At 46.5% G+C, this 72,089-nt stretch overlaps 2 protein-coding genes across 2 annotated transcripts in view; both read left to right on the forward strand.

Moving 5' to 3' along the window:
- Window positions 1–329: 329 nt before the first annotated feature.
- On the forward strand, window positions 330–32,006 carry LOC309569763 (lens fiber membrane intrinsic protein-like; the record flags this gene model as incomplete). The annotated part of the gene is made up of 4 exons (XM_082275764.1): window positions 330–504; window positions 2,452–2,592; window positions 31,668–31,802; window positions 31,915–32,006. The coding sequence occupies 4 exons, from the start codon at window positions 330–332 to the stop codon at window positions 31,980–31,982; spliced, it is 519 nt and encodes a 172-aa protein (XP_082131890.1). The 3' UTR covers window positions 31,983–32,006.
- A 24,251-nt stretch (window positions 32,007–56,257) lies between these two features.
- Window positions 56,258–72,089, forward strand: part of NECTIN4 (nectin cell adhesion molecule 4) — a 122,570-nt gene continuing 106,738 nt past the window's right edge. Inside the window, exon 1 of the mRNA XM_082242503.1 lies at window positions 56,258–56,417. Coding sequence (XP_082098629.1) covers window positions 56,327–56,417 — 91 coding nt within the window. The 5' untranslated portion in view covers window positions 56,258–56,326. The remainder of the gene's footprint in view (window positions 56,418–72,089) is intronic.

Consider the following 72,089-nt stretch of genomic DNA (forward strand, 5'->3'; position numbering starts at 1 on the left):
TTGAGTTCAAATTAAGTTTAGGGTTAGCATTAGGGTTCAGGTTAGGGTAAGGATTAGGGCACCAAATAGGGTTATGGTTAAAGTTTAGGTTATCATTAGGGTTACGACTATTATGATTAGGGTTAGGTTAATATCAGGATTAGGATTTAGGTTAAGGTTTGGGTCAGGATTAGGATTAGGGTTTGAGTTGGGGTTAGGATTAAGGTTCAGGTTAGGGTTAGAGATTCCTAGTCTACTCAGTCTGTCATGTTATAATAAAATTGGGATTGGTGATGTTGATATCAGAATATTTCTCGTCTCGCAGGCCACGGACAGGTAGAAGTCTTGAAATGTACACCTTGATGGGCGGCGGTCTGCTCTGTGCAGTCTCTGGATTGGTTCTGCTCATAGTTGCCACAGCGACTGATTTTTGGATGCAGTATCGGTACTCGGGGAGTCTGAGTAACCAGGGTCTGTGGAGGTTCTGTGTGGCAGGAAAATGCCACGCTCATACCATCACTGTCGGTAAGTGCCATAAGCCTATTATAGAGACATAATCAGATTTGAGGTGGGAGGCCAAAATGCAATGACTGCCTGGGGACTCATCTCAGATCTGTCTGGCCACCATGTTACTGCAACTACCATCAGCATTAAGGGGTATGTCCACATATTGCTTACCGCTCTCCCCTCCCCCAGCACTTTTATCATAGTTTATAATGCCTTGTAAATCCGTCCTCCTGTGAGGGACTTTACCCAAACCCTTCAAAATTCTGCACACCTTTGCAATACACCGCCATTCACTGCAATGGAAAACCCATACACAACCCATCCAGCAAAGACCCTACACGAGCAGGGGTACAAATATAAACTGCTGGGGGATGGGAAGCTGTAAAGGATAAGTGTACTAAAAATCAACCTGCCCTTTTATATGTGCAGGACTTGGGCTCTCTGTAATAAAGTCAGTTTTAAGGTTCAATTAAGATATTGATCACAGGTGTGACTGAGTTAGGGTTACAGTTATGGTCAGTGTTTGGATCTAGAATCAGTGAGGTATAGTCAGAGTAAGGTATAGAGTTAGGGTTAGTATTGGGGTTATGGGTAGGGTCAGTGTTAGGTTTGAAACTATGATTAGTGCTAGGGCTGCAATACGAGTCTACATTGGGCAAATATTGGTGTAGGGTCAGTGTTTCGGAGGTAGGGTCAGGATAAGGATTATAGAGAAGAGCCTGGTTGGGATATTCTGGTGTATGGTTAAAGTTTCTGAGGTAGGGTCAGGATAAGGATTATAGAGAAGAGCCTGGTTGGGATAATTTGGTGTAGGGTCAGTGTTTCTGAGGTAGGGTCAGGATAAGGATTACAGAGAAGAGCCTGGTTGGGATATTTTGGTGTAGGGTCAATGTTTCTGAGGCAGGGTCTGGATAAAGATTACAGAGAAGAGCCTGGTTGGGATATTCTGGTGTATGGTTAAAGTTTCTGAGGCAGGGTCAGGATAAGGACTACAGAGAAGAGCTTGGTTGGTATATTTTGGTGTAGGGTCAGTGTTTCGGAGGCAGGGTCTGGATAAAGATTATAGAGAAGAGCCTGGTTGGGATATGTTGGTGTAGGGTCAATGTTTCGGAGGTAGGGTCAGGATAAGGATTACAGAGAAGAGCCTGGTTGGGATATTCTGGTGTATGGTTAAAGTTTCTGAGGCAGGGTCAGGATAAGGATCGTAGAGAAGAGCTTGGTTGGGATATTTTGGTGTAGGGTCAGTGTTTCGGAGGTAGGGTCAGGATAAAGATTACAGAGAAGAGCTTGGTTGGGATATTTTGGTGTAGGGTCAGTGTTTCGGAGGTAGGGTCGGGATAAGGATTACAGAGAAGAGCTTGGTTGGGATATTTTGGTGTAGGGTCAGTGTTTCTGAGGTAGGGTCAGGATAAGGATTACAGAGAAGAGCCTGGTTGGGATATGTTGGTGTAGGGTCAATGTTTCGGAGGTAGGGTCAGGATAAGGATTACAGAGAAGAGCCTGGTTGGGATATTCTGGTGTATGGTTAAAGTTTCTGAGGCAGGGTCAGGATAAGGATCGTAGAGAAGAGCTTGGTTGGGATATTTTGGTGTAGGGTCAGTGTTTCGGAGGCAGGGTCTGGATAAAGATTACAGAGAAGAGCTTGGTTAGGATAATTTGGTGTAGGGTCAGTGTTTCTGAGGTAGGGTCAGGATAAGGATTACAGAGAAGAGCCTGGTTGGGATAATTTGGTGTAGGGTCAGTGTTTCGGAGGTAGGGTCAGGATAAGGATTACAGAGAAGAGCCTGGTTGGGATATTTTGGTGTAGGGTCAGTGTTTCGGAGGTAGGGTCAGGATAAGGATTACAGAGAAGAGCCTGGTTGGGATATTCTGGTGTAGGGTCATTACCATAGATTTATGGAAGAGAAGAATGCCTCAGACTTATTCTCTATACCCTAATATTCTCCTCTGTTTGCTTGTATTCAGCGTTCTGGGATGCCACCCGTGCATTTATGCTGCTGTCTATTCTGTCCAGTTTTGCTGGAATAATCCTGGGTCTTACTGCTTTCTCCAGTGGGGCCAAATCTGCTAGAACCCGCTCTGCAGGAGTCACATTACTGGTTGCAGGTAAGTGTCACCTCATGTCCTGGCTACCAATAAGTTACACAGAACTGTATGCCAGGATTTTGCCCTATATTATATTATTAATATACAGGGTTTAGCACCAGCACTTTGCACAGCCCTTTCCAATATAAAGGGTGACAGTACAATTCAATACAAGAGGGTTAGGTAGGCCCTGCACACAAGAGCTTACAATCTATATTGGCATGAAGATCCTTTGAAAAGCTTGTTTTCCTTTTTTTCCAAAAATTCATCCAGCAAGCTGCAATGAACAGTTATCTATCTATCAGTCAGTTCATGAACTTGAAGTAACAAGCAAGGACTTCCCTTACACAGCAATTCTTCTGGCATCTGCCAGTGCAGCCAACATCCGCAGTGTCCTCATATATTCCCATCGGGTATATGATATACGTCCACTAGGTGTCAGCAGGCTGTAAGTAGTACAATGTAGGCAGTTTGTAGGAAGATTTGTGCTGGGAATTGTGAACATGGCTTCAGTCAGGCTACAGGTCTGATGGTTATCGTCTTATTCTCCTCAGCTCTACCACCTTTAGTATCTGTATTTTGTTCTCCTTTTTCCAAAGTTCTGTTTTCAGCCAGACAAGTAAAATATAAAGAGACTTGGTGGACTTGAATTCCAGGAAGGGGAGGACAGGCATCTTCATATGCTGAGAAATTCAATCTGGTGGTGGAGGCTTTGCCAAGTCAGACACTATGGACCTGGGTACTGAATGAGGCATCCGATTAGCTGAAATAAGCAGCTGATATCAGAGGCTGAAGTCACAGTTATGGGGGAACCAACGCCTCCTTCACGGCCCAACCTGTAGACCTTTCTGGCAGCCCTGTTAGAGGTCTCATAGTGAGGTGGGATGAAGGTGAGGAACGAGGACTTCTTTACCAGTCATTGTTTGGGCTGTTTAAAGAGGAAAGTGAAGTATAATTTACATAGTGTGAGTAAAATTCACCTTTCTCAAACAACGAACAGCAATATTTTGAGATCTGCCTGCAACTGGTCGATGGACTGTGAAAAGCCCAAGGGCAAGGAACCATGGTGTCCTAAATTATGTGAATATACTTACCTGCATCAAATCAGTACCTTGGATATTTCTGGAGATTTATTATAGGAAGGTTCTAGTGTCATGGCTGCCATGGCATGCCCAGCAATATCATTTTGTTGGCACCTCCTCCTTTATTATTTTTTATTTTTTCTTATTTCAGGTTCTTATATAGCGCTGTTAATTTACGCAGCGCTTTACATATACATTACACATTCACATCAGTCCCTGCCCTCAAGGAGCTTACAATCTAATGTCCCTCACTCACATTCATACATAAATAGTAAGGCCAGTTTTATACAGGATCCAATTACCCTCCCAGCATGTCTTTGGAGTGTGGGAGGAAACCGGAGTACCCGGAGGAAACCCACGCAGGCACAGGGAGAACATGCAGACTCCAGGCTTTATACGTGTTTTTTGGTTCCTGAGCCGTTGCTGTTGACCGGCAGATCCAAATTTCCCGACCTTTTCCACACTTCAATCCATTCGGTGCTTCGGCTCGCTGAACAACTTCTAGGTATAAAACCAGCAGGTTGAACCCTTCTGGGTGACCGAGGTCTAGGAAGGTGCTGTGCATTTTTCCACCTACACAGCGATTTCACAGCCCCCCCCCCCCCCCCAATCTACCGTATATAGGAAGGTGCTGCTCTGTGATTGGTCATCTCCAAGGCCTGGTACTTGTGGGGTCCAGATAACTCCCTCCAATACAGCCAAAATAAACACAATTAATCAAAGAGAAAGACGTGACTGGAAGTATTTACACCGTCCAATGATTAATGATCACAGCATAGGGATCCTTATCAATAGACTATTGTACTGTGCTATAGCTTCCCCGTCCCGGGTATATTCTCTACATTATAGCCTGTAATACTATATACACTGCATATATATATATATATTCTCTACATTATATCCTGTAATACTATATACACTGCATATATATATATATATATATTCTCTACATTATAGCCTGTAATACTGTATACACTGCATATATATATATATATTCTCTACATTATATCCTGTAATACTATATACACAGCAGATATATATATATATATTCTCTACATTATAGCCTGTAATACTATATACACTGCATATATATATATATATTCTCTACATTATATCCTGTAATACTATATACACTGCATATATATATATATATATTCTCTACATTATAGCCTGTAATACTATATACACTGCATATATATATATATATATTCTCTACATTATATCCTGTAATACTATATACACTGCATATATATATATATATATTCTCTACATTATATCCTGTAATACTATATACACAGCATATATATATATATATATATATTCTCTACATTATAGCCTGTAATACTATATACACAGCATATATATATATATATATTCTCTACATTATATCCTGTAATACTATATACACAGCAGATATATATATATATTCTCTACATTATAGTCTGTAATACTATATACACAGCAGATATATATATATATTCTCTACAGTGACTACATATAACTACAGTACTGATTATAGATTATATATGGTGTATATTCCCATCCATTGCATGCAGTACATTCTATAGACGTATGTACAGGAATTCCCCCCTTCGCACCCTACCCTCCTATACCACCGTCCCTTGGCTCCACCCCCTATCCATCTCCCAGTACTGCCCCAAGTATTATTTTGTGGTGCTAAATCATTTGTATGGAGTTTGTTCTTGTCTAATAACCAGAAAAGCAGTAAAATACATCTCCCGTAGCCAGCAACAATAGATCCCAATATACATCACCCCAGTAACAATAGATCCCTCACACAACAAATGAATCCCCCAGCAACAAAGGACCCAACCCCAGCAACAATAGACCCCCACTCCAGCAACAATAGACCCCCCAGCAGCAAAATACACCACTTCAGAAACAATAGATCCCTCCCCAGCAACAATGGACCCCACCCCCAGCAACAATAGTTCCCCTCACACAAAAAAGATCTCCACCAGGGACAATAAATCTCCCAGCAGCCAGCATCAACAGACCCTCCAGTACACCCCAGAACCCCTTGCTATTACATACTTTCAGTGCTAGAGGTGCTGGAACTGCGTTCCCTCATGAAAAAAAGCCATGGACTTCACCCTGCTCAGTATATACAGTATTAGATTACAACAGGGGTGTCAAACTCAATTTCATTGCGGGCCACATCAGCAGTATGGACACCCTAAAAGGCTGGTTGTATCTGGGGTGTGATATGTACAGAGTGCAGGGTTCGGGAGTGTGCTACATACAGAGTGCAGGGTTCGGGAATGCGCTACATTCAGCGTGCAGCAATGTGCTACGTACAGAGTGCAGGGTTCAGGAGTGTGCTATGTACGGAGTGCAGGGTTCAGGAGTGTGCTATGTACAGAGTGCAGGGTTCAGGAGTGTGCTACGTACAGAGTGCAGGATTCAGGAGTGTGCTATGTACAGAGTGCAGGGTTCAGGAGTGTGCTATGTACAGAGTGCAGGGTTCAGGAGTGTGCTACGTACAGAGTGCAGGATTCAGGAGTGTGCTATGTACAGAGTGCAGGGTTCAGGAGTGTGCTATGTACAGAGTGCAGGGTTCAGGAGTGTGCTACGTACAGAGTGCAGGGTTCAGGAGTGCACTATGTACAGAGTGCAGGGTTCAGGAGTGTGCTACGTACAGAGTGCAGGGTTCAGGAGTGCACTATGTACAGAGTGCAGGGTTCAGGAGTGCGCTACATACAGAGTGTAGGGTTTAGGAGTGTGCTATGTACAGAGTGCAGGATTCAGGAATGCGCTCTGTACAGAGTGCAGGGTTTAGGAGTGCGCAACGTGCGGAGTGCAGGGTTCAGGAGTGTGCTACATACAGAGTGCAGGGTTCAGGAGTGCGCTATGTACAGAGTGTAGGGTTTAGGAGTGCGCTACATACAGAGTGTAGGGTTTAGGAGTGCGCTACATACAGAGTGCAGGGTTCAGGAGTGCGCTATGTACAGAGTGTAGGGTTTAGGAGTGCGCTACATACAGAGTGTAGGGTTTAGGAGTGCGCTACGTACAGAGTGCAGGGTTCAGGAGTGGGCTATGTACAGAGTGTAGGGTTTAGGAGTGCGCTACGTACAGAGTGTAGGGTTCAGGAGTGCGCTATGTACAGAGTGTAGGGTTTAGGAGTGAGTTACGTACAGAGTGTAGGGTTTAGGAGTGAGTTACGTACAGAGTGCAGGGTTCAGGAGTGTGCTACATACAGAGTGCAGGGTTCAGGAGTGCGCTACATACAGAGTGTAGGGTTTAGGAGTGCGCTATGTACAGAGTGCAGGGTTCAGGAGTGCGCTACATACAGAGTGTAGGGTTTAGGAGTGCGCTATGTACAGAGTGTAGGGTTTAGGAGTGCGCTACATACAGAGTGTAGGGTTTAGGAGTGCGCTATGTACAGAGTGTAGGGTTTAGGAGTGCGCTACATACAGAGTGTAGGGTTTAGGAGTGTGCTACGTACAGAGTGCAGGGTTCAGGAGTGCGCTATGTACAGAGTGTAGGGTTTAGGAGTGAGTTACGTACAGAGTGTAGGGTTTAGGAGTGAGTTACGTACAGAGTGCAGGGTTCAGGAGTGCGCTATGTACAGAGTGTAGGGTTTTGGAGTGAGTTACGTACAATGTAATAACATACTACTAAGGTTTCTTCCATGTAGTATACATTGTGTTACCCCACGGCTGGGGGGGGGGGGTCCCTAGAAGACTCCCTTAGATTGCATAATACCATCATGAGAGGTGGATATTTCTTGACCCCCATACCATTTATCTCCACCTTCTGCTTCCTCCTTTCTGGGTTCCTTGCTGTTGTCTTCCCCCAGTCTTGCCGTCCTCCATGGATGTTCCTGCCCTGAACAGTCATTTTAAGGAATTGTGAAATGATTAATGGTGACAGAAGGTGAGAATGGATGTGAAAGATACAAAAGTCCCAGAGTCAAAGTTTAGGAAAGGTACTTCGGATGATAGCAGACCCAGGACCCAGTCACATACACTGGGCAATTGTTCTAAAATAAACTTGTGCCAACAATAGTGGCCCCGGGGCCTGTACTGCACTCAGCATTGGACGGGGCCCATCTCTGGCAGTGGTTTCTGGGTTCAGCCAATCAACAGATGTCATAATATCTGGAAGGTTCTGTATTTGTAGTGTGGGATCACAGGGGTGCCCCATTTAGTTCCCTACAGTTAGGGTTAGGAACCCTGTAATGAAGAATAGGTAGCATAGGTATCTAGGAAGCCCCTAGAGACCCCAGAATAGTGAGTGTGGTGTGCCACAGGTACGAAGGGAAAGCTCTGAGCCATGCATGGGTCACCATGGGCAGCATTTTTTCTGGCTCTGAGGAAGGGGGTTCGCCCTGAAACGCGTCAGCCTAGCCACAGCAGCCCCATGCGACCATCTGCATGTCCATTCGTCATATTTGGGACCTTGGCTACCTTGGAGACTGTATATGCAATGTTGATGTGTGTTGTATCACACCAGTCTTGTGAGTACTTTGTACACTTTTTAATATTTTAATAAATGGTTTTATGGTAATGCACTGGGTCGGTGCGCCCCTCTTTTTCTTTTTTGTCTTTTCTACCAATTGGTCACCATGGGTAAGAGGGCTCTGTATATACAGTATAACCCTGTGGAAGGGAATGGGATACAGTGCAAGGACCAAGGCATGGAAAGAGGCTCCAGCTTCTGGGAGTGTCCTACATAGAAAGGAAGTATGGAAGAGGAGGTGCAGGACTATCAGGCCTTTGGCATGGGAGGTACGGGCACTAATCTCTGCTGCTATCTTGTGGTGTCTGGAATCTTCCATCTCCTGACCTCGAGATCAGAGCTTTTTCTGGAAACAAAACTGGGCTGTAACTGGGGTCCTTTGCCATAAGGCCTGAGGAAAGTATTGAATGGGCTACTGAGTGGTGCAGACATGGCCTGTCCTCCGGGGGTGCCTCTGTAGTGGTGTTTAGAGGACAATCCCATACCCATAGTGCCTCTATATGTGTAAGGGGACCACCTTATGAAGGGTGTACAGGTGCTCCCTTACCACATGGCTGCACACATGGAGGACATGGAGCTCAGCACATGGGTAGGCTGCGACTCCATGTATGTATATATGGCTGTACACATGGAGGACATGGAGCTCAGGACACGGGTAGGCTGTGACTCCATGTATGTATATATGGCTGTACACATGGCTAGGCTGTGACTCCATGTATGTATATATGGCTGTACACATGGAGGACATGGAGCTCAGGACACGGGTAGGCTGCGACTCCATGTATGTATATATGGCTGTACACATGGAGGACATGGAGCTCAGCACATGGGTAGGCTGCGACTCCATGTATGTATATATGGCTGTACACATGGCTAGGCTGTGACTCCATGTATGTATATATGGCTGTACACATGGCTAGGCTGTGACTCCATGTATGTATATATGGCTGTACACATGGGTTGGCTGTGACTCCATGTATGTATATATGGCTGTACACATGGGTAGGCTGTGACTACATGTATGTATATATGGCTGTACACATGGAGGACATGGAGCTCAGGACACGGGTAGGCTGCGACTCCATGTATGTATATATGGCTGTACACATGGAGGACATGGAGCTCAGCACATGGGTAGGCTGCGACTCCATGTATGTATATATGGCTGTACACATGGAGGACATGGAGCTCAGGACATGGCTAGGCTGTGACTCCATGTATGTATATATGGCTGTACACATGGGTAGGCTGTGACTCCATGTATGTATATATGGCTGTACACATGGAGGACATGGAGCTCAGGACATGGCTAGGCTGCGACTCCATGTATGTATATATGGCTGTACACATGGCTAGGCTGTGACTCCATGTATGTATATATGGCTGTACACATGGGTAGGCTGTGACTCCATGTATGTATATATGGCTGTACACATGGAGGACATGGAGCTCAGGACACGGGTAGGCTGTGACTCCATGTATGTATATATGGCTGTACACATGGGTAGGCTGTGACTCCATGTATGTATATATGGCTGTACACATGGCTAGGCTGTGACTCCATGTATGTATATATGGCTGTACACATGGCTAGGCTGTGACTCCATGTATGTATATATGGCTGTACACATGGGTAGGCTGTGACTCCATGTATGTATATATGGCTGTACACATGGGTTGGCTGCGACTCCATGTATGTATATATGGCTGTACACATGGCTAGGCTTCGACTCCATGTATGTATATATGGCTGTACACATGGCTAGGCTGTGACTCCATGTATGTATATATGGCTGTACACATGGGTAGGCTGTGACTCCATGTATGTATATATGGCTGTACACACGGGTAGGCTGCGACTCCATGTATGTATATATGGCTGTACACATGGAGGACATGGAGCTCAGGACACGGGTAGGCTGTGACTCCATGTATGTATATATGGCTGTACACATGGGTAGGCTGTGACTCCATGTATGTATATATGGCTGTACACATGGGTAGGCTGTGACTCCATGTATGTATATATGGCTGTACACATGGGTTGGCTGCGACTCCATGTATGTATATATGGCTGTACACATGGCTAGGCTTCGACTCCATGTATGTATATATGGCTGTACACATGGCTAGGCTGTGACTCCATGTATGTATATATGGCTGTACACATGGCTAGGCTGTGACTCCATGTATGTATATATGGCTGTACACATGGGTTGGCTGTGACTCCATGTATGTATATATGGCTGTACACATGGGTAGGCTGTGACTACATGTATGTATATATGGCTGTACACATGGAGGACATGGAGCTCAGGACACGGGTAGGCTGTGACTCCATGTATGTATATATGGCTGTACACATGGGTAGGCTGTGACTCCATGTATGTATATATGGCTGTACACATGGAGGACATGGAGCTCAGGACACGGGTAGGCTGTGACTCCATGTATGTATATATGGCTGTACACATGGGTAGGCTGTGACTCCATGTATGTATATATGGCTGTACACATGGCTAGGCTGTGACTCCATGTATGTATATATGGCTGTACACACGGGTAGGCTGTGACTCCATGTATGTATATATGGCTGTACACATGGCTAGGCTGTGACTCCATGTATGTATATATGGCTGTACACACGGGTAGGCTGCGACTCCATGTATGTATATATGGCTGTACACATGGCTAAGCTGTGACTCCATGTATGTATATATGGCTGTACACATGGCTAGGCTGTGACTCCATGTATGTATATATGGCTGTACACACGGGTAGGCTGTGACTCCATGTATGTATATATGGCTGTACACATGGGTAGGCTGTGACTCCATGTATGTATATATGGCTGTACACATGGGTAGGCTGTGACTCCATGTATGTATATATGGCTGTACACACGGGTAGGCTGTGACTCCATGTATGTATATATGGCTGTACACATGGGTAGGCTGTGACTCCATGTATGTATATATGGCTGTACACATGGCTAGGCTGTGACTCCATGTATGTATATATGGCTGTACACACGGGTAGGCTGTAACTCCATGTATGTATATATGGCTGTACACACGGGTAGGCTGTGACTCCATGTATGTATATATGGCTGTACACATGGAGGACATGGAGCTCAGGACACGGCTAGGCTGTGACTCCATGTATGTATATATGGCTGTACACACGGGTAGGCTGTGACTCCATGTATGTATATATGGCTGCACACATGGCTAGGCTGTGACTCCATGTATGTATATATGGCTGTACACACGGGTAGGCTGTGACTCCATGTATGTATATATGGCTGTACACATGGCTAGGCTGCGACTCCATGTATCTATATATGGCTGTACACATGGGTAGGCTGTGACTCCATGTATGTATATATGGCTGTACACATGGCTAGGCTGTGACTCCATGTATGATTATATGGCTGTACACACGGGTAGGCTGTGACTCCATGTATGTATATATGGCTGTACACATGGAGGACATGGAGCTCAGGACACGGGTAGGCTGTGACTCCATGTATGTATATATGGCTGTACACATGGGTAGGCTGCGACTCCATGTATGTATATATGGCTGTACACATGGCTAGGCTGTGACTCCATGTATGTATATATGGCTGTACATACGGGTAGGCTGTGACTCCATGTATGTATATATGGCTGTACACACGGGTAGGCTGTGACTCCATGTATGTATATATGGCTGTACACATGGCTAGGCTGCGACTCCATGTATGTATATATGGCTGTACACATGGAGGACATGGAGCTCAGGACACGGGTAGGCTGTGACTCCATGTATGTATATATGGCTGTACACATGGCTAGGCTGTGACTCCATGTATGTATATATGGCTGTACACATGGCTAGGCTGTGACTCCATGTATGTATATATGGCTGTACACACGGGTAGGCTGTGACTCCATGTATGTATATATGGCTGCACACACGGGTTGGCTGTGACTCCATGTATGTATATATGGCTGTACACACGGGTAGGCTGTGACTCCATGTATGTATATATGGCTGTACACACGGGTAGGCTGTGACTCCATGTATGTATATATGGCTGTACACATGGCTAGGCTGTGACTCCATGTATGTATATATGGCTGTACACATGGGTAGGCTGTGACTCCATGTATGTATATATGGCTGTACACATGGCTAGGCTGTGACTCTATGTATGTATATATGGCTGTACACACGGGTAGGCTGTGACTCCATGTATGTATATATGGCTGTACACATGGGTAGGCTGTGACTCCATGTATGTATATATGGCTGCACACATGGAGGACATGGAGCTCAGGACACGGGTAGGCTGTGACTCCATGTATGTATATATGGCTGCACACATGGCTAGGCTGTGACTCCATGTATGTATATATGGCTGTACACATGGGTAGGCTGTGACTCCATGTATGTATATATGGCTGTACACATGGGTAGGCTGTGACTCCATGTATGTATATATGGCTGTACACATGGCTGGGCTGTGACTCCATGTATGTATATATGGCTGTACACATGGGTAGGCTGTGACTCCATGTATGTATATATGGCTGTACACATGGCTAGGCTGTGACTCCATGTATGTATATATGGCTGTACACATGGGTAGGCTGTGACTCCATGTATGTATATATGGCTGTACACATGGGTAGGCTGTGACTCCATGTATGTATATATGGCTGTACACATGTCTAGGCTGTGACTCCATGTATGTATATATGGCTGTACACATGGCTGGGCTGTGACTCCATGTATGTATATATGGCTGTACACATGGGTAGGCTGTGACTCCATGTATGTATATATGGCTGTACACATGGCTAGGCTGTGACTCCATGTATGTATATATGGCTGTACACATGGCTAGGCTGTGACTCCATGTATGTATATATGGCTGTACACATGGGTAGGCTCCGACTCCATGTATGTATATATGGCTGTACACATGGGTAGGCTCCGACTCCATGTATGTATATATGGCTGTACACATGGAGGACATGGAGCTCAGGACACGGGTAGGCTGTGACTCCATGTATGTATATATGGCTGCACACACGGGTTGGCTGTGACTCCATGTATGTATATATGGCTGTACACATGGAGGACATGGAGCTCAGGACATGGGTAGGCTGTGACTCCATGTATGTATATATGGCTGTACACACGGGTAGGCTGTGACTCCATGTATGTATATATGGCTGCACACACGGGTTGGCTGTGACTCCATGTATGTATATATGGCTGTACACATGGAGGACATGGAGCTCAGGACATGGGTAGGTTGTGACTCCATGTATGTATATATGGCTGCACACACGGGTAGGCTGTGACTCCATGTATGTATATATGGCTGTACACATGGCTAGGATGTGACTCCATGTATGTATATATGGCTGTACACACGGGTAGGCTGTGACTCCATGTATGTATATATGGCTGTACACATGGGTAGGCTGTGACTCCATGTATGTATATATGGCTGTACACATGGCTAGGCTGTGACTCCATGTATGTATATATGGCTGTACACATGGGTAGGCTCCGACTCCATGTATGTATATATGGCTGTACACATGGGTAGGCTCCGACTCCATGTATGTATATATGGCTGTACACATGGAGGACATGGAGCTCAGGACACGGGTAGGCTGTGACTCCATGTATGTATATATGGCTGCACACACGGGTTGGCTGTGACTCCATGTATGTATATATGGCTGTACACACGGGTAGGCTGTGACTCCATGTATGTATATATGGCTGTACACACGGGTAGGCTGTGACTCCATGTATGTATATATGGCTGTACACATGGCTAGGCTGTGACTCCATGTATGTATATATGGCTGTACACATGGCTAGGCTGTGACTCCATGTATGTATATATGGCTGTACACATGGCTAGGCTGTGACTCCATGTATGTATATATGGCTGTACACATGGGTAGGCTGTGACTCCATGTATGTATATATGGCTGTACACATGGCTAGGCTGTGACTCCATGTATGTATATATGGCTGTACACATGGCTAGGCTGTGACTCCATGTATGTATATATGGCTGTACACATGGGTAGGCTCCGACTCCATGTATGTATATATGGCTGTACACATGGGCAGGCTCCGACTCCATGTATGTATATATGGCTGTACACATGGAGGACATGGAGCTCAGGACACGGGTAGGCTGTGACTCCATGTATGTATATATGGCTGCACACACGGGTTGGCTGTGACTCCATGTATGTATATATGGCTGTACACATGGAGGACATGGAGCTCAGGACATGGGTAGGCTGTGACTCCATGTATGTATATATGGCTGTACACACGGGTAGGCTGTGACTCCATGTATGTATATATGGCTGCACACACGGGTTGGCTGTGACTCCATGTATGTATATATGGCTGTACACATGGAGGACATGGAGCTCAGGACATGGGTAGGTTGTGACTCCATGTATGTATATATGGCTGCACACACGGGTAGGCTGTGACTCCATGTATGTATATATGGCTGCACACACGGGTAGGCTGTGACTCCATGTATGTATATATGGCTGTACACATGGCTAGGATGTGACTCCATGTATGTATATATGGCTGTACACACGGGTAGGCTGTGACTCCATGTATGTATATATGGCTGTACACATGGGTAGGCTGTGACTCCATGTATGTATATATGGCTGTACACATGGGTAGGCTCCGACTCCATGTATGTATATATGGCTGTACACATGGGTAGGCTCCGACTCCATGTATGTATATATGGCTGTACACATGGAGGACATGGAGCTCAGGACACGGGTAGGCTGTGACTCCATGTATGTATATATGGCTGCACACACGGGTTGGCTGTGACTCCATGTATGTATATATGGCTGTACACACGGGTAGGCTGTGACTCCATGTATGTATATATGGCTGTACACACGGGTAGGCTGTGACTCCATGTATGTATATATGGCTGTACACATGGCTAGGCTGTGACTCCATGTATGTATATATGGCTGTACACATGGGTAGGCTGTGACTCCATGTATGTATATATGGCTGTACACACGGGTAGGCTGTGACTCCATGTATGTATATATGGCTGTACACATGGGTAGGCTGTGACTCCATGTATGTATATATGGCTGTACACATGGGTAGGCTGTGACTCCATGTATGTATATATGGCTGTACACATGGAGGACATGGAGCTCAGGACACGGGTAGGCTGTGACTCCATGTATGTATATATGGCTGTACACACGGGTAGGCTGTGACTCCATGTATGTATATATGGCTGTACACACGGCTAGGCTGTGACTCCATGTATGTATATATGGCTGTACACATGGCTAGGCTGTGACTCCATGTATGTATATATGGCTGTACACATGGAGGACATGGAGCTCAGGACATGGGTAGGCTGTGACTCCATGTATGTATATATGGCTGTACACACGGGTAGGCTGTGACTCCATGTATGTATATATGGCTGCACACACGGGTTGGCTGTGACTCCATGTATGTATATATGGCTGTACACATGGAGGACATGGAGCTCAGGACATGGGTAGGCTGTGACTCCATGTATGTATATATGGCTGCACACACGGGTAGGCTGTGACTCCATGTATGTATATATGGCTGTACACATGGCTAGGATGTGACTCCATGTATGTATATATGGCTGTACACATGGGTAAACTGTGACTCCATGTATGTATATATGGCTGTACACACGGGTAGGCTGTGACTCCATGTATGTATATATGGCTGTACACATGGGTAGGCTGTGACTCCATGTAAGTATATATGGCTGTACACATGGCTAGGCTGTGACTCCATGTATGTATATATGGCTGTACACATGGGTAGGCTGTGACTCCATGTATGTATATATGGCTGTACACATGGGTAGGCTGTGACTCCATGTATGTATATATGGCTGTACACATGGAGGACATGGAGCTCAGGACACGGGTAGGCTGTGACTCCATGTATGTATATATGGCTGTACACACGGGTAGGCTGTGACTCCATGTATGTATATATGGCTGTACACACGGCTAGGCTGTGACTCCATGTATGTATATATGGCTGTACACATGGCTAGGCTGTGACTCCATGTATGTATATATGGCTGCACACACGGGTTGGCTGTGACTCCATGTATGTATATATGGCTGTACACATGGAGGACATGGAGCTCAGGACATGGGTAGGCTGTGACTCCATGTATGTATATATGGCATATGGCTGTACACACGGGTAGGCTGTGACTCCATGTATGTATATATGGCTGCACACACGGGTTGGCTGTGACTCCATGTATGTATATATGGCTGTACACATGGGTAGGCTGTGACTCCATGTAAGTATATATGGCTGTACACATGGGTAGGCTGTGACTCCATGTATGTATATATGGCTGTACACATGGGTAGGCTGTGACTCCATGTATGTATATATGGCTGTACACATGGGTAGGCTGTGACTCCATGTATGTATATATGGCTGTACACATGGAGGACATGGAGCTCAGGACACGGGTAGGCTGTGACTCCATGTATGTATATATGGCTGTACACACGGGTAGGCTGTGACTCCATGTATGTATATATGGCTGTACACACGGCTAGGCTGTGACTCCATGTATGTATATATGGCTGTACACACGGCTAGGCTGTGACTCCATGTATGTATATATGGCTGTACACACGGCTAGGCTGCGACTCCATGTATCTATATATGGCTGTACACATGGGTAGGCTGTGACTCCATGTATGTATATATGGCTGTACACATGGCTAGGCTGTGACTCCATATATGTATATATGGCTGTACACATGGCTAGGCTGTGACTCCATGTATGTATATATGGCTGTACACATGGGTAGGCTGTGACTCCATGTATGTATATATGGCTGTACACATGGCTAGGCTGTGACTCCATGTATGTATATATGGCTGTACACATGGAGGACATGGAGCTCAGGACACGGGTAGGCTGTGACTCCATGTATGTATATATGGCTGTACACATGGGTAGGCTGCGACTCCATGTATGTATATATGGCTGTACACATGGCTAGGCTGTGACTCCATGTATGTATATATGGCTGTACACACGGGTAGGCTGTGACTCCATGTATGTATATATGGCTGTACACACGGGTAGGCTGTGACTCCATGTATGTATATATGGCTGTACACATGGCTCGGCTGCGACTCCATGTATGTATATATGGCTGTACACATGGAGGACATGGAGCTCAGGACACGGGTAGGCTGTGACTCCATGTATGTATATATGGCTGTACACATGGCTAGGCTGTGACTCCATGTATGTATATATGGCTGTACACATGGCTAGGCTGTGACTCCATGTATGTATATATGGCTGTACACACGGGTAGGCTGTGACTCCATGTATGTATATATGGCTGTACACATGGGTAGGCTGTGACTCCATGTATGTATATATGGCTGTACACATGGCTAGGCTGTGACTCCATGTATGTATATATGGCTGTACACATGGGTAGGCTGTGACTCCATGTATGTATATATGGCTGTACACATGGGTAGGCTCCGACTCCATGTATGTATATATGGCTGTACACATGGAGGACATGGAGCTCAGGACACGGGTAGGCTGTGACTCCATGTATGTATATATGGCTGCACACACGGGTTGGCTGTGACTCCATGTATGTATATATGGCTGTACACACGGGTAGGCTGTGACTCCATGTATGTATATATGGCTGTACACACGGGTAGGCTGTGACTCCATGTATGTATATATGGCTGTACACATGGCTAGGCTGTGACTCCATGTATGTATATATGGCTGTACACATGGGTAGGCTGTGACTCCATGTATGTATATATGGCTGTACACATGTCTAGGCTGTGACTCCATGTATGTATATATGGCTGTACACATGGGTAGGCTGTGACTCCATGTATGTATATATGGCTGTACACATGGCTAGGCTGTGACTCTATGTATGTATATATGGCTGTACACACGGGTAGGCTGTGACTCCATGTATGTATATATGGCTGTACACATGGGTAGGCTGTGACTCCATGTATGTATATATGGCTGTACACATGGAGGACATGGAGCTCAGGACACGGGTAGGCTGTGACTCCATGTATGTATATATGGCTGCACACATGGCTAGGCTGTGACTCCATGTATGTATATATGGCTGTACACATGGGTAGGCTGTGACTCCATGTATGTATATATGGCTGTACACATGGGTAGGCTGTGACTCCATGTATGTATATATGGCTGTACACATGGCTGGGCTGTGACTCCATGTATGTATATATGGCTGTACACATGGGTAGGCTGTGACTCCATGTATGTATATATGGCTGTACACATGGCTAGGCTGTGACTCCATGTATGTATATATGGCTGTACACATGGGTAGGCTGTGACTCCATGTATGTATATATGGCTGTACACATGGGTAGGCTGTGACTCCATGTATGTATATATGGCTGTACACATGGCTGGGCTGTGACTCCATGTATGTATATATGGCTGTACACATGGGTAGGCTGTGACTCCATGTATGTATATATGGCTGTACACATGGCTAGGCTGTGACTCCATGTATGTATATATGGCTGTACACATGGCTAGGCTGTGACTCCATGTATGTATATATGGCTGTACACATGGGTAGGCTCCGACTCCATGTATGTATATATGGCTGTACACATGGGTAGGCTCCGACTCCATGTATGTATATATGGCTGTACACATGGAGGACATGGAGCTCAGGACACGGGTAGGCTGTGACTCCATGTATGTATATATGGCTGCACACACGGGTTGGCTGTGACTCCATGTATGTATATATGGCTGTACACATGGAGGACATGGAGCTCAGGACATGGGTAGGCTGTGACTCCATGTATGTATATATGGCTGTACACACGGGTAGGCTGTGACTCCATGTATGTATATATGGCTGCACACACGGGTTGGCTGTGACTCCATGTATGTATATATGGCTGTACACATGGAGGACATGGAGCTCAGGACATGGGTAGGTTGTGACTCCATGTATGTATATATGGCTGCACACACGGGTAGGCTGTGACTCCATGTATGTATATATGGCTGTACACATGGCTAGGATGTGACTCCATGTATGTATATATGGCTGTACACACGGGTAGGCTGTGACTCCATGTATGTATATATGGCTGTACACATGGGTAGGCTGTGACTCCATGTATGTATATATGGCTGTACACATGGCTAGGCTGTGACTCCATGTATGTATATATGGCTGTACACATGGGTAGGCTCCGACTCCATGTATGTATATATGGCTGTACACATGGGTAGGCTCCGACTCCATGTATGTATATATGGCTGTACACATGGAGGACATGGAGCTCAGGACACGGGTAGGCTGTGACTCCATGTATGTATATATGGCTGCACACACGGGTTGGCTGTGACTCCATGTATGTATATATGGCTGTACACACGGGTAGGCTGTGACTCCATGTATGTATATATGGCTGTACACACGGGTAGGCTGTGACTCCATGTATGTATATATGGCTGTACACATGGCTAGGCTGTGACTCCATGTATGTATATATGGCTGTACACATGGCTAGGCTGTGACTCCATGTATGTATATATGGCTGTACACATGGCTAGGCTGTGACTCCATGTATGTATATATGGCTGTACACATGGGTAGGCTCCGACTCCATGTATGTATATATGGCTGTACACATGGGTAGGCTCCGACTCCATGTATGTATATATGGCTGTACACATGGAGGACATGGAGCTCAGGACACGGGTAGGCTGTGACTCCATGTATGTATATATGGCTGCACACACGGGTTGGCTGTGACTCCATGTATGTATATATGGCTGTACACATGGAGGACATGGAGCTCAGGACATGGGTAGGCTGTGACTCCATGTATGTATATATGGCTGTACACACGGGTAGGCTGTGACTCCATGTATGTATATATGGCTGCACACACGGGTTGGCTGTGACTCCATGTATGTATATATGGCTGTACACATGGAGGACATGGAGCTCAGGACATGGGTAGGTTGTGACTCCATGTATGTATATATGGCTGCACACACGGGTAGGCTGTGACTCCATGTATGTATATATGGCTGCACACACGGGTAGGCTGTGACTCCATGTATGTATATATGGCTGTACACATGGCTAGGATGTGACTCCATGTATGTATATATGGCTGTACACACGGGTAGGCTGTGACTCCATGTATGTATATATGGCTGTACACATGGGTAGGCTGTGACTCCATGTATGTATATATGGATGTACACATGGCTAGGCTGTGACTCCATGTATGTATATATGGCTGTACACATGGGTAGGCTCCGACTCCATGTATGTATATATGGCTGTACACATGGGTAGGCTCCGACTCCATGTATGTATATATGGCTGTACACATGGAGGACATGGAGCTCAGGACACGGGTAGGCTGTGACTCCATGTATGTATATATGGCTGCACACACGGGTTGGCTGTGACTCCATGTATGTATATATGGCTGTACACACGGGTAGGCTGTGACTCCATGTATGTATATATGGCTGTACACACGGGTAGGCTGTGACTCCATGTATGTATATATGGCTGTACACATGGCTAGGCTGTGACTCCATGTATGTATATATGGCTGTACACATGGGTAGGCTGTGACTCCATGTATGTATATATGGCTGTACACACGGGTAGGCTGTGACTCCATGTATGTATATATGGCTGTACACATGGGTAGGCTGTGACTCCATGTATGTATATATGGCTGTACACATGGGTAGGCTGTGACTCCATGTATGTATATATGGCTGTACACATGGAGGACATGGAGCTCAGGACACGGGTAGGCTGTGACTCCATGTATGTATATATGGCTGTACACACGGGTAGGCTGTGACTCCATGTATGTATATATGGCTGTACACACGGCTAGGCTGTGACTCCATGTATGTATATATGGCTGTACACATGGCTAGGCTGTGACTCCATGTATGTATATATGGCTGTACACATGGAGGACATGGAGCTCAGGACATGGGTAGGCTGTGACTCCATGTATGTATATATGGCTGTACACACGGGTAGGCTGTGACTCCATGTATGTATATATGGCTGCACACACGGGTTGGCTGTGACTCCATGTATGTATATATGGCTGTACACATGGAGGACATGGAGCTCAGGACATGGGTAGGCTGTGACTCCATGTATGTATATATGGCTGCACACACGGGTAGGCTGTGACTCCATGTATGTATATATGGCTGTACACATGGGTAAACTGTGACTCCATGTATGTATATATGGCTGTACACACGGGTAGGCTGTGACTCCATGTATGTATATATGGCTGTACACATGGGTAGGCTGTGACTCCATGTAAGTATATATGGCTGTACACATGGCTAGGCTGTGACTCCATGTATGTATATATGGCTGTACACATGGGTAGGCTGTGACTCCATGTATGTATATATGGCTGTACACATGGGTAGGCTGTGACTCCATGTATGTATATATGGCTGTACACATGGAGGACATGGAGCTCAGGACACGGGTAGGCTGTGACTCCATGTATGTATATATGGCTGTACACACGGGTAGGCTGTGACTCCATGTATGTATATATGGCTGTACACACGGCTAGGCTGTGACTCCATGTATGTATATATGGCTGTACACATGGCTAGGCTGTGACTCCATGTATGTATATATGGCTGCACACACGGGTTGGCTGTGACTCCATGTATGTATATATGGCTGTACACATGGAGGACATGGAGCTCAGGACATGGGTAGGCTGTGACTCCATGTATGTATATATGGCATATGGCTGTACACACGGGTAGGCTGTGACTCCATGTATGTATATATGGCTGCACACACGGGTTGGCTGTGACTCCATGTATGTATATATGGCTGTACACATGGGTAGGCTGTGACTCCATGTAAGTATATATGGCTGTACACATGGGTAGGCTGTGACTCCATGTATGTATATATGGCTGTACACATGGGTAGGCTGTGACTCCATGTATGTATATATGGCTGTACACATGGGTAGGCTGTGACTCCATGTATGTATATATGGCTGTACACATGGAGGACATGGAGCTCAGGACACGGGTAGGCTGTGACTCCATGTATGTATATATGGCTGTACACACGGGTAGGCTGTGACTCCATGTATGTATATATGGCTGTACACACGGCTAGGCTGTGACTCCATGTATGTATATATGGCTGTACACACGGCTAGGCTGTGACTCCATGTATGTATATATGGCTGTACACACGGCTAGGCTGCGACTCCATGTATCTATATATGGCTGTACACATGGGTAGGCTGTGACTCCATGTATGTATATATGGCTGTACACATGGCTAGGCTGTGACTCCATATATGTATATATGGCTGTACACATGGCTAGGCTGTGACTCCATGTATGTATATATGGCTGTACACATGGGTAGGCTGTGACTCCATGTATGTATATATGGCTGTACACATGGCTAGGCTGTGACTCCATGTATGTATATATGGCTGTACACATGGAGGACATGGAGCTCAGGACACGGGTAGGCTGTGACTCCATGTATGTATATATGGCTGTACACATGGGTAGGCTGCGACTCCATGTATGTATATATGGCTGTACACATGGCTAGGCTGTGACTCCATGTATGTATATATGGCTGTACACACGGGTAGGCTGTGACTCCATGTATGTATATATGGCTGTACACACGGGTAGGCTGTGACTCCATGTATGTATATATGGCTGTACACATGGCTAGGCTGCGACTCCATGTATGTATATATGGCTGTACACATGGAGGACATGGAGCTCAGGACACGGGTAGGCTGTGACTCCATGTATGTATATATGGCTGTACACATGGCTAGGCTGTGACTCCATGTATGTATATATGGCTGTACACATGGCTAGGCTGTGACTCCATGTATGTATATATGGCTGTACACACGGGTAGGCTGTGACTCCATGTATGTATATATGGCTGTACACATGGGTAGGCTGTGACTCCATGTATGTATATATGGCTGTACACATGGCTAGGCTGTGACTCCATGTATGTATATATGGCTGTACACATGGGTAGGCTGTGACTCCATGTATGTATATATGGCTGTACACATGGGTAGGCTCCGACTCCATGTATGTATATATGGCTGTACACATGGAGGACATGGAGCTCAGGACACGGGTAGGCTGTGACTCCATGTATGTATATATGGCTGCACACACGGGTTGGCTGTGACTCCATGTATGTATATATGGCTGTACACACGGGTAGGCTGTGACTCCATGTATGTATATATGGCTGTACACACGGGTAGGCTGTGACTCCATGTATGTATATATGGCTGTACACATGGCTAGGCTGTGACTCCATGTATGTATATATGGCTGTACACATGGCTAGGCTGTGACTCTATGTATGTATATATGGCTGTACACACGGGTAGGCTGTGACTCCATGTATGTATATATGGCTGTACACATGGGTAGGCTGTGACTCCATGTATGTATATATGGCTGTACACATGGAGGACATGGAGCTCAGGACACGGGTAGGCTGTGACTCCATGTATGTATATATGGCTGCACACATGGCTAGGCTGTGACTCCATGTATGTATATATGGCTGTACACATGGGTAGGCTGTGACTCCATGTATGTATATATGGCTGTACACATGGGTAGGCTGTGACTCCATGTATGTATATATGGCTGTACACATGGCTGGGCTGTGACTCCATGTATGTATATATGGCTGTACACATGGGTAGGCTGTGACTCCATGTATGTATATATGGCTGTACACATGGCTAGGCTGTGACTCCATGTATGTATATATGGCTGTACACATGGGTAGGCTGTGACTCCATGTATGTATATATGGCTGTACACATGGGTAGGCTGTGACTCCATGTATGTATATATGGCTGTACACATGGCTGGGCTGTGACTCCATGTATGTATATATGGCTGTACACATGGGTAGGCTGTGACTCCATGTATGTATATATGGCTGTACACATGGCTAGGCTGTGACTCCATGTATGTATATATGGCTGTACACATGGCTAGGCTGTGACTCCATGTATGTATATATGGCTGTACACATGGGTAGGCTCCGACTCCATGTATGTATATATGGCTGTACACATGGGTAGGCTCCGACTCCATGTATGTATATATGGCTGTACACATGGAGGACATGGAGCTCAGGACACGGGTAGGCTGTGACTCCATGTATGTATATATGGCTGCACACACGGGTTGGCTGTGACTCCATGTATGTATATATGGCTGTACACATGGAGGACATGGAGCTCAGGACATGGGTAGGCTGTGACTCCATGTATGTATATATGGCTGTACACACGGGTAGGCTGTGACTCCATGTATGTATATATGGCTGCACACACGGGTTGGCTGTGACTCCATGTATGTATATATGGCTGTACACATGGAGGACATGGAGCTCAGGACATGGGTAGGTTGTGACTCCATGTATGTATATATGGCTGCACACACGGGTAGGCTGTGACTCCATGTATGTATATATGGCTGTACACATGGCTAGGATGTGACTCCATGTATGTATATATGGCTGTACACACGGGTAGGCTGTGACTCCATGTATGTATATATGGCTGTACACATGGGTAGGCTGTGACTCCATGTATGTATATATGGCTGTACACATGGCTAGGCTGTGACTCCATGTATGTATATATGGCTGTACACATGGGTAGGCTCCGACTCCATGTATGTATATATGGCTGTACACATGGGTAGGCTCCGACTCCATGTATGTATATATGGCTGTACACATGGAGGACATGGAGCTCAGGACACGGGTAGGCTGTGACTCCATGTATGTATATATGGCTGCACACACGGGTTGGCTGTGACTCCATGTATGTATATATGGCTGTACACACGGGTAGGCTGTGACTCCATGTATGTATATATGGCTGTACACACGGGTAGGCTGTGACTCCATGTATGTATATATGGCTGTACACATGGCTAGGCTGTGACTCCATGTATGTATATATGGCTGTACACATGGCTAGGCTGTGACTCCATGTATGTATATATGGCTGCACACATGGCTAGGCTGTGACTCCATGTATGTATATATGGCTGTACACATGGGTAGGCTGTGACTCCATGTATGTATATATGGCTGTACACATGGCTAGGCTGTGACTCCATGTATGTATATATGGCTGTACACATGGCTAGGCTGTGACTCCATGTATGTATATATGGCTGTACACATGGGTAGGCTCCGACTCCATGTATGTATATATGGCTGTACACATGGGTAGGCTCCGACTCCATGTATGTATATATGGCTGTACACATGGAGGACATGGAGCTCAGGACACGGGTAGGCTGTGACTCCATGTATGTATATATGGCTGCACACACGGGTTGGCTGTGACTCCATGTATGTATATATGGCTGTACACATGGAGGACATGGAGCTCAGGACATGGGTAGGCTGTGACTCCATGTATGTATATATGGCTGCACACACGGGTTGGCTGTGACTCCATGTATGTATATATGGCTGTACACATGGAGGACATGGAGCTCAGGACATGGGTAGGTTGTGACTCCATGTATGTATATATGGCTGCACACACGGGTAGGCTGTGACTCCATGTATGTATATATGGCTGTACACATGGCTAGGATGTGACTCCATGTATGTATATATGGCTGTACACACGGGTAGGCTGTGACTCCATGTATGTATATATGGCTGTACACATGGGTAGGCTGTGACTCCATGTATGTATATATGGATGTACACATGGCTAGGCTGTGACTCCATGTATGTATATATGGCTGTACACATGGGTAGGCTCCGACTCCATGTATGTATATATGGCTGTACACATGGGTAGGCTCCGACTCCATGTATGTATATATGGCTGTACACATGGAGGACATGGAGCTCAGGACACGGGTAGGCTGTGACTCCATGTATGTATATATGGCTGCACACACGGGTTGGCTGTGACTCCATGTATGTATATATGGCTGTACACACGGGTAGGCTGTGACTCCATGTATGTATATATGGCTGTACACACGGGTAGGCTGTGACTCCATGTATGTATATATGGCTGTACACATGGCTAGGCTGTGACTCCATGTATGTATATATGGCTGTACACATGGGTAGGCTGTGACTCCATGTATGTATATATGGCTGTACACACGGGTAGGCTGTGACTCCATGTATGTATATATGGCTGTACACATGGGTAGGCTGTGACTCCATGTATGTATATATGGCTGTACACATGGGTAGGCTGTGACTCCATGTATGTATATATGGCTGTACACATGGAGGACATGGAGCTCAGGACACGGGTAGGCTGTGACTCCATGTATGTATATATGGCTGTACACACGGGTAGGCTGTGACTCCATGTATGTATATATGGCTGTACACACGGCTAGGCTGTGACTCCATGTATGTATATATGGCTGTACACATGGCTAGGCTGTGACTCCATGTATGTATATATGGCTGTACACATGGAGGACATGGAGCTCAGGACATGGGTAGGCTGTGACTCCATGTATGTATATATGGCTGTACACACGGGTAGGCTGTGACTCCATGTATGTATATATGGCTGCACACACGGGTTGGCTGTGACTCCATGTATGTATATATGGCTGTACACATGGAGGACATGGAGCTCAGGACATGGGTAGGCTGTGACTCCATGTATGTATATATGGCTGCACACACGGGTAGGCTGTGACTCCATGTATGTATATATGGCTGTACACATGGCTAGGATGTGACTCCATGTATGTATATATGGCTGTACACATGGGTAGGCTGTGACTCCATGTATGTATATATGGCTGTACACATGGCTAGGATGTGACTCCATGTATGTATATATGGCTGTACACATGGGTAGGCTGTGACTCCATGTATGTATATATGGCTGTACACATGGCTAGGATGTGACTCCATGTATGTATATATGGCTGTACACACGGGTAGGCTGTGACTCCATGTATGTATATATGGCTGTACACATGGCTAGGATGTGACTCCATGTATGTATATATGGCTGTACACACGGGTAGGCTGTGACTCCATGTATGTATATATGGCTGTACACATGGCTAGGATGTGACTCCATGTATGTATATATGGCTGTACACACGGGTAGGCTGTGACTCCATGTAAGTATATATGGCTGTACACATGGGTAGGCTGTGACTCCATGTATGTATATATGGCTGTACACACGGGTAGGCTGTGACTCCATGTATGTATATATGGCTGTACACATGGGTAGGCTGTGACTCCATGTATGTATATATGGCTGTACACATGGGTAGGCTGTGACTCCATGTATGTATATATGGCTGTACACATGGAGGACATGGAGCTCCGGACACGGGTAGGCTGTGACTCCATGTATGTATATATGGCTGTACACACGGGTAGGCTGTGACTCCATGTATGTATATATGGCTGTACACACGGCTAGGCTGTGACTCCATGTATGTATATATGGCTGTACACATGGCTAGGCTGTGACTCCATGTATGTATATATGGCTGCACACACGGGTTGGCTGTGACTCCATGTATGTATATATGGCTGTACACATGGAGGACATGGAGCTCAGGACATGGGTAGGCTGTGACTCCATGTATGTATATATGGCATATGGCTGTACACACGGGTAGGCTGTGACTCCATGTATGTATATATGGCTGCACACACGGGTTGGCTGTGACTCCATGTATGTATATATGGCTGTACACATGGGTAGGCTGTGACTCCATGTAAGTATATATGGCTGTACACATGGGTAGGCTGTGACTCCATGTATGTATATATGGCTGTACACACGGGTAGGCTGTGACTCCATGTATGTATATATGGCTGTACACATGGGTAGGCTGTGACTCCATGTATGTATATATGGCTGTACACATGGGTAGGCTGTGACTCCATGTATGTATATATGGCTGTACACATGGAGGACATGGAGCTCAGGACACGGGTAGGCTGTGACTCCATGTATGTATATATGGCTGTACACACGGGTAGGCTGTGACTCCATGTATGTATATATGGCTGTACACACGGCTAGGCTGTGACTCCATGTATGTATATATGGCTGTACACACGGCTAGGCTGTGACTCCATGTATGTATATATGGCTGTACACACGGCTAGGCTGTGACTCCATGTATGTATATATGGCTGTACACATGGGTAGGCTGTGACTCCATGTATGTATATATGGCTGTACACATGGGTAGGCTGTGACTCCATGTATGTATATATGGCTGTACACATGGAGGACATGGAGCTCAGGACACGGGTAGGCTGTGACTCCATGTATGTATATATGGCTGTACACACGGGTAGGCTGTGACTCCATGTATGTATATATGGCTGTACACACGGCTAGGCTGTGACTCCATGTATGTATATATGGCTGTACACATGGCTAGGCTGTGACTCCATGTATGTATATATGGCTGCACACACGGGTTGGCTGTGACTCCATGTATGTATATATGGCTGTACACATGGAGGACATGGAGCTCAGGACATGGGTAGGCTGTGACTCCATGTATGTATATATGGCATATGGCTGTACACACGGGTAGGCTGTGACTCCATGTATGTATATATGGCTGCACACACGGGTTGGCTGTGACTCCATGTATGTATATATGGCTGTACACATGGAGGACATGGAGCTCAGGACACGGGTAGGCTGTGACTCCATGTATGTATATATGGCTGCACACACGGGTAGGCTGTGATTCCATGTATGTATATATGGCTGTACACATGGGTAGGCTGTGACTCCATGTATGTATATATGGCTGTACACATGGGTAGGCTGTGACTCCATGTATGTATATATGGCTGTACACACGGGTAGGCTGTGACTCCATGTATGTATATATGGCTGTACACATGGGTAGGCTGTGACTCCATGTAAGTATATATGGCTGTACACATGGGTAGGCTGTGACTCCATGTATGTATATATGGCTGTACACACGGGTAGGCTGTGACTCCATGTATGTATATATGGCTGTACACATGGGTAGGCTGTGACTCCATGTATGTATATATGGCTGTACACATGGAGGACATGGAGCTCAGGACACGGGTAGGCTGTGACTCCATGTATGTATATATGGCTGTACACACGGGTAGGCTGTGACTCCATGTATGTATATATGGCTGTACACACGGCTAGGCTGTGACTCCATGTATGTATATATGGCTGTACACATGGCTAGGCTGTGACTCCATGTATGTATATATGGCTGTACACATGGAGGACATGGAGCTCAGGACATGGGTAGGCTGTGACTCCATGTATGTATATATGGCTGCACACACGGGTAGGCTGTGACTCCATGTATGTATATATGGCTGTACACACGGGTAGGCTGTGACTCCATGTATGTATATATGGCTGTACACATGGAGGACATGGAGCTCAGGACATGGGTAGGCTGTGACTCCATGTATGTATATATGGCTGCACACACGGGTAGGCTGTGACTCCATGTATGTATATATGGCTGTACACATGGCTAGGATGTGACTCCATGTATGTATATATGGCTGTACACATGGGTAGGCTGTGACTCCATGTATGTATATATGGCTGTACACACGGGTAGGCTGTGACTCCATGTATGTATATATGGCTGTACACATGGGTAGGCTGTGACTCCATGTAAGTATATATGGCTGTACACATGGGTAGGCTGTGACTCCATGTATGTATATATGGCTGTACACACGGGTAGGCTGTGACTCCATGTATGTATATATGGCTGTACACATGGGTAGGCTGTGACTCCATGTATGTATATATGGCTGTACACATGGGTAGGCTGTGACTCCATGTATGTATATATGGCTGTACACATGGAGGACATGGAGCTCAGGACACGGGTAGGCTGTGACTCCATGTAAGTATATATGGCTGTACACATGGGTAGGCTGTGACTCCATGTATGTATATATGGCTGTACACACGGGTAGGCTGTGACTCCATGTATGTATATATGGCTGTACACATGGGTAGGCTGTGACTCCATGTATGTATATATGGCTGTACACATGGAGAACATGGAGCTCAGGACACGGGTAGGCTGTGACTCCATGTAAGTATATATGGCTGTACACATGGGTAGGCTGTGACTCCATGTATGTATATATGGCTGTACACACGGGTAGGCTGTGACTCCATGTATGTATATATGGCTGTACACATGGGTAGGCTGTGACTCCATGTATGTATATATGGCTGTACACATGGGTAGGGTGTGACTCCATGTATGTATATATGGCTGTACACATGGGTAGGCTGTGACTCCATGTATGTATATATGGCTGTACACACGGGTAGGCTGTGACTCCATGTATGTATATATGGCTGTACACATGGCTAGGCTGTGACTCCATGTATGTATATATGGCTGTACACATGGAGAACATGGAGCTCAGCACATGGCTAGGCTGCGACTCCATGTATGTATATATGGCTGTACACATGGAGGACATGGAGCTCAGGACACGGGTAGGCTATGACTCCATGTATGTATATATGGCTGTACACATGGAGAACATGGAGCTCAGCACATGGCTAGGCTGCGACTCCATGTATGTATATATGGCTGTACACATGGCTAGGCTGCGACTCCATGTATGTATATATGGCTGTACACATGGAGAACATGGAGCTCAGCACATGGGTAGGCTGTGACTCCATGTATGTATATATGGCTGTACACATGGCTAGGCTGCGACTCCATGTATGTATATATGGCTGTACACATGGAGGACATGGAGCTCAGGACACGGGTAGGCTGTGACTCCATGTATGTATATATGGCTGTACACATGGCTAGGCTGTGACTCCATGTATGTATATATGGCTGTACACATGGCTAGGCTGTGACTCCATGTATGTATATATGGCTGTACACATGGCTAGGCTGTGACTCCATGTATGTATATATGGCTGTACACATGGCTAGGCTGTGACTCCATGTATGTATATATGGCTGTACACATGGAGGACATGGAGCTCAGGACACGGGTAGGCTGTGACTCCATGTATGTATATATGGCTGTACACATGGAGGACATGGAGCTCAGGACACGGGTAGGCTGTGACTCCATGTATGTATATATGGCTGTACACATGGAGGACATGGAGCTCAGGACACGGGTAGGCTGTGACTCCATGTATGTATATATGGCTGTACACATGGCTAGGCTGTGACTCCATGTATGTATATATGGCTGTACACATGATGTGACCTCTTCTTCTCCTCTGCAGGCTTCTTCGCTCTCCTGGCATTGTCCGTATACACAGGTGTGACGGTGAACTTCTTTGGGAAACGTTACATCGATTGGCGATTTTCCTGGTCGTATATTCTGGGTTGGATTGGAATTATTCTTACCGTGTCGGCAGGTATGAGACATCTTCCATGTTGCCTCCGCTCCTCACACTGTCCTATTGTTCCTGGACAGACGTTTCCTTGTAGACGGAGGAGAACATTGATCTCTGTGTTTTCTGCTTCCAGGAATCTTCCATGTCTGTGCCTATGCCAGAAGCAGTCCCCAGGATGTGGGCAATGTGTCCAGCGGATGAAACCCCTCCAGCTCCTCCCCTTTTATTATCTGAGGCCCAGCCCCTGCGGGAAGTCACATGGATCCGCAGAGGACGGCAGCCCCTCCCCCGCTGTCTGTGTATTCACCGTTTTTCTATTTCGTATTGAAGACACTTGCTTTTATACTGTGTATGGACTGACTGTGTCTAGCCAAGATCTCTCATTGGACTGCAGTATGAATATTGATGATATTATCTAGAAAATGTCTCAATGTCAATAAAATATACAAGCCGAAATGTTTCTGCTAATCGATATGTTAGGAAATGGTTACAATAGAAGTGTATGTACTGTCATGGTTGTATGCTCCCCCTTATATGACCGCAGATGAACTGAGATCCCCCACCCTACACAGCCAGGCACACTGGATTTTCACAGTCACCCCGCAGGCAGAGAACAGTCAGTGACTTTGTGTCTGTGGGTTAATGATGGGAATAACTGGGATGGGGATGGGAGGTTATGGGATACCCATTGACTTCAACAACAAACCTCCGGCACCATCTTCAGGGACATCTTCCTATATACGCCTATATACATCTATATACATCTATATACATCTATACACAGTCTATATACATCTATATACATCTATATACATCTATATACATCTATACACAGTCTATATACATCTATATACATCTATATACATCTATACACAGTCTATATACATCTATATACATCTATATACGCCTATATACATCTATATACATCTATATACATCTATATACATCTATACACAGTCTATATACATCTATATACATCTATATACATCTATACACAGTCTATATACATCTATATACATCTATATACGCCTATATACATCTATATACGCCTATATACATCTATATACATCTATATACGCCTATATACATCTATATACGCCTATATATATCTATATACATCTATATACATCTATATACAGTCTATATACATCTATATACAGTCTATATACACCTATATACATCTATATACATCTATATACATCTATATACAGTCTATACACAGTCTATATACATCTATACACAGTCTATATACATCTATATAAATCTATTTACATCTATACACAGTCCTTATACATCTATATACATCTATACACAGTCTATATACAGTCTATATACATCTATATACAATCTATATACAGTCTTTATACAGCTATATACGCCTATATACATCTATATACAGTCCATACACAGTCTATATACATCTATATACAATCTATATACAGTCTTTATACAGCTATATACGCCTATATACATCTATATACAGTCCATACACAGTCTATATACATCTATATACAATCTATATACAGTCTTTATACAGCTATATACGCCTATATACATCTATATACAGTCCATACACAGTCTATATACAGTCCATATACACACTATACACTATACACAGTCTCCAGTATATACAGGTCTATATACATGTATATACAGTCTATTTACAGGTCTGTATACATCTAAATACAGGTCTATATACAGTCTATATACATCTAAATACAGGTCTATAAACAGTCTATTCACATCTATATACGGGTCTATATATAGGTCTATATACATCAATATACAGTCTAAATACATCTATATATTGTCTATATACAGTCTATATACATCTATATACATCTATATATGTTACGGAACCACTGACCCACACTGTACCTGTGGTCTTTCGTCAGTATACGGCTTCCTTGCAGTCCTGAACATACATCAAATCCTAGCTGCCCCCCCCCCATACAAAGCTAGCCAACAACTTAGCTTGTACTGGAATCTCTTTATTGAACATTCACACAGAATTTATATACAGCATGGACCTCCCCCTCCTGATCAGATTACCACACACAGGTCAGGGGTTGCCTGATTACATTATCATACGCAGATGAAATTGTATATAGAAACAGAATTAACCTGAACTAATTATCTAGCCATCTGGACAGAACAATGTGAAGTCATTAACATTTACCAAAGGGACAGGCAGACTTAAAGCGGAGTTCCGGACTCGGGGGTGAAGTTTAGATAAAAATACCCTCGGGACAGTCAGGGCTAGTACATTCCATAATGGATAGCCTCTGAACAGTCCTGAGTCGCACTTACCTTTTAGAAGAAATACTTACCTTGAAAATTTCTTCTACATCGCTGCCATCTCAGATGTGGGCAGCTGAAGCCAGTGCATCCTCTTCCGCGTCCTCTTCCACATCCTCTTCTTCTCAAAATGCCCTGCACCGTCCCCGCTCGTCACTTTCGGGGCATGCGCCTCATCCCTGCACAGGGAATGACGCGTCTGCACCAGAACTGACGAGCGGGGACGGTGCAGGCGCATTGACTCCTGGGAGCGAAGTTCCCAGGAGTCATCGCAAACAGGAAGAGGCGGCGCGAGCCGCGGCTGAAGAGGGAGGAAGTAGAAGGAAGGTGAGTATATTTTCTTCAAAAACAAGGTAAGTAAAGAAAAAAAAATTTGGGAGCATCCATTTGTTTTGCAGGGCATTCACAACAAGCGGATGGGCCAAAGTTGTTTTTGAGCCCGGAACTCCGCTTTAACACAATCCACATCACATCTCAATAGATAGACAATAGGACAAGACTGCCAATGACAGTCCGTCTCCTACATTGAAGTACATGGAATACACATCTACGTATTGCTATGATTATTTAGGAGTCACAGACTTCATGGTAACAGTCTATAGGTCTCACAGTGTAAAGTGGGATAAATCTTCATATTTCTTGAGAGATATTGCTGACAAATATTACTGTCCCACTTGAAGCAATCCTAACCATTAAGTATCTGTCTTCCACTCCCAGTGACGGTGAGTGCCGTCACAAAGGCTATACCAGCTCTCTCGCTCTTCTGCTTGGATCGCTAAATCACTAGCTTTTATAAGAGCGGTTCCTGCTCTACTCTACAGCATCCCTCCCACTAGGGAGAAGAGAACATCTTTGGAGGCGGAACCCCTCTTTCCATTGTGGCGGCCGCTACAGTTACATCCTGGGGGGGTGCAATTTGGTATTTTACATCTTGGGGGGGGGCACAGTTTGGTATGTTACATTTTTGGGGGGGGCGCAGTTTGGTATGTTACATTTTTTTTGGGGGGGGGGGGGCAGTTTGGTATGTTTGCCCTGGGCTCTAGATGACCTTGTCTTAGGACTGCCTGCAATGGTGGCACTCCAGAGGGATCTGTCATAAAATGCTGCCATTGTACCCAATGACCGCACCCATGGTGAAGAGTTAAGGGAAAGCAGTTGGAGGTTTTTCAGGTCTTTATAGAATCCTCCAACATCCAAAGACCACAATGCAACATGGCCGCCTGCCTTTGGGTGACACTCTCCAGGGTGTAGAAGGGACTTGGATGATGCAGACAATCAATGCACCTTATTTCCAAGAAGTGACCAATCTGACGGGTCCCTGCAATCACATGACATTTGCCATCGTAGAAATGCCCCAACCCATACACAGCCCAGGGGGTGGAAATGATAGCACAGATCCCACCATCAGACTAGGAAAAGCTTCACTGAGAGACAATAGTGAGCATTTCTGAGCATCGGAGGTTCTCTTTAACACACACACATAGATTTCCCATGATATTACATCGCTCACTCATCGCTATGGGAATCAGCCATGCACTAAAACCACATGTTCAGCAATGGGTCCTCCATGTCTGCGACCCATGCCAGCCAACACTAGACAGGTGGTATCACGTACCTGGTGAAGACTGGAATGTTGTTGAGGCCTCTCTTGCACCTCCTGCCTAATACTCCTGAAGGAACAGAGAGTGTAAAGGCAAGGAGTGGCACGAGTGACATAGCAGCTAGCTGGTGATGTCCACTCTGTAGGTGGGTACAGCTGGTAGTTGCAGTCCTCAGAACTGGATGCAGTAGCAGCTTGGCACCAGAGTGTGGTACGGGAGTAGAATAGGGAGATGAGCAGCAGTCAGTGGCAACTGGGTAGTGAGGTACCGAATCAGCAAGCAAGCAAGTCCAGAAGATAGGTCAAGGTCGTTAACAGCCGAGCAATGCGGTACAAGGTCAGCAGGCAGATCGGATCCGTTAAGCAAGCCAAGGTCGGAGTAATAGGTAACAGAGCAGGAGCACGGGCAGAGGCAAAGTCCAAAGGCAAGCCGGGTCATACACGGGTAAGCAGAAACAACAGATCAGGAACACAGGAACAAGCTGAAGACCATTCAGCAAATGCTCACAGTAGTATAGCAGTTTAGATAGGCCACTGGGCACCAAGTGATAATTGGTATGTGCATGCGTTTGCGATTGCACACAAATTTGCACATGCGCACAAATATGTGCATCAAGAACGGGTAATGCAGAAGTGACATTGGTCTTTGCTATAAATATTATTAGCACGTGTGCAATGTGCACGCACATGAGCATAAGTCTGCACTGGCTTTTGGTGGTAGAAATCTGGTTTACCTTACAGGTGGGAGATACAATGTCAGGTCCTCTTATAGGGGAAAGTCCATAGAGAGTAACACACAAAGTGCCCCCCCATCTTCCTCATGAGCTATGACCTACCCCAGCAGCATCAGTTGTAGGTTATTTTGCACCTTTCTCCTGCTGAAGAACCTAAGGCAGCTGCCTACTCTGCCTCCCCCTTGGCCCAGTCCCCAAACAGAGGACTTATTGGAGGTAACACCTGGAATGGGGGTGCCATTATTTGGATTAGGATTCTCTTAGGTATTTATTTATAAAGTTGTGAATCTGACATCCAGCAAACATTCTGGTGGATCTTCCAGGCCCATGTGTTTCCATAAACAGTGATCGATTCTCCACCACCAGAGAATGTTGGGTGAAAATCACATTCACCGCTTTACAATGTCCCTTTATGTCTCGTCTAGGTTTTTATCTCTCAGAGAGATGGAGATACCGAAAGCTGTAGAATACCAAGCAGCCGGGTGTGATTCATCATCACTCAGAGCAGACAAGCAGTTAGTCACCCCAAAAAACCCCGCTCACCTTTCATATGTCAGGCAGCCTCAGACTCCGCCCCTGGCTTTCACCCTGACAGCTCTGCACAGGCAACTCACATTCCCAACTTTATCTTACAAACCATCAGCAAAGTCCTGCAATTTCAGTTTGAATTGTAAAATAGATTATCCAGTACTGGGAATGTTGTAGATAGAATAATCCCAAAGCTGAAAAAACCCAAATTCCTAATCCTAGCTAACCCAGAATGTGTCACCTCCTGCTAAAGAAGAACTCCAGACTGATCAAATATTATGAGATCCACTTCAGAGCACGGCCCCTTTTATTCTCTGATGAAGACAAATCTTCAATGTGAGGGGGTCCGGACCTGGGAAGGATCGTCTTCTCTTCACATCAATAGAAAGTCATTGAAGATGTTTTGTGTCTCGCTGAGTGCAGTGAGAGCCGCATTGTCTGCCACACAATATCTCCGCTTGTACGCCATTGTGTCTATTGAATGTCGTCATGTCTGAGTGAACCTGAAACCGCGCCAGAATTCTTCTACATTACACCTTAGAGTATGGAGGACTGATACACTGCGGAGGACTGATACACTGCGGAGGACTGATACACTGCGGAGGACTGATACACTGCGGAGGACTGATACACTGCGGAGGACTGATACACTTCGGAGGACCGATCCTAATTAATGGAGGACCGATACACTGTGGAGGACCAATCCTAATTTATGGAGGACCGATACACTGCGGAGGACCAATCCTAATTTATGGAGGACCGATACACTGTGGAGGACCGATACACTGCGGAGGACCGATCCTAATGTATGGAGGACCGATACACTGCGGAGGACTGATACACTTCGGAGGACCGATCCTAATGTATGGAGGACCGATACACTGCGGAGGACCGATCCTAATTTATGGAGGACCGATACACTGCGGAGGACCGATCCTAATTTATGGAGGACCGATCCTAATTTATGGAGGACCGATACACTGTGGAGGACCGATACACTGCGGAGGACCGATCCTAATTTATGGAGGACCGATACACTGCGGAGGACCGATCCTAATTTATGGAGGACCGATACACTGCGGAGGACCGATCCTAATTTATGGAGGACCGATACACTGTGGAGGACCGATCCTAATTTATGGAGGACCGATACACTGCGGAGGACCGATCCTAATTTATGGAGGACCGATACACTGCGGAGGACCGATCCTAATTTATGGAGGACCGATACACTGCGGAGGACCGATCCTAATTTATGGAGGACCGATACACTGTGGAGGACTGATACACTTCGGAGGACCGATCCTAATTAATGGAGGACTGATACACTGTGGAGGACCGATCCTAATTTATGGAGGACCGATCCTAATTTATGGAGGACCGATACACTGTGGAGGACCGATACACTGCGGAGGACCGATCCTAATGTATGGAGGACCGATACACTGCGGAGGACCGATCCTAATTTATGGAGGACCGATACACTGCGGAGGACCGATCCTAATTTATGGAGGACCGATACACTGCGGAGGACCGATCCTAATTTATGGAGGACCGATACACTGTGGAGGACTGATACACTTCGGAGGACCGATCCTAATTAATGGAGGACTGATACACTGTGGAGGACCGATCCTAATTTATGGAGGACCGATCCTAATTTATGGAGGACCGATACACTGTGGAGGACCGATACACTGCGGAGGACCGATCTTAATGTATGGAGGACCGATACACTGCGGAGGACCGATCCTAATTTATGGAGGACCGATACACTGCGGAGGACCGATCCTAATTTATGGAGGACCGATACACTGCGGAGGACCGATCCTAATTTATGGAGGACCGATACACTGTGGTGGACCAATCCTATACAGTACAGAGATCAACTTCTGCACTATATAGGACCATTCTCATACTGTAGAGCAGCCATTCTGAACCAGGGCTTCCAAAGGTCACTGAAGGTTCAATGAGCAGTGACTAATAGAACTCCCATCTGATGGGACCTGGATGGTTCTGCAGCCAATGCCACTTGGTAACGCCACTGACCCTCACTGAATTAATTTTTTAGTGGGGGTTCCCTGAGACCTGAAAATTATTTCTGAGGTATAAAAGGTTGAGAACAGCTGCTGTAGAGAGTTATTATTTGGGTCCTTTGTCCCTGGTGTTGATGACCCCCTAAAAGGCCCAAATTTCTCCAACACACCTTGAGGGCAACACAATTTATTCTGGCTACATCCCTCATCACCCTAACCCTAAGACGAGCAGTATAAAAAAAAACCCAAACCCATCGCCTAACCCTTAGCACTATCAACCTAACGCATAACCCTAATCCTAAGCATCATCAACAAATGGGAACCCATTGCCTAATCCTAAACACCACCAATGAACCTGAACCCATCACCTAACCCTAACCCTAAGCACCATCAATAAACCCGAACCCAATGGCTAACCCTAAGCAGCATTAATAAGCCAGAACCCATCGCCTAACCCTAACTCTAAGCACCGTCAACAAACCCAAACCCAATGGCTAACCCTACCCTAAGAAGCATCAATAAACCAGAACCAATCGCCTAACCCTAACCACCATCAATAAATTTGAACCCATCATTTAAGCCTAACCCTAACCCTAAGCACCATCAATAAACCTGAACCCAATGGCTAATGCTATCCCTGAAAAGCATTAATAAAACCAAAACAATCGCCTAACCCTAAGCACCATCAATAAACCCGAACCCATCACCTAAACCTAACCCTAAGTTAGAAAAGGAAAGGTTCCCCTAGTTGTGGGACTTTAAAGGCACTTGAAATAATTAACCACAAAAGTAGATATAATAATATCATTTTATTAATATAAATCATAACAAAGTTTTAGAACATTAAAAAATGCAAGCAGTGTGTTCCAAAAAAGAACGGAATGCAAATGATAGTCAAGCTAGGGCACAGTGGATACCCAATGCATTTCAAAGCGATCCCGCGTCTTCTTCAGGGGGGGATGTGATGGCTATGACTATTCCTCTATGATTAAATAATATATAACAAAATTAGTACAAATATTGTTACAACATTATAAAAACATTTACATGTATACAATTATCTCATCAGATCGATACATGTATGTTCACACATATGTAAATGTGTTTATATTGTTGTAACAATATTTGTGCATATTTCTGTGCATTTTTGGAACACACTGCTTGCATTTTTTAATGTTCTAAAACTTTGTTATGATTTCTATTAATAAAATGATATTATTATATCTACTTTTGTGATTATTACAAGTGCTTTTAAAGTCCCACAACTAGGGGAACCTTTCCTTTTCTAACATATTCAAGGGATGTGGCCATATCATCAGCGACTCCGCTGAGGTCAATCCTCTTAATCCTAACCCTAAGCACCATCAATGCATCAATAAACCCAAACCCATTACCTAACCCTATGCATCATCAATAAACCTAAACCCATCACCTAACCCCAACCACCATCAATAAACCCAAACCTAATGGCTAACCCTAAGCAGCATCAACAAACCCGAACCCATCGGCTAACCCCAAGCACCATCAATAAACCCGAACCCATCAGCTAACCCTAATCCTAAGCACCATCAATAAACCAGAACCCATTACCTTACTATAAGCACCATCAATAAACCTTAACCCATCGCCTAACCCTAAACCTAAGTGCCATTAATAAGCCCAAACCCATCGGCTAACCCTAAGCACCATCAGTAAACCCGAACCCATCAGCTAACCCTAACCCTAAGCAGCATCAACAAACCCGAACCCATCGCCTAACCCTAACCCTAAGCAGAATCAACAAACCCAAACCCAATGGATAACCTTGAATCAAAGCAGCACAATAAACCCGAGCCCATCGTCTAACCCTAAGCACCATCTCTAAACCAAAACCCATCGCCTATCCCTAAGCCTAACCCTAACCACTATCAACAAACCCAAACCCATCAGCTAACCCTGAGCACCATCATTAAACCCGAACCCATCAGCTAACCCTAAGTAGCATCAATAAACCCAAACCCATCGCCTAACCATAATCCTAAGCACCATCAAAAAGCCAGAACCGTTGCCTAATCCTAACAGCTAACCCTAACCCTAAGCATCATCAATAAACCCAAACACATTAGCTAACCCTAAGCACCATCAATAAACCCAAACCCATCACTTAACCCTAACCCTAAGAATCATCAATAAACCCGAACCCATTGCTTAAGCCTAACCCTAAGCACCATCAATAAACCCACAACCATTGCCTAACCCTAACCCTAAGCAGCATCAACAAACTCGAACCCATCGCCTAACCCTAACCCTAAGCAGAATCAACAAACCCAAACCCAATGGCTAACCCTAAGCAACATTAATAAACCAAACACATTAGCTAATCCTAACCCTAAGCACCATCAATAAACCTGAACCCATCGCTTAACCCTAACCCTAAACAGCATCAGTAAACCCGAACCCAATGGCTAACCCTAACGGCATCAATAAACCCAAACCCATCACCTAACCCTAAGTACCATTTATAAACCTGAACCCATCGCTTAACCCTAACCCTAAACAGCATCAGTAAACCCAAACCCAATGGCTAACCCTAAACAGCATCAGTAAACCCAAACCCAATGGCTAACCCTAACAGCATCAATAAACCTGAACCCATCGCTTAACCCTAACCCTAAACAGCATCAGTAAACCCAAACCCAATGGCTAACCCTAACAGCATCAATAAACCCAAACCCATCACCTAACCCTAAGTACCATCAATAAACCTGAACCCATCGCTTAACCCTAAACAGCATCAGTAAACCCGAACCCAATGGCTAACCCTAACGGCATCAATAAACCCAAACCCATCACCTAACCCTAAGTACCATCAATAAACCTGAACCCATCGCTTAACCCTAAACAGCATCAGTAAACCCAAACCCAATGGCTAACCCTAACGGCATCAATAAACCCAAACCCATCACCTAACCCTAAGTACCATCAATAAACCTGAACCCATCGCTTAACCCTAAACAGCATCAGTAAACCCAAACCCAATGGCTAACCCTAAACAGCATCAGTAAACCCAAACCCAATGGCTAACCCTAACAGCATCAATAAACCTGAACCCATCGCTTAACCCTAACCCTAAACAGCATCAGTAAACCCAAACCCAATGGCTAACCCTAACAGCATCAATAAACCCAAACCCATCACCTAACCCTAAGTACCATTTATAAACCTGAACCCATCGCTTAACCCTAAACAGCATCAGTAAACCCGAACCCAATGGCTAACCCTAACGGCATCAATAAACCCAAACCCATCACCTAACCCTAAGTACCATCAATAAACCTGAACCCATCGCTTAACCCTAAACAGCATCAGTAAACCCAAACCCAATGGCTAACCCTAACGGCATCAATAAACCCAAACCCATCACCTAACCCTAAGTACCATCAATAAACCTGAACCCATCGCTTAACCCTAAACAGCATCAGTAAACCCAAACCCAATGGCTAACCCTAAACAGCATCAGTAAACCCAAACCCAATGGCTAACCCTAACAGCATCAATAAACCTGAACCCATCGCTTAACCCTAACCCTAAACAGCATCAGTAAACCCAAACCCAATGGCTAACCCTAACAGCATCAATAAACCCAAACCCATCACCTAACCCTAAGTACCATCAATAAACCTGAACCCATCGCTTAACCCTAAACAGCATCAGTAAACCCGAACCCAATGGCTAACCCTAACGGCATCAATAAACCCAAACCCATCACCTAACCCTAAGCACATCAATCAGCTAACCCTAATCCTAAGCACAGTCAATAAACCTTAACCCATCGCCTAACCCTAAACCTAAGTGCCATTAATAAGCCCAAACCCATCGGCTAACCCTAAGCACCATCAGTAAACCCGAACCCATCAGCTAACCCTAACCCTAAGCAGCATCAACAAACCCGAACCCATCGCCTAACCCTAACCCTAAGCAGAATCAACAAACCCAAACCCAATGGATAACCTTGAATCAAAGCAGCACAATAAACCCGAGCCCATCGTCTAACCCTAAGCACCATCTCTAAACCAAAACCCATCGCCTATCCCTAAGCCTAACCCTAACCACTATCAACAAACCCAAACCCATCAGCTAACCCTGAGCACCATCATTAAACCCGAACCCATCAGCTAACCCTAAGTAGCATCAATAAACCCAAACCCATCGCCTAACCATAATCCTAAGCACCATCAAAAAGCCAGAACCGTTGCCTAATCCTAACAGCTAACCCTAACCCTAAGCATCATCAATAAACCCAAACACATTAGCTAACCCTAAGCACCATCAATAAACCCAAACCCATCACTTAACCCTAACCCTAAGAATCATCAATAAACCCGAACCCATTGCTTAAGCCTAACCCTAAGCACCATCAATAAACCCACAACCATTGCCTAACCCTAACCCTAAGCAGCATCAACAAACTCGAACCCATCGCCTAACCCTAACCCTAAGCAGAATCAACAAACCCAAACCCAATGGCTAACCCTAAGCAACATTAATAAACCAAACACATTAGCTAATCCTAACCCTAAGCACCATCAATAAACCTGAACCCATTGCTTAACCCTAACCCTAAACAGCATCAGTAAACCCGAACCCAATGGCTAACCCTAACGGCATCAATAAACCCAAACCCATCACCTAACCCTAAGTACCATTTATAAACCCTAACCCTAAACAGCATCAGTAAACCCAAACCCAATGGCTAACCCTAAACAGCATCAGTAAACCCAAACCCAATGGCTAACCCTAACAGCATCAATAAACCTGAACCCATCGCTTAACCCTAACCCTAAACAGCATCAGTAAACCCAAACCCAATGGCTAACCCTAACAGCATCAATAAACCCAAACCCATCACCTAACCCTAAGTACCATCAATAAACCTGAACCCATCGCTTAACCCTAAACAGCATCAGTAAACCCGAACCCAATGGCTAACCCTAACGGCATCAATAAACCCAAACCCATCACCTAACCCTAAGCACATCAATCAGCTAACCCTAATCCTAAGCACAGTCAATAAACCTTAACCCATCGCCTAACCCTAAGCCCATCAATAAACCCGAACAGCAGCATCAACAGAAATGGCACATACCAATAACACAAACTGCAAGCGGAAAAAAAATCAATGTAACAGCAGATTTATGAAGAAATTATGAACAAACATAGGTCCAGGGGGCAGAGATTAGATCTCTGGCCTCCATGCCAAGACTAGTGGAAAATACACAGAGGCCTATCAAAAATACGGTTCCCCCTTTCCGCCCTCTCCTCCCCTAGGCTAGTGGTCAAATAGCTTTTCTTGGCCAGCGTTGGGGCCAAAGTCCCTGGAGTGATCTAAATGGATTTGTATTCCCAGGAAAAGGGGAACGGAGCGGTCCAAAGAAAAGAATCCCAGATATTCCAGTAGGAGAGCAACGCTATCCTTCCAAATAGGAGGGAAAGAAGGTTGGTGGCGATCTGCCGATCTTGTACGGCAATTTCTTTTGCCTCCTAGGAGGAACACTTCTGAATACAAGTGCAGGCTGGTTCTCATAGGCTCTGGATGTGACAGTCAGGGATGTGACAGTCTCACAGGCTCTGGATGTGACAGTCAGGGATGTGACGGTCTCACAGGCTCTGGATGTGACAGTCAGGGATGTGACAGTCTCGCAGGCTCTGGATGTGACAGTCAGGGATGTGACAGTCTCACAGGCTCTGGATGTGACAGTCAGGGATGTGACGGTCTCACAGGCTCTGGATGTGACAGTCAGGGATGTGACGGTCTCACAGGCTCTGGATGTGACAGTCAGGGATGTGACAGTCTCACAGGCTCTGGATGTGACGGTCTCACAGGCTCTGGATGTGACGGTCTCACAGGCTCTGGATGTGACAGTCTCACAGGCTCTGGATGTGACAGTCTCACAGGCTCTGGATGTGACGGTCTCACAGGCTCTGGATGTGACAGTCAGGGATGTGACGGTCTCACAGGCTCTGGATGTGACAGTCAGGGATGTGACGGTCTCACAGGCTCTGGATGTGACAGTCAGGGATGTGACGGTCTCACAGGCTCTGGATGTGACAGTCAGGGATGTGACAGTCTCACAGGCTCTGGATGTGACAGTCAGGGATGTGACAGTCTCACAGGCTCTGGATGTGACAGTCAGGGATGTGACGGTCTCACAGGCTCTGGATGTGACAGTCAGGGATGTGACAGTCTCACAGGCTCTGGATGTGACAGTCAGGGATGTGACAGTCTCACAGGCTCTGGATGTGACAGTCAGGGATGTGACAGTCTCACAGGCTCTGGATGTGACAGTCAGGGATGTGACGGTCTCACAGGCTCTGGATGTGACAGTCAGGGATGTGACAGTCTCACAGGCTCTGGATGTGACAGTCAGGGATGTGACGGTCTCACAGGCTCTGGATGTGACAGTCAGGGATGTGACAGTCTCACAGGCTCTGGATGTGACAGTCAGGGATGTGACGGTCTCACAGGCTCTGGATGTGACAGTCAGGGATGTGACAGTCTCACAGGCTCTGGATGTGACAGTCAGGGATGTGACGGTCTCACAGGCTCTGGATGTGACAGTCAGGGATGTGACGGTCTCACAGGCTCTGGATGTGACAGTCAGGGATGTGACAGTGGATGTTCAGCTTGATAGGATTGCACAAGGGCAGTCTTTTATCAACCTAATGACCAGCCACTGTCCCTCCGCAGATTACCACTGGCAGCCCCTGGTGGGTGGACTCCTAGAATCTGCCTGCTTCTCAGCAAGGTGTCACTCCGGGTCCTTGTCACCTCTGTAGTCACTGCATTCTGGAGACCTGCTAATTGTCTTCACTACCCCCTATCTCTCCACAATGCCCATCCTTCCTCCTTCAGAGGCTCTGTCCTTTCTGGGTACTCTTGGATCTGTAGCCCTGATACCCTTCTCCACAAAGCTTTGTCTCGGTTTAGTGACTATATCTCCCATAAGCCTTTGCAGTCCCCTCCTCCCTAGTACATTTTTGTTTCCTTACAAAATGGCCACTCCGTGTATTGAGGACACCATATAGTTTATCATTGTCCATGTTCTCCTCCAATATGGTGGCAACACCTAGTCTTCAACAAAATGGCATTTACTTTTCTGTATAGCACAGTCCTCCAATCAGGAAGAGGGAGTAACAACCTGCAGTGGAGAAATGTCCTGCAAAGGGTCTATAGCCCAGGCTACATGGAACTCATCAGTCCCTTGTCTGTTCACCAGTAATCATCGATGGAATGTGTCAGTCCTGGTTCCTCGGTGTCTTTTCATGCGTCTATCAATTATAAGAAGATATATTTATAATCTGAATGGCACTTCGTTCAGGGGACTCTGTCACTCCTCCACCTGGTCCTACAGAGCTGGCAGTCATGTAAAGAATTGTGGAGGTGGAAACCAGAAAAACAACTTTTACCGGTGAAGGTGAAATTCCCCCTGGGACATAATGGCCGAAGGGGGCAACAATAAAAAAAACTTTGTTTCCATGTCTTAAACTGGTTCTTCAGGAGGCAATACAATGAGGTCTCTGTCACCTTTTATCAGCTGAAACATGGCAGCAATTCCAGCTCACAGACTCAACACGCCAAATGCTGCGTCCTGGGGTATCGGGGGGATGGGTACATTATCCTTTAGTCTGGGGTAATGGGGTGATGGGTACATTATCCTTTAGTCTGGGGTATCGGGGTGATGGGTACATTATCCTTTAGTCTGGGGAATAGGGGTGATGGGTACATTATCCTTTAGTCTGGGGAATAGGGGTGATAAATACATTATCGTTTAGTCTGGGGTATCGGGGGGATGGGTACATTATCGTTTAGTCTGGGGTATCGGGGGGATGGGTACATTATCCTTTAGTCTGGGGAATAGGGGTGATAGGAACATTATCCTTTAGTCTGGGGAATAGGGGTGATAGGTACATTATCCTTTAGTCTGGGGTATCGGGGTGATAGGTACATTATCCTTTAGTCTGGGGTAACGGGGTGATAGGAACATCACCCTTTAGTCTGGGGAATAGGGGTGATAGGTACATTATCCTTTAGTCTGGGGAATAGGGGTGATAGGTACATTATCCTTTAGTCTGGGGAATAGGGGTGATGGGTACATTATCCTTTAGTCTGGGGAATAGGGGTGATGGGTACATTATCCTTTAGTCTGGGGTATCGGGGTGATAGGTACATTATCCTTTAGTCTGGGGTAACGGGGTGATAGGAACATCACCCTTTAGTCTGGGGAATAGGGGTGATAGGTACATTATCCTTTAGTCTGGGGAATAGGGGTGATAGGTACATTATCCTTTAGTCTGGGGTAACGGGGTGATAGGAACATCACCCTTTAGTCTGGGGAATAGGGGTGATAGGTACATTATCCTTTAGTCTGGGTAATGGGGTGATGGGTACATTATCATTTAGTCTGGGGTATCGGGGTGATAGGTACATTATCCTTTAGTCTGGGGTATCGGGGTGATGGGTACATTATCCTTTAGTCTGGGGAATAGGGGTGATGGGTACATTATCCTTTAGTCTGGGGAATAGGGGTGATAGGAACATTATCCTTTAGTCTGGGGAATAGGGGTGATGGGTACATTATCCTTTAGTCTGGGGTATCGGGGTGATAGGTACATTATCCTTTAGTCTGGGGTATCGGGGTGATGGGTACATTATCCTTTAGTCTGGGGAATAGGGGTGATGGGTACATTATCCTTTAGTCTGGGGAATAGGGGTGATAGGAACATTATCCTTTAGTCTGGGGTATCGGGGTGATGGGTACATTATCCTTTAGTCTGGGGTATCGGGGTGATAGGTACATTATCCTTTAGTCTGGGGTAACGGGGTGATAGGAACATCACCCTTTAGTCTGGGGAATAGGGGTGATAGGTACATTATCCTTTAGTCTGGGGAATAGGGGTGATGGGTACATTATCCTTTAGTCTGGGGAATAGGGGTGATAGGAACATTATCCTTTAGTCTGGGGTATCGGGGTGATGGGTACATTATCCTTTAGTCTGGGGAATAGGGGTGATAGGTACATTATCCTTTAGTCTGGGGTAACGGGGTGATAGGAACATCACCCTTTAGTCTGGGGAATAGGGGTGATAGGTACATTATCCTTTAGTCTGGGGAATAGGGGTGATAGGTACATTATCCTTTAGTCTGGGGAATAGGGGTGATAGGTACATTATCCTTTAGTCTGGGGAATAGGGGTGATAGGTACATTATCCTTTAGTCTGGGGAATAGGGGTGATGGGTACATTATCCTTTAGTCTGGGGAATAGGGGTGATGGGTACATTATCCTTTAGTCTGGGGAATAGGGGTGATGGGTACATTATCCTTTAGTCGGGGTATCGGGGTGATAGGTACATTATCCTTTAGTCTGGGGTATCGGGGTGATGGGTACATTATCCTTTAGTCTGGGGAATAGGGGTGATAGGAACATTATCCTTTAGTCTGGGGTATTGGGGTGATAGGTACATTATCCTTTAGTCGGGGTATCGCGGTGATAGGTACATTATCCTTTAGTCTGGGGTATCGGGGTGATGGGTACATTATCCTTTAGTCTGGGGAATAGGGGTGATAGGAACATTATCCTTTAGTCTGGGGTATTGGGGTGATAGGTACATTATCCTTTAGTCTGGGGAATAGGGGTGATGGGTACATTATCCTTTAGTCTGGGGTAACGGGGTGATAGGAACATCACCCTTTAGTCTGGGGAATAGGGGTGATAGGTACATTATCCTTTAGTCTGGGGTATCGGGGTGATGGGTACATTATCCTTTAGTCTGGGGAATAGGGGTGATAGGAACATTATCCTTTAGTCTGGGGTATTGGGGTGATAGGTACATTATCCTTTAGTCGGGGTATCGCGGTGATAGGTACATTATCCTTTAGTCTGGGGTATCGGGGTGATGGGTACATTATCCTTTAGTCTGGGGAATAGGGGTGATAGGTACATTATCCTTTAGTCTGGGGTAACGGGGTGATAGCTACATTATCCTTTAGTCTGGGGAATAGGGGGGATGGGTACATTATCCTTTAGTCTGGGGAATAGGGGTGATGGGTACATTATCCTTTAGTCTGGGGAATAGGGGTGATGGGTACATTATCCTTTAGTCTGGGGAATAGGGGTGATGGGTACATTATCCTTTAGTCTGGGGAATAGGGGTGATAGGTACATTATCCTTTAGTCTGGGGTAATGGGGTGATGGGTACATTATCCTTTAGTCTGGGGTATTGGGGTGATGAGTACATTATCCTTTAGTCTGGGGAATAGGGGTGATAGGTACATTATCCTTTAGTCTGGGGAATAGGGGTGATGGGTACATTATCCTTTAGTCGGGGTATCGGGGTGATAGGTACATTATCCTTTAGTCTGGGGTATCGGGGTGATGGGTACATTATCCTTTAGAAAAGAACAGCTATACCATTAAAGTTTGAGTTATACTTCGCCCTCAATCTAGAGTCCTGTCTCTCATTGGGGGAATCGGCTACAAGAATTTGCTATGCTCTTCATACTCCCTTGGATAATCACTAAGCTCTTGTAAGAGATTGTACCTGCTGCACTCTCTGGATAAAAATATTTTGGTTGGGGTTATCAGGGTGTATCGGGGTGATAGGTGAGGATGGGGTTATCAGGGTGTATCGGGGTGATAGGTGAGGTTGGGATTATCAGGGTGTATGGGGGTGATAGGTGGGGATATCAGGGTGTATGGGGGTGATAGGCGGGGATATCAGGGTGTATGGGGGTGATAGGTGAGATTGGGGTTATTAGGGTGTATGGGGGTGATAGGTGAGGTTGGGGTTATCAGGGTGTACGGGGGTGATAGGTGAGGTTGGGATTATCAGGGTGTATGGGGGTGATAGGTGGGGATATCAGGGTGTATGGGGGTGATAGGTGAGGTTGGGGTTATCAGGGTTTATCGGGGTGATAGGTGAGGTTGGGGTTATCAGGGTGTATTTGGGTGATAGGTGAGATTGGGGTGTATCGGGGTGATAGGTGAGGTTGGGGTTTTCTGGGTTTATTGGGGTGATAGGTGAGATTGGGGTGTATCGGGGTGATAGGTGAGGTTGGGTGTATCAGGGTGATAGGTGAGGTTTAGGTTATCAGGGAGTATCGGGGTGATAGGTGAGATTAGGGTTATCAGGGTGTATCGGGGTGATAGGTGAGGTTGGGGTTATCAGGGTGTATCAGGGTGATAGGTGAGGTTTGGGTTATCAGGGTGTATCGGGGTGATAGGTGAGATTGGGGTGTATCGGGGTGATAGGTGAGGTTTGGGTTATCAGGGTGTATTGGGGGTGATAGGTGAGATTGGGTGTATGGGGTGATAGGTGAGGTTGGGGTTATCAGGGTGTATCAGGGTGATAGGTGAGATTGGGGTGTATCGGGGTGATAGGTAAGGTTTGGGTTATCAGGGTGTATCGGGGTGATAGGTGAGGTTGGGGTTATCAGGGTGTATCGGGGGGATAGGTGAGGTTGGGGTTATCAGGGTGTATGGGGGTGATAGGTGAGGTTGGGGTTATCAGGGTGTATCGGGGGGATAGGTGAGGTTGGGGTTATCAGGGTGTATCGGGGTGATAGGTGAGGTTGGGGTTATCAGGGTGTATGGGGGTGATAGGTGAGGTTGGGGTTATCAGGGTGTATCGGGGTTACATAGTTAGTGAGGTTGAAAAAAGACATCAGTCCATCCAGTTCAACCTATGATGTGTGTTTGCTGTTAACCGTACATTGTATACCCCTGTATGTTGTACATTGTATACCCCTGTATGTTGTACATTGTATACCCCTGTATGTTGTACATTGTATACCCCTGTATGTTGTACATTGTATACCCCTGTATGTTGTACATTGTATATCCCTGTATGTTGTACTTTGTATACCCCTGTATGTTGTACATTGTATACCCCTGTATGTTGTACATTGTATACCCCTGTATGTTGTACATTGTATACCCCCTGTATGTTGTACATTGTATACCCCTGTATGTTGTACATTGTATACCCCCTGTATGTTGTACATTGTATACCCCCTGTATGTTGTACATTGTATACCCCTGTATGTTGTACATTGTATACCCCCTGTATGTTGTACATTGTATACCCCTGTATGTTGTACATTGTATACCCCCTGTATGTTGTACATTGTATACCCCCTGTATGTTGTACATTGTATACCCCTGTATGTTGTACATGGTATATCCCTGTATGTTGTACATTGTATACCCCTGTATGTTGTACATTGTATACCCCTGTATGTTGTACATTGTATACCCCTGTATGTTGTACATTATATACCCCCTGTATGGTGTACATTGTATACCCCTGTATGTTGTACATTATATACCCCCTGTATGTTGTACATTGTATACCCCTGTATGGTGTACATTGTATACCCCTGTATGTTGTACATTGTATACCCCCTGTATGTTGTACATTGTATACCCCCTGTATGTTGTACATTGTATACCCCTGTATGTTGTACATTGTATACCCCCTGTATGTTGTACATTGTATACCCCCTGTATGTTGTACATTGTATACCCCTGTATGTTGTACATTGTATACCCCTGTATGTTGTACATTGTATATCCCTGTATGTTGTACATTGTATACCCCCTGTATGTTGTACATTGTATACCCCCTGTATGTTGTACATTGTATACCCCCTGTATGTTGTACATTGTATACCCCCTGTATTTTGTACATTGTATACCCCCTGTATGTTGTACATTGTATACCCCTGTATGTTGTACATTGTATACCCCCTGTATGTTGTACATTGTATACCCCCTGTATGTTGTACATTGTATACCCCTGTATGTTGTACATTGTATACCCCTGTATGTTGTACATTGTATACCCCCTGTATGTTGTACATTGTATACCCCCTGTATGTTGTACATTGTATACCCCTGTATGTTGTACATTGTATACCCCTGTATGTTGTACATTGTATACCCCTGTATGTTGTACATTGTATACCCCTGTATGTTGTACATTGTATATCCCTGTATGTTGTACATTGTATACCCCCTGTATGTTGTACATTGTATACCCCTGTATGTTGTACATTGTATACCCCCTGTATGTTGTACATTGTATACCCCCTGTATGTTGTACATTGTATACCCCCTGTATGTTGTACATTGTATACCCCTGTATGTACATTGTATACCCCCTGTATGTTGTACATTGTAAACCCCTGAATGTTGTGGTCTTTAAGGAGTGATAGGTGAGGTTGGGGTTATCAGGGTGTATTGGGGTGATAGGTGAGATCGGGGTGTATCGGGGTGATAGGTGAGGTTGGGGTTATCAGGGTGTATCGGGGGGATAGGTGAGGTTGGGGTTATCTGGGTGTATTGGGGTGATAGGTGAGATTGGGGTGTATTGGGGTGATAGGTGAGATTGGGTGTATCAGGGTGATAGGTGAGGTTGGGGTTATCAGGGTGTATCGGGGTGATAGGTGAGGTTGGGTGTATTGGGGGATAGGTGAGGTTGGGGTGTATGGGGGTGATAGGTGAGATTGGGGTTATCAGGGTGTATCCGGGTGATAGGTGAGGTTGGGGTTATCAGGGTGTATCGGGGTGATAGGTGAGGTTGGGTGTATTGGGGGATAGGTGAGGTTAGGGTGTATCGGGGTGATAGGTGAGGTTGGGGTGTATGGGGGGGATAGGTGAGGTTGGGGTGTATGGGGGTGATAGGTGAGATTGGGGTTATCAGGGTGTATCCGGGTGATAGGTGAGGTTGGGGTTATCAGGGTGTATGGGGGTGATAGGTGAGATTGGGGTTATCAGGGTGTATGGGGGTGATAGGTGAGATTGGGGTTATCAGGGTGTATGGGGGTGATAGGTGAGATTGGGGTTATCAGGGTGTATCGGGGTGATAGGTGAGGTTGGGGTGTATGGGGTTGATAGGTGAGGTTGGGGTTATCAGGGTGTATTGGGGTGATAGGTGAGATTGGGTGTATCGGGTGATAGGTGAGATTGGGGTTATCAGGGTGTATCGGGAGGATAGGTGAGGTTGGGGTGTATGGGGGTGATAGGTGAGGTTGGGGTATATCGGGGGATAGGTGAGGTTGGGGTGTATGGGGGGATAGGTGAGGTTGGGGTGTATGGGGGTGATAGGTGAGATTGGGGTTATCAGGGTGTATCCGGGTGATAGGTGAGATTGGGGTGTATCGGGGGGATAGGTGAGGTTGGGGTTATCAGGGTGTATGGGGGTGATAGGTGAGATTGGGGTTATCAGGGTGTATGGGGGTGATAGGTGAGGTTGGGGTGTATCGGGAGGATAGGTGAGGTTGGGGTGTATGGGGGTGATAGGTGAGATTGGGGTGTATTGGGGTGATAGGTGAGGTTGGGTGTATCGGGGTGATAGGTGAGGTTGGGGTTATCAGGGTGTATTGGGGTGATAGGTGAGATTGGGTGTATCAGGGTGATAGGTGAGGTTGGGGTTATCAGGATGTATCGGGGTGATAGGTGAGGTTGGGGTTATCAGGGTGTATCGGGGTGATAGGTGAGGTTGGGTGTATTGGGGGATAGGTGAGGTTAGGGTGTATCGGGGTGATAGGTGAGGTTGGGGTGTATGGGGGGGATAGGTGAGGTTGGGGTGTATGGGGGTGATAGGTGAGATTGGGGTTATCAGGGTGTATCCGGGTGATAGGTGAGGTTGGGGTTATCAGGGTGTATGGGGGTGATAGGTGAGATTGGGGTTATCAGGGTGTATCGGGGGGATAGGTGAGATTGGGGTTATCAGGGTGTATGGGGGTGATAGGTGAGATTGGGGTTATCAGGGTGTATCGGGGGGATAGGTGAGATTGGGGTTATCAGGGTGTATGGGGGTGATAGGTGAGATTGGGGTTATCAGGGTGTATCGGGGTGATAGGTGAGATTGGGGTTATCAGGGTGTATGGGGGTGATAGGTGAGATTGGGGTTATCAGGGTGTATGGGGGTGATAGGTGAGATTGGGGTTATCAGGGTGTATGGGGGTGATAGGTGAGATTGGGGTTATCAGGGTGTATGGGGGTGATAGGTGAGATTGGGGTTATCAGGGTGTATCGGGGGGATAGGTGAGATTGGGGTTATCAGGGTGTATGGGGGGGATAGGTGAGGTTGGGGTTATCAGGGTGTATTGGGGGGATAGGTGAGATTGGGGTTATCAGGGGGTAGGGGGGGTATAGGTGAGGTTTGGGTGTATGGGGGTGATAGGTGAGATTGGGGTTATCAGGGTGTATCCGGGTGATAGGTGAGGTTGGGGTTATCAGGGTGTATCGGGGTGATAGGTGAGGTTGGGGTGTATGGGGGTGATAGGTGAGATTGGGGTTATCAGGGTGTATAGGGGTGATAGGTGAGATTGGGGTTATCAGGGTGTATCGGGGTGATAGGTGAGGTTGGGGTGTATGGGGGTGATAGGTGAGGTTGGGGTTATCAGGGTGTATTGGGGTGATAGGTGAGGTTGGGGTGTATGGGGGGGATAGGTGAGGTTGGGGTTATCAGGGTGTATTGGGGTGATAGGTGAGGTTGGGGTGTATGGGGGGGATAGGTGAGGTTGGGGTTATCAGGGTGTATTGGGGTGATAGGTGAGGTTGGGGTGTATGGGGGGGATAGGTGAGGTTGGGGTGTATGGGGGTGATAGGTGAGGTTGGGGTGTATGGGGGTGATAGGTGAGGTTGGGGTTATCAGGGTGTATTGGGGTGATAGGTGAGGTTGGGGTGTTTGGGGGGGATAGGTGAGGTTGGGGTTATCAGGGTGTATTGGGGTGATAGGTGAGATTGGGTGTATCAGGGTGATAGGTGAGGTTGGGGTTATCAGGGTGTATCGGGGTGATAGGTGAGGTTGGGTGTATTGGGGGATAGGTGAGGTTAGGGTGTATCGGGGTGATAGGTGAGGTTGGGGTGTATGGGGGGGATAGGTGAGGTTGGGGTGTATGGGGGTGATAGGTGAGATTGGGGTTATCAGGGTGTATCCGGGTGATAGGTGAGGTTGGGGTTATCAGGGTGTATGGGGGTGATAGGTGAGATTGGGGTTATCAGGGTGTATCGGGGGGATAGGTGAGATTGGGGTTATCAGGGTGTATGGGGGTGATAGGTGAGATTGGGGTTATCAGGGTGTATCAGGGGGATAGGTGAGATTGGGGTTATCAGGGTGTATGGGGGTGATAGGTGAGATTGGGGTTATCAGGGTGTATCGGGGTGATAGGTGAGATTGGGGTTATCAGGGTGTATGGGGGTGATAGGTGAGATTGGGGTTATCAGGGTGTATGGGGGTGATAGGTGAGATTGGGGTTATCAGGGTGTATGGGGGTGATAGGTGAGATTGGGGTTATCAGGGTGTATCGGGGGGATAGGTGAGATTGGGGTTATCAGGGGGTAGGGGGGGTATAGGTGAGGTTTGGGTGTATGGGGGTGATAGGTGAGATTGGGGTTATCAGGGTGTATCCGGGTGATAGGTGAGGTTGGGGTTATCAGGGTGTATCGGGGTGATAGGTGAGGTTTGGGTGTATGGGGGTGATAGGTGAGATTGGGGTTATCAGGGTGTATAGGGGTGATAGGTGAGATTGGGGTTATCAGGGTGTATCGGGGTGATAGGTGAGGTTGGGGTGTATGGGGGTGATAGGTGAGGTTGGGGTTATCAGGGTGTATTGGGGTGATAGGTGAGGTTGGGGTGTATGGGGGGGATAGGTGAGGTTGGGGTTATCAGGGTGTATTGGGGTGATAGGTGAGGTTGGGGTGTATGGGGGGGATAGGTGAGGTTGGGGTTATCAGGGTGTATTGGGGTGATAGGTGAGGTTGGGGTGTATGGGGGGGATAGGTGAGGTTGGGGTGTATGGGGGTGATAGGTGAGGTTGGGGTGTATGGGGGTGATAGGTGAGGTTGGGGTTATCAGGGTGTATTGGGGTGATAGGTGAGGTTGGGGTGTATGGGGGGGATAGGTGAGGTTGGGGTTATCAGGGTGTATTGGGGTGATAGGTGAGGTTGGGGTGTATGGGGGGGATAGGTGAGGTTGGGGTTATCAGGGTGTATTGGGGTGATAGGTGAGGTTGGGGTGTATGGGGGGGATAGGTGAGGTTGGGGTGTATGGGGGTGATAGGTGAGGTTGGGGTGTATCAGGGTGTATCGGGGTGTATCGGGGTGACTTGCACCGTGGGTAACGTCTCTTCATGTTTTTGTAGATTTGTCACCCTCGCCCCTCCCCTCCCTTCTCCGGAATGGCTCCATATTGTAGAACTGGTCGGTTTAGTTTTCTAATCCTTCCCTGAGTGAGACGCAGAGACAGTGACACCCTCCTCGCCCTGCATTCAGCGTCTGACCCTACAACAAGTACAGCCACCATGTCACCAGGACCCCGCCACCCCCCACTGTGGCCCCCCAGGATCTGCCACCATCTGAGGGTCCTGCTGCTTCTTTTCCTCTGCTTTACAGGTAGGACACTGATATATAAACTGTTTACAGATGGGAGTACCACCAGTGTGGGTGCTGGGAGTACCACCATTGTGGGTGCTGGGAGTACCACCATTGTGTGTGTTGGGGGCACTGAATGTCTGCCTCTATACTTCCTATGAACAGGTCTGGCAATACCTCTCCTAGACTGCGGTCTCTCAATGTTCCTCCTATAAAGAGGTCTCAGGAAATCTCTCCTATATAGATGTCTCTCCTATATAGATGTCTCTCCTATATAGAGGTCTCAGGATGTCTCTCCTATATATAGGTCTCTGGATGTCTCTCTTATACGGAGGTCTCGGGATGTCTCTCCTATATAGAGGTCTCTCAATGTTCCTCCTATATAGAGGTCTCAGGATGTCTCTCCTATATAGATGTCTCTCCTATATGGAGGTCTCTCAATGTCTCTCCTATATGGAGGTCTCTGGATGTCTCTCTTATACGGAGGTCTCAGGATGTCTCTCCTATATAGAGGTCTCAGGATGTCTCTCCTATATAGAGGTCTCTCAATGTTCCTCCTATATAGAAGTCTCAGGATGTCTCTCCTATATAGATGTCTCTCCTATATGGAAGTCTCAGGATGTCTCTCCTATATGGAAGTCTCAGGATGTCTCTCCTATATATAGGTCTCTGGATGTCTCTCCTATATAGAGGTCTCTCAATGTTCCTCCTATATAGAAGTCTCAGGATGTCTCTCCTATATAGATGTCTCTCCTATATGGAGGTCTCAGGATGTCTCTCCTATATGGAGGTCTCAGGATGTCTCTCCTATATGGAGGTCTCAGTAAGTCTATCTTATAGGCAGGTTTACTCTCCCTTGTAGACTTGGCAATGGAAATTGTGGTTTCTCTTTGGGCGAGTATTTTAAGGGGTGAAGCTACTCTCGAGGGAGGGCTCTGACCACATATAATATGGGTATTCGTTGGACACTGGGTGGATATTTTAGGGGGTGAAGTTACCCCGAGGGGGGGAGGGCTCTGACCACATATAATATGAGGAATGGGTGGACACTGGGTGGATATTTTAGGGGGTGAAGTTACCCTGAGGGGGGGAGGGCTCTCACCACATATAATATGGGGAATTGGTGGACACTGGGTGGATATTTTAGGGGGTGAAGTTACCCTGAGGGGGGGGAGGGCTCTCACCACATATAATATGGGGAATGGTTGGACACTGGGTGGATATTTTAGGGGGTGAAGTTACCCGGAGGGGGGGAGGGCTCTGACCACATATAATATGGGGATTGGTTGGACACTCGGTGGATATTTTAGGAGGTGAAGTTACCCTGAGGAGGGGGGGAGGGGAGGGCTCTGACCAGATAACACATAAACAAAGGAATAGTCAGAACATTGGATCTGGCATTAACTCAGTAAATGAGAGGAATCACTAGGACAAGGCAAGCCTGTTAGTACAGAAAAGGAGAAGGCAGGGCTGACACCTCACTTCTGTAAACTTTCATTTTCACAATTTTTATGAAAGGAAATGTGAGGGACATCCAGGAGCTGCCATTACTGTGCATGCTCCAGGGGTGTCATCTCCATCCCGCTGGATCAATGTTCATACATATTGGTGTCGGGTCAGGTGAGAACTCAGGACATTTTTCAGGTTAAACGCTTCACTTGCTGCATGCTTGTTTCTGGTGCCTACATGGTGGTGACACAAGGATCAGGATGACGTCCACAGAGCCGGCACCTTGACTGCTTCTATATATCTCTTCACCTTGACTATATTGATTCTATATAAAGGGGGGCTGTGGCTTGGAGAACAGTTCTGTCCTGCTTCAGCTGCCCATAACCTTCCATTGATTCAGAATGTAAGCTCTTGGGCTCAGTATTTCTTGCAGAGATTACAATGTATCACTCGTTATGATTGAGAAATGTCCATGAAGCGGGGTGACAAATACACGAAGCATTCCTATGTCATCATGATTCATAATTCTAGGGTGACAGTCGCATCTACAGGCCACTTTTGGTGTCACGCAGGCCTCTGATGGGCTGCCGGAGTTTATAACACGCCAGATCTGACTGAATTCCTCGTAAAAGGTTCCAGCCTTCCTTTTACACTGTAATTAAAGGTTTAGTAGAGGAGCTGTGAGAGTTGGCTGAGCTCTGTCGGTATCGGGAAAGGGGGGGGGGGGGCTGGGGCAGAATAGGATCTTCTATCAGTATGGGGGGTGTTACGTCAGTGTGGACTGTCAGTATGGGGGTGTTGGGTCAGATGGACTGCCAGTATGGGGGGTGTTGGGTCAGATGGACTGCCAGTATGGGGGGTGTTGGGTCCGATTGACTGTCAGAATGGAGGATGTTGGGTCAGATTGATTGTCAGTATGGAGGGTGTTGGGTCAGATGGACTGTCAGTATGGGGGTGTTGGGTCCGATTGACTGTCAGAATGGAGGATGTTGGGTCAGACAGACTGTCAGTATGGGGATGTTGGGTCAGATGAATGGTAAGTATGGGGGGTGTTGGGTCAAATGGACTATCGGTATGGGGGGTGTTGGGTCAGATGGACTGTCAGTATGGAGGGTGTTGGGTCAGATGGACTGTCAGTATGGGGGTGTTGGGTCAGACGGACTGTCAGTATGGAGGGTGTTGGGTCAGACGGACTGTCAGTATGGAGGGTGTTGGGTCAGACGGACTGTCAGTATGGAGGGTGTTGGGTCAGATGGACTGTCAGAATGGGGATGTTGGGTCAGATGAATGGTCAGTATGGGGGGTGTTGGGTCAAATGGACTATCGGTATGGGGGGTGTTGGGTCAGACGGACTGTCAGTATGGAGGGTGTTGGATCAGATGGACAGTCAGTATGGAGGGTGTTGGGTCAGATGGACTGTCAGTATGGAGGGTGTTGGGCCAGACGGACTGTCAGTATGGGGGTATTGGGTAAAACGGACTGACAGTATGGAGGGTGTTGGATCAGATGGACTGTCAGTATGGGGGTGTTGGGCCAGACGGACTGTCAGTATGGGGGTATTGGGTAAAACGGACTGACAGTATGGAGGGTGTTGGATCAGATGGACTGTCAGTATGGGGGTGTTGGGTCCGATTGACTGTCAGAATGGGGATGTTGGGTCAGATGAACGGTCAGTATGGGGGGTGTTGGGTCAAATGGACTATCGGTATGGGGGGTGTTGGGTCAGACGGACTGTCAGTATGGGGGGTGTTGGGTCAGATGGACTGTCAGTATGGAGGGTGTTGGATCAGATGGACAGTCAGTATGGAGGGTGTTGGGTAAAACGGACTGACAGTATGGAAGGTGTTGGATCAGATGGACTGTCAGTATGGGGGTGTTGGGTCCGATTGACTGTCAGAATGGAGGATGTTGGGTCAGACAGACTGTCAGTATGGGGATGTTGGGTCAGATGAACGGTCAGTATGGGGGGTGTTGGGTCAAATGGACTATCTGTATGGGGGTGTTGGGTCAGATGGACTGTCAGTATGGGAGTTTTGAGTCAGACAGACTATCAGTATGGAGGGTGTTGGGTCAGACGGACTGTCAGTATGGGGGGTGTAGGATCCAACGAACTGTCAGCATGAAGGGTGTTGGGTCAGATGAACTGTCCGTATAGGGGGTGTTGGGTCAGATAGACTTTCAATATGAGGGGTGTTGGGTCAGACAGACTGTCAGTATGGGGGTGTTGGGTCAGACGGACTGTCAGTATGGGGGTGTTGGGTCAGACGGACTGTCAGTATGGGGATGTTGGGTCAGACAGACTGTCAGTATGGGGGGTGTTGGGTCAGATGGACTGTCAGTATGGAGGGTGTTGGGCCAGACGGACTGTCAGTATGTGGGTATTGGGTAAAACGGACTGACAGTATGGAAGGTGTTGGATCAGATGGACTGTCAGTATGGGGGTGTTGGGTCCGATTGACTGTCAGAATGGAGGATGTTGGGTCAGACAAACTGTCAGTATGGGGATGTTGGGTCAGATGAACGGTCAGTATGGGGGGTGTTGGGTCAAATGGACTATCTGTATGGGGGTGTTGGGTCAGATGGACTGTCAGTATGGGAGTTTTGAGTCAGACAGACTATCAGTATGGAGGGTGTTGGGTCAGACGGACTGTCAGTATGGGGGGTGTAGGATCCAACGAACTGTCAGCATGAATGGTGTTGGGTCAGATGGACTGTCCGTATAGGGGGTGTTGGGTCAGATAGACTTTCAATATGAGGGGTGTTGGGTCAGACGGACTGTCAGTATGGGGGTGTTGGGTCAGACGGACTGTCAGTATGGGGGTGTTGGGTCAGACGGACTGTCAGTATGGGGATGTTGGGTCAGACAGACTGTCAGTATGGGGGGTGTTGGGTCAGATGGACTGTCAGTATGGAGGGTGTTGGGCCAGACGGACTGTCAGTATGTGGGTATTGGGTAAAACGGACTGACAGTATGGAAGGTGTTGGATCAGATGGACTGTCAGTATGGGGGTGTTGGGTCCGATTGACTGTCAGAATGGAGGATGTTGGGTCAGACAAACTGTCAGTATGGGGATGTTGGGTCAGATGAACGGTCAGTATGGGGGGTGTTGGGTCAAATGGACTATCTGTATGGGGGTGTTGGGTCAGATGGACTGTCAGTATGGGAGTTTTGAGTCAGACAGACTATCAGTATGGAGGGTGTTGGGTCAGACGGACTGTCAGTATGGGGGGTGTAGGATCCAACGAACTGTCAGCATGAATGGTGTTGGGTCAGATGGACTGTCCGTATAGGGGGTGTTGGGTCAGATAGACTTTCAATATGAGGGGTGTTGGGTCAGACGGACTGTCAGTATGGGGGTGTTGGGTCAGACGGACTGTCAGTATGGGGGTGTTGGGTCAGACGGACTGTCAGTATGGGGATGTTGGGTCAGACAGACTGTCAGTATGGGGGGTGTTGGGTAGACCGACTGTCATTATGGAGAGGGTTAGGTCAGATGGACTGTCAGTATGCAAAGAGTTGGGTCAGATGGACTGTCAGGTCAGTATGGAGGGTGTTGGGTCAGCCGGACTGTCAGTATAGGGGTTGTTGGGTCAGATAGACTTTCAATATGAGAGGTGTTGGGTCAGACAGGCTGTAAGTATAGGTGATGTTGGGTCAGAACGACTGTCAGTATGGAGAGGGTTGGGTCAGATGGACTGTCAGTATGGGGGGATTTGGTCAGACGGACTGTCAGTATGGGGGTGTTGGGTCGGACAGACTTTCAGTATGGGGGGTGTTGGGTAGACAGACTGTCAGTATGGAGGGTGTTGGGTCAGATGGACTGTCAGTACTGTCAGTCACCTGTCACAGGTGAGGTCCACGCTTATACAGGTGAGTGGAGTGTGCCGGGCCTGTGATAGAGCCTTCCTCATTTACCTGTCCAAGGTGGGCCCCATGGTCACATGTGTGTGGAGAATGCAGTGCCTTGATGCTATAGCCTCTCCCATATAACATTTGGAGTCTGCATCCTGTATGGTGTATGAAGATTGCTGGGCCTGTGTGATATAGCACTCCCAGTTACCTGTCATACAGGTGTATGAAGAGTTCTAGGCCTGTGTGATATAGCACTCCCAGTTACCTGTCATACAGGTGTATGGAGAGCGCTGGAACTGTGTGATATAGCACTCCCAGTTACCTGTCATACAGGTGTTTGGAGAGCGCCAGGTGTATGGAGAGTGCTTGGCCTGTGTGATATAGCACTCCCCACTTACCTGTCATACAGGTGTATGGAGAGCGCTAGAACTGTGTGATATAGAACTCCCAGTTACCTGTCATACAGGTTACATAGTTAGTGAGGTTGAAAAAAGATATCAGTCCATCCAGTTCAACCTATGATGTGTGTGTGTGTTTGCTTTTAACCGTACATTGTATACCCCTGTATGTTGTACATTGTATACCCCTGTATGTTGTACATTGTATACCCCCGGTATGTTGTACATTGTATACCCCTGTATGTTGTACATTGTATACCCCTGTATGTTGTGGTCTTTAAGGTGTCCATCTAATAGTTTTTTGAAACTATCAATGCTCCCTGCTGATACGACTGCTTGTGGAAGAGAATTCCACATCCTTACCGCTCTTACAGTGAAGAACCCCCTTCACACTTTAAGGTTAAACCGCCTTTCCTCTAGTTTTAGTGAGTGGCCACGTGTCTTATTGTATCTCCTTTCTCTGAATAGTTTGTTCCTTATGCTCGGGTCACCAGTACAGTATTTGTACATTGATATCATATCCCCCCTCAATCGTCTCTTCTCCAGAGAGAATAAGTTCAGTGCTTGTAGTCTTTCCTCATAGCCGATGCCCTCCATTCCCCTAATTATTTTTGTTGCCCTTCTCTGGACTTTCTCCAGTTCCAGCACATCCTTCCTGAGGACCGGTGCCCAGAACTGGACAGCATACTCCAGATGTGGCCGGACCAGAGTCTTGTAGAGCGGGAGAATAATCTCTTTATTTCTGGAGTGAATCCCCTTTTTTATACATCCCAGTATTCTGTTGGCTTTGCTTGCGGCGGCTTGGCATTGCATGCCACTGCCAAGCCTGTTGTCTACCAGTACCCCCAGGTCCTTTTCCATCCTAGACTCACCCAGAGGTTCCCCCCCTAGTGAGTAGCTTGCTTTCTGGTTTCTGGCACCCAAGTGCATTACTTTACATTTTTCTACATTAAACCTCATCTGCCATGTAGTTGCCCACCCCGTTATTTTGTTCAGGTCCGCTTGCAAGGTTTCCACATCCTGCATAGAAGATATCGGCATACTGAGATTGTACTCGATATCCCCTCCTCTAGATCATTTATGAATAAATTAAACAGGATTGGTCCCAGGACCGAACCCTGGGGGACCCCACTTTCCACACCCGCCCAATCCGAGTACTCCCTATTAATCACCACCCTCTGTACTCTCCCCTGGAGCCAGTTCTCTATCCAGGTACTCACCTTATGGTCCATACCTACCTTCCTTAGTTTGTACAGTAAGCGTTTGTGGGGAACGGTGTCAAAGGCCTTTGCAAAGTCCAGATACACCACATCCACAGGCTTACCTTTATCCAGATACACCACATCCACAGACCTTCCTTTATCCAGATACACCACATCCACAGACCTTCCTTTATCCAGATACACCACATCCACAGACCTTCCTTTATCCAGATACACCACATCCACAGACCTTCCTTTATCCAGATACACCACATCCACAGGCTTACCTTTATCTAGGTGGCTGCTCACTTCATCATAGAAGGTTAATAGATTGGTTTGGCAAGAACGATTTTTCATGAATCCATGCTGATTACTACTTATAATACCGTTTTCATTACTAAAGTCTTGTATGTGGTCCCTTAACATCCCCTCCAAAATCTTGCAGACTACTGATGTTAGGCTGATCGGCCTATAGTTACCCGGGATACATCTCGGCCCCTTTTTAAATATTGGTACCACGTTGGCTTTTTTCCAATCAGCTGGCACCATACCCGTCTGTAAACTATCCTTAAAGATCAAGAATAATGGTCTGGCAATCACCTGGCTGAGCTCTTTAAGAACCCTCGGGTGCAAGCCATCCGGTCCCGGGTATTTATTTGTGTTAAGTTTCTCTAGTTTAGCTCTAAGTCTATCTTCTGTTAGCCATGGCGGCACTTCCTGAGGTGTATTATTTAGTTTGGCCTTACAAGCTGGGTTCATGTAGCCCCCCGATTCCTTTGTGAAGACTGAAGAGAAGAAATTATTTAACACTTCTGCCTTTTCTCTGTCCTCTGTGGCCAAATTTCCTTTGTCATCTTTTATGGGGCCAATGTGTTCTGGCCTCGCTTTCCTACTGTTTATATACTTAAAGAATTTCTTGAGGTTCTTTTTACTCTCCTCCGCTATATGTCTCTCGTGTTCTATTTTAGCCGCCCTGATTTCGTCTTTACATTTCTTATTACACTCTTTGTAATGCTTAAATGCTGCCAATGACCCCTCAGTCTTGTATTTTTTGAAGGCCTTTTCTTTAGCTCTAATATACATTTTTATGTTGGAGTTTAGCCACCCAGGGTTTAATTTTGCTCTTTTAAATTTATTTCCCTGTGGGATGCACTGGCCCACCCCCTTGTTAAGTATGCTCTTGAAGCACTCCCATTTTTCCTCCGTGTTCTTTGTTCCCAGGGTTCTATCCCATTTGATATTTTCTAGCAGCGAGCGCAGTTTAGGGAAATTGGCTCTTTTGAAATTCAGTGTCCTTATACTACCCTTGTGTTTCCTATTACTGTAATTAATACTGAAACCAATTGACCTATGGTCACTGTTCCCTAAGTTGTCCCGTATTTCTATATCCGTGAGCAGGTCTGTATTGTTGGTAATCAGTAGGTCAAGTACTGCATTGTTTCTTGTCGGTGCATTCACCATCTGACCCATGAAATTGTCCTGCAAAACATTTAGGAACTGCCTAGCCTTGGCTGAATGCGCGGTTCCTTCTGCCCAGTCTATATCTGGATAATTAAAGTCCCCCATTATAATGACATTTCCCATCCTTGCTGCAAATCCTATCTGTAACATGAGGTCCGCCTCACCCTCCTCCCTCTGGTTGGGGGGTGTATGGAGAGCGCTGGACCTGTGTGATATAGCACTCCCAGTTACCTGTCATACAGGTGTATGGAGAGCGCTGGGCCTGTGTGATATAGCATTCCCCAGTTACCTGTCATACAGGTGTATGGAGAGCGCCAGGTGTATGGAGATTACTGGGCCTGTGTGATATAGCACTCCCCAGTTACCTGTCATACAGGTGTATGGAGATTGCTTGGCCTGTGTGATATAGCACTCCCAGTTACCTGTCATACAGGTGTATGGAGAGTGATGGGTCTGTGTGATATAGCATTCCCCAGTTACCTGTCATACAGGTGTATGGAGATTGCTTGGCCTGTGTGATATAGCACTCCCCAGTTACCTGTCATACAGGTGTATGGAGATTGCTTGGCCTGTGTGATATAGCACTCCCAGTTACCTGTCATACAGGTGTATGGAGATTGCTTGGCCTGTGTGATATAGCACTCCCCAGTTACCTGTCATACAGGTGTATGGAGATTGCTTGGCCTGTGTGATATAGCACTCCCAGTTACCTGTCATACAGGTGTATGGAGATTGCTTGGCCTGTGTGATATAGCACTCCCAGTTACCTGTCATACAGGTGTATGGAGAGTGCTGGGCCTGTGTGATATAGCACTCCCCAGTTACCTGTCATACAGGTGTATGGAGATTGCTTGGCCTGTGTGATATAGCACTCCCAGTTACCTGTCATACAGGTGTATGGAGATTGCTTGGCCTGTGTGATATAGCACTCCCAGTTACCTGTCATACAGGTGTATGGAGAGTGCTGGGCCTGTGTGATATAGCACTCCCCACTTACCTGTCATACAGGTGTATGGAGAGTGCTTGGCCTGTGTGATATAGCACTCCCAGTTACCTGTCATACAGGTGTATGGAGAGTGATGGGTCTGTGTGATATAGCACTCCCAGTTACCTGTCATACAGGTGTATGGAGAGTGATGGGTCTGTGTGATATAGCATTCCCCAGTTACCTGTCATACAGGTGTATGGAGATTGCTTGGCCTGTGTGATATAGCACTCCCCAGTTACCTGTCATACAGGTGTATGGAGATTGCTTGGCCTGTGTGATATAGCACTCCCCAGTTACCTGTCATACAGGTGTATGGAGATTGCTGGGCCTGTGTGATATAGCACTCCCCAGTTACCTGTCATACAGGTGTATGGAGATTGCTTGGCCTGTGTGATATAGCACTCCCAGTTACCTGTCATACAGGTGTATGGAGATTGCTTGGCCTGTGTGATATAGCACTCCCCAGTTACCTGTCATACAGGTGTATGGAGATTGCTGGGCCTGTGTGATATAGCACTCCCCAGTTACCTGTCATACAGGTGTATGGAGAGTGCTGGGCCTGTGTGATATAGAACTCCCAGTTACCTGTCATACAGGTGTATGGAGATTGCTTGGCCTGTGTGACATAGCAGTCCCCAGCTCAGCTGTCAGGGCTGAACCAGAGATATCCCGTCTCAGGTGGAGTCGTCAGGTGGGCCAGCCCAGACACAAAGCAGCAGAGAGGCGGCTCCGTCTTCCTCAGGTGTGATTGTGACATAGTTGAGCAGCAGGCCTGGGTGGCATAATGTGCCCGGTATCACATCCACTTGGCCGGGTGTTCCGTCTCCCGGAGTAGTTGGCTGAATTAAACAAACATGAGGCAATGGCATGCAGTGAAAGGCCTGAACAGAAAACATTCTAATCCTTCCAAACAGTACAGCCGTCCCATTCCTGGTATTGACTCATCAAATATTCCACAATAGACAGGGAGGGTCAGATAAACATGGCCTGCTCTGCACACTCACTGCTCTGCACTGCGGGATTCATGGGACTTTTATTATCTAGAAATACAACATTTTCTGCCCTTTCCATATTGTGTATTATTGATATGAACATCGGTGTAACCATCAATGCCTCTGATTGTCAGTACAGTCCGGGTATCGCCCCAATGTCACACGTTTTATCAATCCCCCCCCAATAATGTGCCGGCATGTTGGGGGTCACACACTAAACCTGATACTCATTTCTTCTCTATATATATATATATATCCACATAGTATATCCACAATACATACACATACACCATACTTCCCAAAGTATTGGGACGCCGGCCTTTACACACACATGAACTTTAATGACCCCCCAGTCTTACTCCGTAGGGTTCAATATTGAGTTGGCTCCGCCCTTTGCAGCTATAACAGCTTCAACTCTTCTGGGAAGGCCGTCCACAAGGTTTAGGAGTGTCTATGGGAATGTTTCACCATTCTTCAAGAAGAGCATTTGTGAGGTCAGGCTCTGATGTTGGATGAAAAGGCCTGGCTCGCAGTCTCCGCTCTAATTCATCTAAAAGGTGTTCTATCGGGTTGAGGTCAGGACTCTGTGGTCATTAAAGTTCATGTAAAGGCAGGTGTCCCAATACTTTTGATTATATAGTATATATATATATATATAATCTCCACAATACATACACACCCAAGTATGTATAACCTGATCACCCTGAGGTGCCACTTTCAACTGTCTACCAACCAATAATCGCAGCCTGCTTGGGCATCGTACTTTCTGCTTGTGAGTGGGGAACCGGAGAGACGAGGGGTCTCAGTAGATTCTTGGCTTTATTCTTGTTCTGTCTGATCAATTACTTAGCCTGAGCTTCAGACAGTCATGCAAATGTTCCATAGGCTTACTATTGTTGCCTATCTAGCCGAAAACAAAAGTCCTGGCATGACTATTCAAACCTAAACGTATTTCTACTGAGAAGAATTTTACCAGCCAAGCCTTTCACTAAGTCTATGTAGATATCTACTTTCACTGCCACTATGATCGGGCCCATACTACCGTACAATGCTGGGAGATGATGGGAATGATGATGAGAATCACAGCAGGAAAGTAGGAAGATGATGGGAATGATGATGAAAATAATGGAAGGAAAGTAGGAAGATGATGGAAGTGATGATGAAAATCATGCAAGGGAAGTAGTAAGATGATGGGAGTGATGATGAAAATAATGGAAGGAAAGTAGGTAGATGATAGGAATGATGAAAATAATGAAAGGAAAGTAGGAAGATGATGGGAATGATGATGAAAATCATAGAAGGAAAGTAGGAAGATGATGGGAGTGATGATGAAAATCACGGAAGGAAAGTAGGAAGATGATGGGAGTGATGATGAGAATCATAGAAGGAAAGTAGGAAGATGATGGGAGTGATGATCAAAATCATAGAAGGAAAGTAGGAAGATGATGGGAATGATGATGAAAATAATGGAAGGAAAGTAGGAAGATGATGGGAATGATGATGAAAATAATGGAAGGAAAGTAGGAAGATGATGGGAATGATGATGAAAATAATGGAAGGAAAGTAGGAAGATGATGGGAATGATGATGAAAATAATGGAAGGAAAGTAGGAAGATGATGGGAATGATGATGAAAATAATGGAAGGAAAGTAGGAAGATGATGGGAATGATGATGAAAATAATGGAAGGAAAGTAGGAAGATGATGGGAATGATGATGAAAATAATGGAAGGAAAGTAGGAAGATGATGGGAATGATGATGAAAAGATGAAAATCGTGGAAGGGAAGTAGGAAGATAATGGGAATGATGATGAAAACTTATGGAAGGAAAGTAGGAAGATGATGGGAGTGATGATGAAAATCATGGAAGGGAAGTAGTAAGATGATGGGAGTGATGATGAAAATAATGGAAGGAAAGTAGGAAGATGATGGGAATGATGATGAAAATCATAGAAGGAAAGTAGGAAGATAATGGGAATGATGATGAAAATAATGGAAGGAAAGTAGGAAGATGATGGGAATGATGATGGAGGATTGAAAAATAAATTGATAGAATTAGGGGATGTGAAAATATGTGGTGGGAGTAATGGAATAATTTGATGAGAGAATAAAACAACAGGGTATTTGGATAATAGTAGGACAGGTGATGGGAATAGTGGTGGATTGGAGGGTAAAGTAATGGGAATATGAGTTGATGGAAAGAGCAGAGAAAGTGAGGGTAAATGTATGAGATTAAGGGATAGGAGACGGGGAGGTGGCAGAATAATGCAGTGAAAGGATGGCATGATGGTGGCAGAATGAGATATTGTAGAGATGAGATGATGGTGGGAGTAGAGAATATGAGGGTAAGGTTATAGGATTATGAGATGGGAGGGTGGCAGAATCGGGTGGAGAGAGGATGATATGAAGGTGGCAGGGTGAGAAATTATAGAAATGAGATCATGGAGGGAGAGAAGAATGGGAGGGTAAGGTTATCAGAATATGGATATGAGAAGAGAGAGCAGCAGAACAAATTGGCGAGAGGATGGGATGATGGTGGCAGGGTGAGATGATGTAGAGATGGGATGATGGTGGCAGGGTGAGATGATGTAGAGATGGGATGATGGTGGCAGGGTGAGATGATGTAGAGATAGGATGATGGTGGCAGGGTGAGATGATGTAGAGATGGGAGGATGGTGGCAGGGTGAGATGATGTAGAGATGGGATGATGGTGGCAGGGTGAGATGATGTAGAGATGGGATGACGGTGGCAGGGTGAGATGATGTAGAGATGGGAGGATGGTGGCAGGGTGAGATAATGTAGAGATGGGATGATGGTGGCAGGGTGAGATGATGTAGAGATGGGATGATGGCAGGGTGAGATAATGTAGAGATGGGATGATGGTGGCAGGGTGAGATGATGTAGAGATGGGATGATGGTGGCAGGGTGAGATGATGTAGAGATGGGAGGATGGTGGCAGGGTGAGATGATGTAGAGATGGGATGATGGTGGCAGGGTGAGATGATGTAGAGATGGGATGATGGTGGCAGGGTGAGATGATGTAGAGATGGGATGATGGTGGCAGGGTGAGATGATGTAGAGATGGGATGATGGCAGGGTGAGATAATGTAGAGATGGGATGATGGTGGCAGGGTGAGATGATGTGTAGATGGGATGATGGTGGCAGGGTGAGATGATGTAGAGATGGGAGGATGGTGGCAGGGTGAGATGATGTAGAGATGGGATGATGGTGGCAGGGTGAGATGATGTAGAGATGGGATGATGGTGGCAGGGTGAGATGATGTAGAGATGGGATGATGGTGGCAGGGTGAGATGATGTAGAGATGGGATGATGGCGGCAGGGTGAGATGATGTAGAGATGGGATGATGGTGGCAGGGTGAGATGATGTAGAGATGGGATGACGGTGGCAGGGTGAGATGATGTAGAGATGGGAGGATGGTGGCAGGGTGAGATAATGTAGAGATGGGATGATGGTGGCAGGGTGAGATGATGTAGAGATGGGATGATGGCAGGGTGAGATAATGTAGAGATGGGATGATGGTGGCAGGGTGAGATGATGTGTAGATGGGATGATGGTGGCAGGGTGAGATGATGTAGAGATGGGAGGATGGTGGCAGGGTGAGATGATGTAGAGATGGGATGATGGTGGCAGGGTGAGATGATGTAGAGATGGGATGATGGTGGCAGGGTGAGATGATGTAGAGATGGGATGATGGTGGCAGGGTGAGATGATGTAGAGATGGGATGATGGCGGCAGGGTGAGATGATGTAGAGATGGGATGATGGTGGCAGGGTGAGATGATGTAGAGATGGGAGGATGGTGGCAGGGTGAGATGATGTAGAGATGGGATGATGGCGGCAGGGTGAGATGATGTAGAGATGGGAGGATGGCGGCAGGGTGAGATGATGTAGAGATGGGATGATGGTGGCAGGGTGAGATGATGTAGAGATGGGAGGATGGTGGCAGGGTGAGATGATGTAGAGATGGGATGATGGTGGCAGGGTGAGATGATGTAGAGATGGGATGATGGTGGCAGGGTGAGGTGATGTAGAGATGGGAGGATGGTGGCAGGGTGAGATGATGTAGAGATGGGATGATGGCGGCAGGGTGAGATGATGTAGAGATAGGATGATGGCGGCAGGGTGAGATGATGTAGAGATGGGATGATGGTGGCAGGGTGAGATGATGTAGAGATGGGATGATGGTGGCAGGGTGAGATGATGTAGAGATAGGATGATGGTGGCAGGGTGAGATGATGTAGAGATGGGATGATGGTGGCAGGGTGAGATGATGTAGAGATGGGATGGTGGCGGCAGGGTGAGATGATGTAGAGATAGGATGATGGCGGCAGGGTGAGATGATGTAGAGATGGGATGATGGTGGCAGGGTGAGATGATGTAGAGATGGGATGATGGTGGCAGGGTGAGATGATGTAGAGATGGGATGATGGTAGCAGGGTGAGATGATGTAGAGATGGGATGATGGTGGCAGGGTGAGATGATGTAGAGATGGGATGATGGTGGCAGGGTGAGATGATGTAGAGATGAGATGATGGTGGCAGGGTGAGATGATGTAGAGATGGGAGGATGGCGGCAGGGTGAGATGATGTAGAGATAGGATGATGGCGGCAGGGTGAGATGATGTAGAGATGGGAGGATGGTGGCAGGGTGAGATGATGTAGAGATGGGATGATGGTGGCAGGGTGAGATGATGTAGAGATGGGATGATGGCAGGGTGAGATGATGTAGAGATGGGATGATGGTGGCAGGGTGAGATGATGTAGAGATGGGATGATGGTGGCAGGGTGAGATGATGTAGAGATGGGATGGTGGCAGGGTGAGATGATGTAGAGATGGGATGATGGCGGCAGGGTGAGATGATGTAAAGATAGGATGATGGTGGCAGGGTGAGATGATGTAGAGATGGGATGATGGCGGCAGGGTGAGATGATGTAGAGATGGGATGGTGGCAGGGTGAGATGATGTAGAGATGGGATGATGGCGGCAGGGTGAGATGATGTAGAGATGGGATGGTGGCAGGGTGAGATGATGTAGAGATGGGATGATGGCGGCAGGGTGAGATGATGTAGAGATGGGATGATAGCGGCAGGGTGAGATGATGTAGAGATAGGATGATGGCGGCAGGGTGAGATGATGTAGAGATGGGATGATGGTGGCAGGGTGAGATGATGTAGAGATGGGATGATGGTGGCAGGGTGAGATGATGTAGAGATAGGATGATGGCGGCAGGGTGAGATGATGTAGAGATGGGATGGTGGCAGGGTGAGATGATGTAGAGATGGGAGGATGGCGGCAGGGTGAGATGATGTAGAAATGGGAGGATGGTGGC

Source organism: Pelophylax lessonae (genome assembly GCF_965119305.1).
Source record: "Pelophylax lessonae genome assembly, chromosome: 13".
Classification (NCBI taxonomy): Eukaryota; Metazoa; Chordata; class Amphibia; order Anura; family Ranidae; genus Pelophylax; species Pelophylax lessonae.